Consider the following 72,089-nt stretch of genomic DNA (forward strand, 5'->3'; position numbering starts at 1 on the left):
TGTGCCCCCTGAAAGATGCTTTGACTCTGTTTCCCTACATCCAGCTCACACACGAAGAAGTGTTCTGGTATTCTGAGAGTAGGGAGGCTCCACAAACTGACAGCAGCACCTGGGTTCTAATAGAATCCCTTAGCTTGACTTCCCTAAGTGATTTCCTAGGCCTAGCAGTGAGCGATGGTGGGGGATGGGCTCTAAAGCCAAGTAATAGCTAGTGCCTCTCTATGAGAAGTGAAGGTGTTTAAACTACATCATCTACCTGGGAATAACTGTGCCCCCATAAAGATGCATGAACTCCGTTTCCCCACTTCCAACACACACACGAAGACGTGTTCAGGTATCCTGAGTTTGGGCCGGCAATTTCAAGTGACAGCACCGCCTGGGTTCTAATAATATCCGATAGCTTGTAATCCCTGAGTGTTTCCCTAGGCCTGGCTCTGAGGGAAAGCTGGGGGTTGGGCTTTGAGGCCATATAGTAGCGAGTGCCCCCGATGGACTGTGGAAGTATTTAGATCAATTCTCCCTAAAGGTGAACACCTGTGCCCACATCCATCTACGTGGAGTGGGGATACAGAAATCCCCCTCCCACAAGACTGGCTTCTGGAATCCTGAATTGGGAAAGATCCTCCCACTGACAGCAGGGCCAGTGTTCTAGAGAATCCTTAACCTCTCTTCCCTGATGGATTGCGTAAGCTGGAGTGCGGTTCAAAGTGGGATTTGAGCTCTAAATCCAAGTATTAGTGAGTGCCTTTCCATGGAATTTGGAGGTGTTTAACCAACAACCCACAACAATGGAATACCTGTGCCCCCTGCAATACGCGTGGACTCTGTTTCTCCACCAACAGCACACACACGAAGAAGTTTTCTGGAATCCTGAGCATGGGGAGGCTACTCCAAATCACAGCAGAACCTAGGTTCTATTAGACTCCCTTAGCTTGTGTTCCCTGAGTGTTTCCTTAGGCCGGGCCATGAGGGAAAGCTGGGGGTTGGGCTTGGAGGCCAATTAGCAGCGAGTACCCTCCGATGGACTGAGGAAGTTCTTAGAGGAATTCTCCCTAAAGGGAAACACCTGAGCACATATTCATCTGCGTGGATTGGGGCTCCACACCTCCCCACCACACAAGGTTGGATTCCAGAATCCTGAGGGTGTGGTAGTTCCTCCAAGTGACATCAGCGTCTTGGTTTTAATTGAACCCCTTTGCTTGTCTTCCCTGATGGTTTTCCTAGGCCAGAGTTTGGCTGAAAGTGGGATTGGGCTCTAAAACCTAGTATCAGCATGTGCCTCTCCATGGGAAGTGGAGATGTTTATCATACAACCCACAACTTGGGAATAACTGTGCCCCCTGATAAATGCGTGTGCTTTGTTTCCCCACCTCCACACACACACGAAGTTTTCTGGTATCCTGAGTGTGGGGAGGCTCCTGCAACAGACAGTAGCACCTGGGATCTAATTGGATCCATTAGGTTGACTTCCCTGAGTATATACCTTGGCCGGGTTGTGAGCGAAGTTGGTGGTTGTGGTCTAAAACCAAGTATTAGCGAGTTCCTATCTTTTGGCAGTGGAGGTGGTGAAAGTATATCCCCAACCTGGGAACACCTGTGCCCCCATAAAGAGGCGTGGACACTGTTTCCCTCCTCCAGCACACACACGACATCTGGTTCAGATGTCTTGAGTGTGGGGAGGTTCTTCCAAGTAACAGCAGCGCCTCGGTTCTAATACAATACCTTAACTTGTCTTCCATGATGGCTTGCCAAGGCCGGTGTGTGGGGGAAAGTTGGGATTGGGCTCTAAACCAAGTATTAGCGAGAGCCTATCCATGGGATGTGGGTGTTAGCTTACAACCCACAACCATGGAATAACTGTGCCCCCTGAAAGATGCTTTGACTCTGTTTCCCTACATCCAGCACACAAACGAAGATGTTTTCTGGTGTTCTGAGTCTGGGTAGGTTCCTCCAACTGACAGCAGCACCTGGGTCCTAATAGAATCCCTTAGCTTGACTTCCCTAAGTGTTTTCCTAGGCCTAGCAGTGAGCGATGGTGGGGGAAGGGCTCTAAAGCCAAGTATTAGCGAGTGCATCTCTGTGGGCAGTGGAGGGTTTTAAACTACTTCCCCAAACTTGGAAAACCTGTTCCCCCATAAAGATGCGTGGAATCTGTTTCCCGACCTCCAGTACACACACGGAGACGTGCTCAGGTGTCCTGATTGTGGGGAGGCTCCTCCAAGTGACAGCAGTGCCTGGGTTCTAATAGAATAACTAGCTTGTATTCCTTGTGTGTTTTCCTAGGCCGGGCTGAGAGGGAAAGCTGGGAGTTTGCCTTGGAGGCCAAGTAGCAGCAACTGCCTCCCTATGGAATGTGGAAGTATTTAGAGGACTTCCCCCTAATGGGGAACATTTGTGACCCCATTCATCTACTTGGATTGTGGCTCCACATCTCCCCGCCACAAGGTTGGGTTCCGGGATCCTGAGTGTGGGGAAGTTCCTCCAAATGTCAGGAGCGCTTGTGTTCTACTTGAATCCCTTAACTTGCCTTCCCTGATGGTTTGCCTAGGCTGGAGTGCTGGGGAATGTGGGGTTTCGGCTCTAATACCAAGAATTTGCCAATGCATCGACATGGGAATTTGAGAAATTTTACCTACACCCAGCAACGTGGGAATACATGTGCCACCTGAAAGATGCCTTGACCCTGTTTCCCCACCACCAGCACACAAACGAGGAAGTGTTCTTCTATCCTGAATGGTGGGAGTTCCCTCCAAATGACAGCAGCACCTGGGGTCTAATAGAATCCGTTACCTTGACCTCCTTGAGTGTTTACCTAGGCCGGGCTGTGAGCGAATGTGGGGGATGGGCTCTAAAGACAAGGGTTAGCGAGTGCCCCTCTCTGGGCAGTGGAGTTTTTAAACCAAATCCCCAACTTGGAACACCTGTGCCCCCATAAAGATGCGTGGACTTTGTTTCCCTCCTCCAGCACATACACGACATTGGGTTCAGATGTCTTGAGTGTGGGGAAGTTCTTCCAAATAACAGCAGTGCCTGGGTTCTAATACTATACCTTAACTTGTATTCCATGGTGGATTGCCAAGGCCGGTGTGCGGGGGAAAGTTGGGATTGGGCTCTAAACCAAGTAGTAGCGAGAGCCTATCCATGGGATGTGGGTGTTTAACCTACAACCCACAACCATGGAATAACTGTGCCCCCTGAAAAATGCGTGTGCTATGTTTCCCCACTTCCAGCAAACACAGGAAGAAGTGTTCTGGTGTTCTGACTGTGGGGAGCTTCCTCCAACAGACAGTAGCACCTGGGTTGTAATAGAATCCCTTAGCTTGACTTCCCTAAGTGTTTTCCTAGGCCTAGCAGTGAGCGATGGTGGGGGATGGGCTCTAAAGCCAAGTATTAGCGAGTGCATCTCTGTGGGTATTGGAGGGTTTGAAACTACTTCCCCAATCTTGGAACACCTGTGCCCCCATACAGATGCGTGGACTCTGTTTCCCCACCTCCAGCACACACACTGAGACGTGCTCAGGTATCCTGATTGTGGGGAGTCTCCTCCAAATGCCAGCAGCGCCTGGGTTCTTATAGAATCCCTTAGCTTGTCTTCCCTGATGGCATTCCTAGGCTGGAGAGGGGTGGAATGTGGGGGTTGGGCTCTAAACCAAGTATTAGCGAGAGCCTATCGATGGGATGTGGCTGTTTAACTTACAACCCACAACCATGGAATAACTGTGCCCCCTGAAAGATGCTTTGACTCTGTTTCCCTACATCCAGCTCACACACGAAGAAGTGTTCTGGTATTCTGAGAGTAGGGAGGCTCCACAAACTGACAGCAGCACCTGGGTTCTAATAGAATCCCTTAGCTTGACTTCCCTAAGTGATTTCCTAGGCCTAGCAGTGAGCGATGGTGGGGGATGGGCTCTAAAGCCAAGTAATAGCTAGTGCCTCTCTATGAGAAGTGAAGGTGTTTAAACTACATCATCTACCTGGGAATAACTGTGCCCCCATAAAGATGCATGAACTCCGTTTCCCCACTTCCAACACACACACGAAGACGTGTTCAGGTATCCTGAGTTTGGGCCGGCAATTTCAAGTGACAGCACAGCCTGGGTTCTAATAATATCCGATAGCTTGTAATCCCTGAGTGTTTCCCTAGGCCTGGCTCTGAGGGAAAGCTGGGGGTTGGGCTTTGAGGCCATATAGTAGCGAGTGCCCCCGATGGAATGTGGAAGTATTTAGATCAATTCTCCCTAAAGGTGAACACCTGTGCCCACATCCATCTACGTGGAGTGGGGATACAGAAATCCCCCTCCCACAAGACTGGCTTCTGGAATCCTGAATTGGGAAAGATCCTCCAACTGACAGCAGTGCCAGTGTTCTAGAGAATCCTTAACCTCTCTTCCCTGATGGATTGCGTAAGCTGGAGTGCGGTTCAAAGTGGGATTTGAGCTCTAAATCCAAGTATTAGTGAGTGCCTTTCCATGGAATTTGGAGGTGTTTAACCAACAACCCACAACAATGGAATACCTGTGCCCCCTGCAATACGCGTGGACTCTGTTTCTCCACCAACAGCACACACACGAAGAAGTTTTCTGGAATCCTGAGCATGGGGAGGCTACTCCAAATCACAGCAGAACCTAGGTTCTATTAGACTCCCTTAGCTTGTGTTCCCTGAGTGTTTCCTTAGGCCGGGCCATGAGGGAAAGCTGGGGGTTGGGCTTGGAGGCCAATTAGCAGCGAGTACCCTCCGATGGACTGAGGAAGTTCTTAGAGGAATTCTCCCTAAAGGGAAACACCTGAGCACATATTCATCTGCGTGGATTGGGGCTCCACACCTCCCCACCACACAAGGTTGGATTCCAGAATCCTGAGGGTGTGGTAGTTCCTCCAAGTGACATCAGCGTCTTGGTTTTAATTGAACCCCTTTGCTTGTCTTCCCTGATGGTTTTCCTAGGCCAGAGTTTGGCTGAAAGTGGGATTGGGCTCTAAAACCTAGTATCAGCATGTGCCTCTCCATGGGAAGTGGAGATGTTTATCATACAACCCACAACTTGGGAATAACTGTGCCCCCTGATAAATGCGTGTGCTTTGTTTCCCCACCTCCACACACACACGAAGTTTTCTGGTATCCTGAGTGTGGGGAGGCTCCTGCAACAGACAGTAGCACCTGGGATCTAATTGGATCCATTAGGTTGACTTCCCTGAGTATATACCTTGGCCGGGTTGTGAGCGAAGTTGGTGGTTGTGGTCTAAAACCAAGTATTAGCGAGTTCCTATCTTTTGGCAGTGGAGGTGGTGAAAGTATATCCCCAACCTGGGAACACCTGTGCCCCCATAAAGAGGCGTGGACACTGTTTCCCTCCTCCAGCACACACACGACATCTGGTTCAGATGTCTTGAGTGTGGGGAGGTTCTTCCAAGTAACAGCAGCGCCTCGGTTCTAATACAATACCTTAACTTGTCTTCCATGATGGCTTGCCAAGGCCGGTGTGTGGGGGAAAGTTGGGATTGGGCTCTAAACCAAGTATTAGCGAGAGCCTATCCATGGGATGTGGGTGTTAGCTTACAACCCACAACCATGGAATAACTGTGCCCCCTGAAAGATGCTTTGACTCTGTTTCCCTACATCCAGCACACAAACGAAGATGTTTTCTGGTGTTCTGAGTCTGGGTAGGTTCCTCCAACTGACAGCAGCACCTGGGTCCTAATAGAATCCCTTAGCTTGACTTCCCTAAGTGTTTTCCTAGGCCTAGCAGTGAGCGATGGTGGGGGAAGGGCTCTAAAGCCAAGTATTAGCGAGTGCATCTCTGTGGGCAGTGGAGGGTTTTAAACTACTTCCCCAAACTTGGAAAACCTGTTCCCCCATAAAGATGCGTGGAATCTGTTTCCCGACCTCCAGTACACACACGGAGACGTGCTCAGGTGTCCTGATTGTGGGGAGGCTCCTCCAAGTGACAGCAGTGCCTGGGTTCTAATAGAATAACTAGCTTGTATTCCTTGTGTGTTTTCCTAGGCCGGGCTGAGAGGGAAAGCTGGGAGTTTGCCTTGGAGGCCAAGTAGCAGCAACTGCCTCCCTATGGAATGTGGAAGTATTTAGAGGACTTCCCCCTAATGGGGAACATTTGTGACCCCATTCATCTACTTGGATTGTGGCTCCACATCTCCCCGCCACAAGGTTGGGTTCCGGGATCCTGAGTGTGGGGAAGTTCCTCCAAATGTCAGGAGCGCTTGTGTTCTACTTGAATCCCTTAACTTGCCTTCCCTGATGGTTTGCCTAGGCTGGAGTGCTGGGGAATGTGGGGTTTCGGCTCTAATACCAAGAATTTGCCAATGCATCGACATGGGAATTTGAGAAATTTTACCTACACCCAGCAACGTGGGAATACATGTGCCACCTGAAAGATGCCTTGACCCTGTTTCCCCACCACCAGCACACAAACGAGGAAGTGTTCTTCTATCCTGAATGGTGGGAGTTCCCTCCAAATGACAGCAGCACCTGGGGTCTAATAGAATCCGTTACCTTGACCTCCTTGAGTGTTTACCTAGGCCGGGCTGTGAGCGAATGTGGGGGATGGGCTCTAAAGACAAGGGTTAGCGAGTGCCCCTCTCTGGGCAGTGGAGTTTTTAAACCAAATCCCCAACTTGGAACACCTGTGCCCCCATAAAGATGCGTGGACTTTGTTTCCCTCCTCCAGCACATACACGACATTGGGTTCAGATGTCTTGAGTGTGGGGAAGTTCTTCCAAATAACAGCAGTGCCTGGGTTCTAATACTATACCTTAACTTGTATTCCATGGTGGATTGCCAAGGCCGGTGTGCGGGGGAAAGTTGGGATTGGGCTCTAAACCAAGTAGTAGCGAGAGCCTATCCATGGGATGTGGGTGTTTAACCTACAACCCACAACCATGGAATAACTGTGCCCCCTGAAAAATGCGTGTGCTATGTTTCCCCACTTCCAGCAAACACAGGAAGAAGTGTTCTGGTGTTCTGACTGTGGGGAGCTTCCTCCAACAGACAGTAGCACCTGGGTTGTAATAGAATCCCTTAGCTTGACTTCCCTAAGTGTTTTCCTAGGCCTAGCAGTGAGCGATGGTGGGGGATGGGCTCTAAAGCCAAGTATTAGCGAGTGCATCTCTGTGGGTATTGGAGGGTTTGAAACTACTTCCCCAATCTTGGAACACCTGTGCCCCCATACAGATGCGTGGACTCTGTTTCCCCACCTCCAGCACACACACTGAGACGTGCTCAGGTATCCTGATTGTGGGGAGTCTCCTCCAAATGCCAGCAGCGCCTGGGTTCTTATAGAATCCCTTAGCTTGTCTTCCCTGATGGCATTCCTAGGCTGGAGAGGGGTGGAATGTGGGGGTTGGGCTCTAAACCAAGTATTAGCGAGAGCCTATCGATGGGATGTGGCTGTTTAACTTACAACCCACAACCATGGAATAACTGTGCCCCCTGAAAGATGCTTTGACTCTGTTTCCCTACATCCAGCTCACACACGAAGAAGTGTTCTGGTATTCTGAGAGTAGGGAGGCTCCACAAACTGACAGCAGCACCTGGGTTCTAATAGAATCCCTTAGCTTGACTTCCCTAAGTGATTTCCTAGGCCTAGCAGTGAGCGATGGTGGGGGATGGGCTCTAAAGCCAAGTAATAGCTAGTGCCTCTCTATGAGAAGTGAAGGTGTTTAAACTACATCATCTACCTGGGAATAACTGTGCCCCCATAAAGATGCATGAACTCCGTTTCCCCACTTCCAACACACACACGAAGACGTGTTCAGGTATCCTGAGTTTGGGCCGGCAATTTCAAGTGACAGCACAGCCTGGGTTCTAATAATATCCGATAGCTTGTAATCCCTGAGTGTTTCCCTAGGCCTGGCTCTGAGGGAAAGCTGGGGGTTGGGCTTTGAGGCCATATAGTAGCGAGTGCCCCCGATGGAATGTGGAAGTATTTAGATCAATTCTCCCTAAAGGTGAACACCTGTGCCCACATCCATCTACGTGGAGTGGGGATACAGAAATCCCCCTCCCACAAGACTGGCTTCTGGAATCCTGAATTGGGAAAGATCCTCCAACTGACAGCAGTGCCAGTGTTCTAGAGAATCCTTAACCTCTCTTCCCTGATGGATTGCGTAAGCTGGAGTGCGGTTCAAAGTGGGATTTGAGCTCTAAATCCAAGTATTAGTGAGTGCCTTTCCATGGAATTTGGAGGTGTTTAACCAACAACCCACAACAATGGAATACCTGTGCCCCCTGCAATACGCGTGGACTCTGTTTCTCCACCAACAGCACACACACGAAGAAGTTTTCTGGAATCCTGAGCATGGGGAGGCTACTCCAAATCACAGCAGAACCTAGGTTCTATTAGACTCCCTTAGCTTGTGTTCCCTGAGTGTTTCCTTAGGCCGGGCCATGAGGGAAAGCTGGGGGTTGGGCTTGGAGGCCAATTAGCAGCGAGTACCCTCCGATGGACTGAGGAAGTTCTTAGAGGAATTCTCCCTAAAGGGAAACACCTGAGCACATATTCATCTGCGTGGATTGGGGCTCCACACCTCCCCACCACACAAGGTTGGATTCCAGAATCCTGAGGGTGTGGTAGTTCCTCCAAGTGACATCAGCGTCTTGGTTTTAATTGAACCCCTTTGCTTGTCTTCCCTGATGGTTTTCCTAGGCCAGAGTTTGGCTGAAAGTGGGATTGGGCTCTAAAACCTAGTATCAGCATGTGCCTCTCCATGGGAAGTGGAGATGTTTATCATACAACCCACAACTTGGGAATAACTGTGCCCCCTGAAAAATGCGTGTGCTTTGTTTCCCCACCTCCACACACACACGAAGTTTTCTGGTATCCTGAGTGTGGGGAGGCTCCTGCAACAGACAGTAGCACCTGGGATCTAATTGGATCCATTAGGTTGACTTCCCTGAGTATATACCTTGGCCGGGTTGTGAGCGAAGTTGGTGGTTGTGGTCTAAAACCAAGTATTAGCGAGTTCCTATCTTTTGGCAGTGGAGGTGGTGAAAGTATATCCCCAACCTGGGAACACCTGTGCCCCCATAAAGAGGCGTGGACACTGTTTCCCTCCTCCAGCACACACACGACATCTGGTTCAGATGTCTTGAGTGTGGGGAGGTTCTTCCAAGTAACAGCAGCGCCTCGGTTCTAATACAATACCTTAACTTGTCTTCCATGATGGCTTGCCAAGGCCGGTGTGTGGGGGAAAGTTGGGATTGGGCTCTAAACCAAGTATTAGCGAGAGCCTATCCATGGGATGTGGGTGTTAGCTTACAACCCACAACCATGGAATAACTGTGCCCCCTGAAAGATGCTTTGACTCTGTTTCCCTACATCCAGCACACAAACGAAGATGTTTTCTGGTGTTCTGAGTCTGGGTAGGTTCCTCCAACTGACAGCAGCACCTGGGTCCTAATAGAATCCCTTAGCTTGACTTCCCTAAGTGTTTTCCTAGGCCTAGCAGTGAGCGATGGTGGGGGAAGGGCTCTAAAGCCAAGTATTAGCGAGTGCATCTCTGTGGGCAGTGGAGGGTTTTAAACTACTTCCCCAAACTTGGAAAACCTGTTCCCCCATAAAGATGCGTGGAATCTGTTTCCCGACCTCCAGTACACACACGGAGACGTGCTCAGGTGTCCTGATTGTGGGGAGGCTCCTCCAAGTGACAGCAGTGCCTGGGTTCTAATAGAATAACTAGCTTGTATTCCTTGTGTGTTTTCCTAGGCCGGGCTGAGAGGGAAAGCTGGGAGTTTGCCTTGGAGGCCAAGTAGCAGCAACTGCCTCCCTATGGAATGTGGAAGTATTTAGAGGACTTCCCCCTAATGGGGAACATTTGTGACCCCATTCATCTACTTGGATTGTGGCTCCACATCTCCCCGCCACAAGGTTGGGTTCCGGGATCCTGAGTGTGGGGAAGTTCCTCCAAATGTCAGGAGCGCTTGTGTTCTACTTGAATCCCTTAACTTGCCTTCCCTGATGGTTTGCCTAGGCTGGAGTGCTGGGGAATGTGGGGTTTCGGCTCTAATACCAAGAATTTGCCAATGCATCGACATGGGAATTTGAGAAATTTTACCTACACCCAGCAACGTGGGAATACATGTGCCACCTGAAAGATGCCTTGACCCTGTTTCCCCACCACCAGCACACAAACGAGGAAGTGTTCTTCTATCCTGAATGGTGGGAGTTCCCTCCAAATGACAGCAGCACCTGGGGTCTAATAGAATCCGTTACCTTGACCTCCTTGAGTGTTTACCTAGGCCGGGCTGTGAGCGAATGTGGGGGATGGGCTCTAAAGACAAGGGTTAGCGAGTGCCCCTCTCTGGGCAGTGGAGTTTTTAAACCAAATCCCCAACTTGGAACACCTGTGCCCCCATAAATATGCGTGGACTTTGTTTCCCTCCTCCAGCACATACACGACATTGGGTTCAGATGTCTTGAGTGTGGGGAAGTTCTTCCAAATAACAGCAGTGCCTGGGTTCTAATACTATACCTTAACTTGTATTCCATGGTGGATTGCCAAGGCCGGTGTGCGGGGGAAAGTTGGGATTGGGCTCTAAACCAAGTAGTAGCGAGAGCCTATCCATGGGATGTGGGTGTTTAACCTACAACCCACAACCATGGAATAACTGTGCCCCCTGAAAAATGCGTGTGCTATGTTTCCCCACTTCCAGCAAACACAGGAAGAAGTGTTCTGGTGTTCTGACTGTGGGGAGCTTCCTCCAACAGACAGTAGCACCTGGGTTGTAATAGAATCCCTTAGCTTGACTTCCCTAAGTGTTTTCCTAGGCCTAGCAGTGAGCGATGGTGGGGGATGGGCTCTAAAGCCAAGTATTAGCGAGTGCATCTCTGTGGGTATTGGAGGGTTTGAAACTACTTCCCCAATCTTGGAACACCTGTGCCCCCATACAGATGCGTGGACTCTGTTTCCCCACCTCCAGCACACACACTGAGACGTGCTCAGGTATCCTGATTGTGGGGAGTCTCCTCCAAATGCCAGCAGCGCCTGGGTTCTTATAGAATCCCTTAGCTTGTCTTCCCTGATGGCATTCCTAGGCTGGAGAGGGGTGGAATGTGGGGGTTGGGCTCTAAACCAAGTATTAGCGAGAGCCTATCGATGGGATGTGGCTGTTTAACTTACAACCCACAACCATGGAATAACTGTGCCCCCTGAAAGATGCTTTGACTCTGTTTCCCTACATCCAGCTCACACACGAAGAAGTGTTCTGGTATTCTGAGAGTAGGGAGGCTCCACAAACTGACAGCAGCACCTGGGTTCTAATAGAATCCCTTAGCTTGACTTCCCTAAGTGATTTCCTAGGCCTAGCAGTGAGCGATGGTGGGGGATGGGCTCTAAAGCCAAGTAATAGCTAGTGCCTCTCTATGAGAAGTGAAGGTGTTTAAACTACATCATCTACCTGGGAATAACTGTGCCCCCATAAAGATGCATGAACTCCGTTTCCCCACTTCCAACACACACACGAAGACGTGTTCAGGTATCCTGAGTTTGGGCCGGCAATTTCAAGTGACAGCACAGCCTGGGTTCTAATAATATCCGATAGCTTGTAATCCCTGAGTGTTTCCCTAGGCCTGGCTCTGAGGGAAAGCTGGGGGTTGGGCTTTGAGGCCATATAGTAGCGAGTGCCCCCGATGGAATGTGGAAGTATTTAGATCAATTCTCCCTAAAGGTGAACACCTGTGCCCACATCCATCTACGTGGAGTGGGGATACAGAAATCCCCCTCCCACAAGACTGGCTTCTGGAATCCTGAATTGGGAAAGATCCTCCAACTGACAGCAGTGCCAGTGTTCTAGAGAATCCTTAACCTCTCTTCCCTGATGGATTGCGTAAGCTGGAGTGCGGTTCAAAGTGGGATTTGAGCTCTAAATCCAAGTATTAGTGAGTGCCTTTCCATGGAATTTGGAGGTGTTTAACCAACAACCCACAACAATGGAATACCTGTGCCCCCTGCAATACGCGTGGACTCTGTTTCTCCACCAACAGCACACACACGAAGAAGTTTTCTGGAATCCTGAGCATGGGGAGGCTACTCCAAATCACAGCAGAACCTAGGTTCTATTAGACTCCCTTAGCTTGTGTTCCCTGAGTGTTTCCTTAGGCCGGGCCATGAGGGAAAGCTGGGGGTTGGGCTTGGAGGCCAATTAGCAGCGAGTACCCTCCGATGGACTGAGGAAGTTCTTAGAGGAATTCTCCCTAAAGGGAAACACCTGAGCACATATTCATCTGCGTGGATTGGGGCTCCACACCTCCCCACCACACAAGGTTGGATTCCAGAATCCTGAGGGTGTGGTAGTTCCTCCAAGTGACATCAGCGTCTTGGTTTTAATTGAACCCCTTTGCTTGTCTTCCCTGATGGTTTTCCTAGGCCAGAGTTTGGCTGAAAGTGGGATTGGGCTCTAAAACCTAGTATCAGCATGTGCCTCTCCATGGGAAGTGGAGATGTTTATCATACAACCCACAACTTGGGAATAACTGTGCCCCCTGATAAATGCGTGTGCTTTGTTTCCCCACCTCCACACACACACGAAGTTTTCTGGTATCCTGAGTGTGGGGAGGCTCCTGCAACAGACAGTAGCACCTGGGATCTAATTGGATCCATTAGGTTGACTTCCCTGAGTATATACCTTGGCCGGGTTGTGAGCGAAGTTGGTGGTTGTGGTCTAAAACCAAGTATTAGCGAGTTCCTATCTTTTGGCAGTGGAGGTGGTGAAAGTATATCCCCAACCTGGGAACACCTGTGCCCCCATAAAGAGGCGTGGACACTGTTTCCCTCCTCCAGCACACACACGACATCTGGTTCAGATGTCTTGAGTGTGGGGAGGTTCTTCCAAGTAACAGCAGCGCCTCGGTTCTAATACAATACCTTAACTTGTCTTCCATGATGGCTTGCCAAGGCCGGTGTGTGGGGGAAAGTTGGGATTGGGCTCTAAACCAAGTATTAGCGAGAGCCTATCCATGGGATGTGGGTGTTAGCTTACAACCCACAACCATGGAATAACTGTGCCCCCTGAAAGATGCTTTGACTCTGTTTCCCTACATCCAGCACACAAACGAAGATGTTTTCTGGTGTTCTGAGTCTGGGTAGGTTCCTCCAACTGACAGCAGCACCTGGGTCCTAATAGAATCCCTTAGCTTGACTTCCCTAAGTGTTTTCCTAGGCCTAGCAGTGAGCGATGGTGGGGGAAGGGCTCTAAAGCCAAGTATTAGCGAGTGCATCTCTGTGGGCAGTGGAGGGTTTTAAACTACTTCCCCAAACTTGGAAAACCTGTTCCCCCATAAAGATGCGTGGAATCTGTTTCCCGACCTCCAGTACACACACGGAGACGTGCTCAGGTGTCCTGATTGTGGGGAGGCTCCTCCAAGTGACAGCAGTGCCTGGGTTCTAATAGAATAACTAGCTTGTATTCCTTGTGTGTTTTCCTAGGCCGGGCTGAGAGGGAAAGCTGGGAGTTTGCCTTGGAGGCCAAGTAGCAGCAACTGCCTCCCTATGGAATGTGGAAGTATTTAGAGGACTTCCCCCTAATGGGGAACATTTGTGACCCCATTCATCTACTTGGATTGTGGCTCCACATCTCCCCGCCACAAGGTTGGGTTCCGGGATCCTGAGTGTGGGGAAGTTCCTCCAAATGTCAGGAGCGCTTGTGTTCTACTTGAATCCCTTAACTTGCCTTCCCTGATGGTTTGCCTAGGCTGGAGTGCTGGGGAATGTGGGGTTTCGGCTCTAATACCAAGAATTTGCCAATGCATCGACATGGGAATTTGAGAAATTTTACCTACACCCAGCAACGTGGGAATACATGTGCCACCTGAAAGATGCCTTGACCCTGTTTCCCCACCACCAGCACACAAACGAGGAAGTGTTCTTCTATCCTGAATGGTGGGAGTTCCCTCCAAATGACAGCAGCACCTGGGGTCTAATAGAATCCGTTACCTTGACCTCCTTGAGTGTTTACCTAGGCCGGGCTGTGAGCGAATGTGGGGGATGGGCTCTAAAGACAAGGGTTAGCGAGTGCCCCTCTCTGGGCAGTGGAGTTTTTAAACCAAATCCCCAACTTGGAACACCTGTGCCCCCATAAAGATGCGTGGACTTTGTTTCCCTCCTCCAGCACATACACGACATTGGGTTCAGATGTCTTGAGTGTGGGGAAGTTCTTCCAAATAACAGCAGTGCCTGGGTTCTAATACTATACCTTAACTTGTATTCCATGGTGGATTGCCAAGGCCGGTGTGCGGGGGAAAGTTGGGATTGGGCTCTAAACCAAGTAGTAGCGAGAGCCTATCCATGGGATGTGGGTGTTTAACCTACAACCCACAACCATGGAATAACTGTGCCCCCTGAAAAATGCGTGTGCTATGTTTCCCCACTTCCAGCAAACACAGGAAGAAGTGTTCTGGTGTTCTGACTGTGGGGAGCTTCCTCCAACAGACAGTAGCACCTGGGTTGTAATAGAATCCCTTAGCTTGACTTCCCTAAGTGTTTTCCTAGGCCTAGCAGTGAGCGATGGTGGGGGATGGGCTCTAAAGCCAAGTATTAGCGAGTGCATCTCTGTGGGTATTGGAGGGTTTGAAACTACTTCCCCAATCTTGGAACACCTGTGCCCCCATACAGATGCGTGGACTCTGTTTCCCCACCTCCAGCACACACACTGAGACGTGCTCAGGTATCCTGATTGTGGGGAGTCTCCTCCAAATGCCAGCAGCGCCTGGGTTCTTATAGAATCCCTTAGCTTGTCTTCCCTGATGGCATTCCTAGGCTGGAGAGGGGTGGAATGTGGGGGTTGGGCTCTAAACCAAGTATTAGCGAGAGCCTATCGATGGGATGTGGCTGTTTAACTTACAACCCACAACCATGGAATAACTGTGCCCCCTGAAAGATGCTTTGACTCTGTTTCCCTACATCCAGCTCACACACGAAGAAGTGTTCTGGTATTCTGAGAGTAGGGAGGCTCCACAAACTGACAGCAGCACCTGGGTTCTAATAGAATCCCTTAGCTTGACTTCCCTAAGTGATTTCCTAGGCCTAGCAGTGAGCGATGGTGGGGGATGGGCTCTAAAGCCAAGTAATAGCTAGTGCCTCTCTATGAGAAGTGAAGGTGTTTAAACTACATCATCTACCTGGGAATAACTGTGCCCCCATAAAGATGCATGAACTCCGTTTCCCCACTTCCAACACACACACGAAGACGTGTTCAGGTATCCTGAGTTTGGGCCGGCAATTTCAAGTGACAGCACAGCCTGGGTTCTAATAATATCCGATAGCTTGTAATCCCTGAGTGTTTCCCTAGGCCTGGCTCTGAGGGAAAGCTGGGGGTTGGGCTTTGAGGCCATATAGTAGCGAGTGCCCCCGATGGAATGTGGAAGTATTTAGATCAATTCTCCCTAAAGGTGAACACCTGTGCCCACATCCATCTACGTGGAGTGGGGATACAGAAATCCCCCTCCCACAAGACTGGCTTCTGGAATCCTGAATTGGGAAAGATCCTCCAACTGACAGCAGTGCCAGTGTTCTAGAGAATCCTTAACCTCTCTTCCCTGATGGATTGCGTAAGCTGGAGTGCGGTTCAAAGTGGGATTTGAGCTCTAAATCCAAGTATTAGTGAGTGCCTTTCCATGGAATTTGGAGGTGTTTAACCAACAACCCACAACAATGGAATACCTGTGCCCCCTGCAATACGCGTGGACTCTGTTTCTCCACCAACAGCACACACACGAAGAAGTTTTCTGGAATCCTGAGCATGGGGAGGCTACTCCAAATCACAGCAGAACCTAGGTTCTATTAGACTCCCTTAGCTTGTGTTCCCTGAGTGTTTCCTTAGGCCGGGCCATGAGGGAAAGCTGGGGGTTGGGCTTGGAGGCCAATTAGCAGCGAGTACCCTCCGATGGACTGAGGAAGTTCTTAGAGGAATTCTCCCTAAAGGGAAACACCTGAGCACATATTCATCTGCGTGGATTGGGGCTCCACACCTCCCCACCACACAAGGTTGGATTCCAGAATCCTGAGGGTGTGGTAGTTCCTCCAAGTGACATCAGCGTCTTGGTTTTAATTGAACCCCTTTGCTTGTCTTCCCTGATGGTTTTCCTAGGCCAGAGTTTGGCTGAAAGTGGGATTGGGCTCTAAAACCTAGTATCAGCATGTGCCTCTCCATGGGAAGTGGAGATGTTTATCATACAACCCACAACTTGGGAATAACTGTGCCCCCTGAAAAATGCGTGTGCTTTGTTTCCCCACCTCCACACACACACGAAGTTTTCTGGTATCCTGAGTGTGGGGAGGCTCCTGCAACAGACAGTAGCACCTGGGATCTAATTGGATCCATTAGGTTGACTTCCCTGAGTATATACCTTGGCCGGGTTGTGAGCGAAGTTGGTGGTTGTGGTCTAAAACCAAGTATTAGCGAGTTCCTATCTTTTGGCAGTGGAGGTGGTGAAAGTATATCCCCAACCTGGGAACACCTGTGCCCCCATAAAGAGGCGTGGACACTGTTTCCCTCCTCCAGCACACACACGACATCTGGTTCAGATGTCTTGAGTGTGGGGAGGTTCTTCCAAGTAACAGCAGCGCCTCGGTTCTAATACAATACCTTAACTTGTCTTCCATGATGGCTTGCCAAGGCCGGTGTGTGGGGGAAAGTTGGGATTGGGCTCTAAACCAAGTATTAGCGAGAGCCTATCCATGGGATGTGGGTGTTAGCTTACAACCCACAACCATGGAATAACTGTGCCCCCTGAAAGATGCTTTGACTCTGTTTCCCTACATCCAGCACACAAACGAAGATGTTTTCTGGTGTTCTGAGTCTGGGTAGGTTCCTCCAACTGACAGCAGCACCTGGGTCCTAATAGAATCCCTTAGCTTGACTTCCCTAAGTGTTTTCCTAGGCCTAGCAGTGAGCGATGGTGGGGGAAGGGCTCTAAAGCCAAGTATTAGCGAGTGCATCTCTGTGGGCAGTGGAGGGTTTTAAACTACTTCCCCAAACTTGGAAAACCTGTTCCCCCATAAAGATGCGTGGAATCTGTTTCCCGACCTCCAGTACACACACGGAGACGTGCTCAGGTGTCCTGATTGTGGGGAGGCTCCTCCAAGTGACAGCAGTGCCTGGGTTCTAATAGAATAACTAGCTTGTATTCCTTGTGTGTTTTCCTAGGCCGGGCTGAGAGGGAAAGCTGGGAGTTTGCCTTGGAGGCCAAGTAGCAGCAACTGCCTCCCTATGGAATGTGGAAGTATTTAGAGGACTTCCCCCTAATGGGGAACATTTGTGACCCCATTCATCTACTTGGATTGTGGCTCCACATCTCCCCGCCACAAGGTTGGGTTCCGGGATCCTGAGTGTGGGGAAGTTCCTCCAAATGTCAGGAGCGCTTGTGTTCTACTTGAATCCCTTAACTTGCCTTCCCTGATGGTTTGCCTAGGCTGGAGTGCTGGGGAATGTGGGGTTTCGGCTCTAATACCAAGAATTTGCCAATGCATCGACATGGGAATTTGAGAAATTTTACCTACACCCAGCAACGTGGGAATACATGTGCCACCTGAAAGATGCCTTGACCCTGTTTCCCCACCACCAGCACACAAACGAGGAAGTGTTCTTCTATCCTGAATGGTGGGAGTTCCCTCCAAATGACAGCAGCACCTGGGGTCTAATAGAATCCGTTACCTTGACCTCCTTGAGTGTTTACCTAGGCCGGGCTGTGAGCGAATGTGGGGGATGGGCTCTAAAGACAAGGGTTAGCGAGTGCCCCTCTCTGGGCAGTGGAGTTTTTAAACCAAATCCCCAACTTGGAACACCTGTGCCCCCATAAATATGCGTGGACTTTGTTTCCCTCCTCCAGCACATACACGACATTGGGTTCAGATGTCTTGAGTGTGGGGAAGTTCTTCCAAATAACAGCAGTGCCTGGGTTCTAATACTATACCTTAACTTGTATTCCATGGTGGATTGCCAAGGCCGGTGTGCGGGGGAAAGTTGGGATTGGGCTCTAAACCAAGTAGTAGCGAGAGCCTATCCATGGGATGTGGGTGTTTAACCTACAACCCACAACCATGGAATAACTGTGCCCCCTGAAAAATGCGTGTGCTATGTTTCCCCACTTCCAGCAAACACAGGAAGAAGTGTTCTGGTGTTCTGACTGTGGGGAGCTTCCTCCAACAGACAGTAGCACCTGGGTTGTAATAGAATCCCTTAGCTTGACTTCCCTAAGTGTTTTCCTAGGCCTAGCAGTGAGCGATGGTGGGGGATGGGCTCTAAAGCCAAGTATTAGCGAGTGCATCTCTGTGGGTATTGGAGGGTTTGAAACTACTTCCCCAATCTTGGAACACCTGTGCCCCCATACAGATGCGTGGACTCTGTTTCCCCACCTCCAGCACACACACTGAGACGTGCTCAGGTATCCTGATTGTGGGGAGTCTCCTCCAAATGCCAGCAGCGCCTGGGTTCTTATAGAATCCCTTAGCTTGTCTTCCCTGATGGCATTCCTAGGCTGGAGAGGGGTGGAATGTGGGGGTTGGGCTCTAAACCAAGTATTAGCGAGAGCCTATCGATGGGATGTGGCTGTTTAACCTACAACCCACAACCATGGAATAACTGTGCCCCCTGAAAGATGCTTTGACTCTGTTTCCCTACATCCAGCTCACACACGAAGAAGTGTTCTGGTATTCTGAGAGTAGGGAGGCTCCACAAACTGACAGCAGCACCTGGGTTCTAATAGAATCCCTTAGCTTGACTTCCCTAAGTGATTTCCTAGGCCTAGCAGTGAGCGATGGTGGGGGATGGGCTCTAAAGCCAAGTAATAGCTAGTGCCTCTCTATGAGAAGTGAAGGTGTTTAAACTACATCATCTACCTGGGAATAACTGTGCCCCCATAAAATGCATGAACTCCGTTTCCCCACTTCCAACACACACACGAAGACGTGTTCAGGTATCCTGAGTTTGGGCCGGCAATTTCAAGCGACAGCACCGCCTGGGTTCTAATAATATCCGATAGCTTGTAATCCCTGAGTGTTTCCCTAGGCCTGGCTCTGAGGGAAAGCTGGGGGTTGGGCTTTGAGGCCATATAGTAGCTCGTGCCCCCGATGGACTGTGGAAGTATTTAGATCAATTCTCCCTAAAGGTGAACACCTGTGCCCACATCCATCTACGTGGAGTGGGGATACAGAAATCCCCCTCCCACAAGACTGGCTTCTGGAATCCTGAATTGGGAAAGATCCTCCCACTGACAGCAGTTCCCCTGTTCTAGAGAATCCTTAACCTCTCTTCCCTGATGGATTGCGTAAGCTGGAGTGCGGTTCAAAGTGGGATTTGAGCTCTAAATCCAAGTATTAGTGAGTGCCTTTCCATGGAAATTGGAGGTGTTTAACCAACAACCCACAACAATGGAATACCTGTGCCCCCTGAAATACGCGTGGACTCTGTTTCTCCACCAACAGCACACACACGAAGAAGTTTTCTGGAATCCTGAGCATGGGGAGGCTACTCCAAATCACAGCAGAACCTAGGTTCTATTAGACTCCCTTAGCTTGTGTTCCCTGAGTGTTTCCTTAGGCCGGGCCATGAGGGAAAGCTGGGGGTTGGGCTTGGAGGCCAATTAGCAGCGAGTACCCTCCGATGGACTGAGGAAGTTCTTAGAGGAATTCTCCCTAAAGGGAAACACCTGAGCACATATTCATCTGCGTGGATTGGGGCTCCACACCTCCCCACCACACAAGGTTGGATTCCAGAATCCTGAGGGTGTGGTAGTTCCTCCAAGTGACATCAGCGTCTTGGTTTTAATTGAACCCCTTTGCTTGTCTTCCCTGATGGTTTTCCTAGGCCAGAGTTTGGCTGAAAGTGGGATTGGGCTCTAAAACCTAGTATCAGCATGTGCCTCTCCATGGGAAGTGGAGATGTTTATCATACAACCCACAACTTGGGAATAACTGTGCCCCCTGAAAAATGCGTGTGCTTTGTTTCCCCACCTCCACACACACACGAAGTTTTCTGGTATCCTGAGTGTGGGGAGGCTCCTGCAACAGACAGTAGCACCTGGGATCTAATTGGATCCATTAGGTTGACTTCCCTGAGTATATACCTTGGCCGGGTTGTGAGCGAAGTTGGTGGTTGTGGTCTAAAACCAAGTATTAGCGAGTTCCTATCTTTAGGCAGTGGAGGTGGTGAAAGTATATCCCCAACCTGGGAACACCTGTGCCCCCATAAAGAGGCGTGGACACTGTTTCCCTCCTCCAGCACACACACGACATCTGGTTCAGATGTCTTGAGTGTGGGGAGGTTCTTCCAAGTAACAGCAGCGCCTCGGTTCTAATACAATACCTTAACTTGTCTTCCATGATGGCTTGCCAAGGCCGGTGTGTGGGGGAAAGTTGGGATTGGGCTCTAAACCAAGTATTAGCGAGAGCCTATCCATGGGATGTGGGTGTTAGCTTACAACCCACAACCATGGAATAACTGTGCCCCCTGAAAGATGCTTTGACTCTGTTTCCCTACATCCAGCACACAAACGAAGATGTTTTCTGGTGTTCTGAGTCTGGGTAGGTTCCTCCAACTGACAGCAGCACCTGGGTCCTAATAGAATCCCTTAGCTTGACTTCCCTAAGTGTTTTCCTAGGCCTAGCAGTGAGCGATGGTGGGGGAAGGGCTCTAAAGCCAAGTATTAGCGAGTGCATCTCTGTGGGCAGTGGAGGGTTTTAAACTACTTCCCCAAACTTGGAAAACCTGTTCCCCCATAAAGATGCGTGGAATCTGTTTCCCGACCTCCAGTACACACACGGAGACGTGCTCAGGTGTCCTGATTGTGGGGAGGCTCCTCCAAGTGACAGCAGTGCCTGGGTTCTAATAGAATAACTAGCTTGTATTCCTTGTGTGTTTTCCTAGGCCGGGCTGAGAGGGAAAGCTGGGAGTTTGCCTTGGAGGCCAAGTAGCAGCAACTGCCTCCCTATGGAATGTGGAAGTATTTAGAGGACTTCCCCCTAATGGGGAACATTTGTGACCCCATTCATCTATTTGGATTGTGGCTCCACATCTCCCCGCCACAAGGTTGGGTTCCGGGATCCTGAGTGTGGGGAAGTTCCTCCAAATGTCAGGAGCGCTTGTGTTCTACTTGAATCCCTTAACTTGCCTTCCCTGATGGTTTGCCTAGGCTGGAGTGCTGGGGAATGTGGGGTTTCGGCTCTAATACCAAGAATTTGCCAATGCATCGACATGGGAATTTGAGAAATTTTACCTACACCCAGCAACGTGGGAATACATGTGCCACCTGAAAGATGCCTTGACCCTGTTTCCCCACCACCAGCACACAAACGAGGAAGTGTTCTTCTATCCTGAATGGTGGGAGTTCCCTCCAAATGACAGCAGCACCTGGGGTCTAATAGAATCCGTTACCTTGACCTCCTTGAGTGTTTACCTAGGCCGGGCTGTGAGCGAATGTGGGGGATGGGCTCTAAAGACAAGGGTTAGCGAGTGCCCCTCTCTGGGCAGTGGAGTTTTTAAACCAAATCCCCAACTTGGAACACCTGTGCCCCCATAAAGATGCGTGGACTTTGTTTCCCTCCTCCAGCACATACACGACATTGGGTTCAGATGTCTTGAGTGTGGGGAAGTTCTTCCAAATAACAGCAGTGCCTGGGTTCTAATACTATACCTTAACTTGTATTCCATGGTGGATTGCCAAGGCCGGTGTGCGGGGGAAAGTTGGGATTGGGCTCTAAACCAAGTAGTAGCGAGAGCCTATCCATGGGATGTGGGTGTTTAACCTACAACCCACAACCATGGAATAACTGTGCCCCCTGAAAAATGCGTGTGCTATGTTTCCCCACTTCCAGCAAACACAGGAAGAAGTGTTCTGGTGTTCTGACTGTGGGGAGCTTCCTCCAACAGACAGTAGCACCTGGGTTGTAATAGAATCCCTTAGCTTGACTTCCCTAAGTGTTTTCCTAGGCCTAGCAGTGAGCGATGGTGGGGGATGGGCTCTAAAGCCAAGTATTAGCGAGTGCATCTCTGTGGGTATTGGAGGGTTTGAAACTACTTCCCCAATCTTGGAACACCTGTGCCCCCATACAGATGCGTGGACTCTGTTTCCCCACCTCCAGCACACACACTGAGACGTGCTCAGGTATCCTGATTGTGGGGAGTCTCCTCCAAATGCCAGCAGCGCCTGGGTTCTTATAGAATCCCTTAGCTTGTCTTCCCTGATGGCATTCCTAGGCTGGAGAGGGGTGGAATGTGGGGGTTGGGCTCTAAACCAAGTATTAGCGAGAGCCTATCGATGGGATGTGGCTGTTTAACCTACAACCCACAACCATGGAATAACTGTGCCCCCTGAAAGATGCTTTGACTCTGTTTCCCTACATCCAGCTCACACACGAAGAAGTGTTCTGGTATTCTGAGAGTAGGGAGGCTCCACAAACTGACAGCAGCACCTGGGTTCTAATAGAATCCCTTAGCTTGACTTCCCTAAGTGATTTCCTAGGCCTAGCAGTGAGCGATGGTGGGGGATGGGCTCTAAAGCCAAGTAATAGCTAGTGCCTCTCTATGAGAAGTGAAGGTGTTTAAACTACATCATCTACCTGGGAATAACTGTGCCCCCATAAAGATGCATGAACTCCGTTTCCCCACTTCCAACACACACACGAAGACGTGTTCAGGTATCCTGAGTTTGGGCCGGCAATTTCAAGTGACAGCACCGCCTGGGTTCTAATAATATCCGATAGCTTGTAATCCCTGAGTGTTTCCCTAGGCCTGGCTCTGAGGGAAAGCTGGGGGTTGGGCTTTGAGGCCATATAGTAGCTCGTGCCCCCGATGGACTGTGGAAGTATTTAGATCAATTCTCCCTAAAGGTGAACACCTGTGCCCACATCCATCTACGTGGAGTGGGGATACAGAAATCCCCCTCCCACAAGACTGGCTTCTGGAATCCTGAATTGGGAAAGATCCTCCCACTGACAACAGTTCCCCTGTTCTAGAGAATCCTTAACCTCTCTTCCCTGATGGATTGCGTAAGCTGGAGTGCGGTTCAAAGTGGGATTTGAGCTCTAAATCCAAGTATTAGTGAGTGCCTTTCCATGGAAATTGGAGGTGTTTAACCAACAACCCACAACAATGGAATACCTGTGCCCCCTGAAATACGCGTGGACTCTGTTTCTCCACCAACAGCACACACACGAAGAAGTTTTCTGGAATCCTGAGCATGGGGAGGCTACTCCAAATCACAGCAGAACCTAGGTTCTATTAGACTCCCTTAGCTTGTGTTCCCTGAGTGTTTCCTTAGGCCGGGCCATGAGGGAAAGCTGGGGGTTGGGCTTGGAGGCCAATTAGCAGCGAGTACCCTCCGATGGACTGAGGAAGTTCTTAGAGGAATTCTCCCTAAAGGGAAACACCTGAGCACATATTCATCTGCGTGGATTGGGGCTCCACACCTCCCCACCACACAAGGTTGGATTCCAGAATCCTGAGGGTGTGGTAGTTCCTCCAAGTGACATCAGCGTCTTGGTTTTAATTGAACCCCTTTGCTTGTCTTCCCTGATGGTTTTCCTAGGCCAGAGTTTGGCTGAAAGTGGGATTGGGCTCTAAAACCTAGTATCAGCATGTGCCTCTCCATGGGAAGTGGAGATGTTTATCATACAACCCACAACTTGGGAATAACTGTGCCCCCTGAAAAATGCGTGTGCTTTGTTTCCCCACCTGCACACACACACGAAGTTTTCTGGTATCCTGAGTGTGGGGAGGCTCCTGCAACAGACAGTAGCACCTGGGATCTAATTGGATCCATTAGGTTGACTTCCCTGAGTATATACCTTGGCCGGGTTGTGAGCGAAGTTGGTGGTTGTGGTCTAAAACCAAGTATTAGCGAGTTCCTATCTTTTGGCAGTGGAGGTGGTGAAAGTATATCCCCAACCTGGGAACACCTGTGCCCCCATAAAGAGGCGTGGACACTGTTTCCCTCCTCCAGCACACACACGACATCTGGTTCAGATGTCTTGAGTGTGGGGAGGTTCTTCCAAGTAACAGCAGCGCCTCGGTTCTAATACAATACCTTAACTTGTCTTCCATGATGGCTTGCCAAGGCCGGTGTGTGGGGGAAAGTTGGGATTGGGCTCTAAACCAAGTATTAGCGAGAGCCTATCCATGGGATGTGGGTGTTAGCTTACAACCCACAACCATGGAATAACTGTGCCCCCTGAAAGATGCTTTGACTCTGTTTCCCTACATCCAGCACACAAACGAAGATGTTTTCTGGTGTTCTGAGTCTGGGTAGGTTCCTCCAACTGACAGCAGCACCTGGGTCCTAATAGAATCCCTTAGCTTGACTTCCCTAAGTGTTTTCCTAGGCCTAGCAGTGAGCGATGGTGGGGGAAGGGCTCTAAAGCCAAGTATTAGCGAGTGCATCTCTGTGGGCAGTGGAGGGTTTTAAACTACTTCCCCAAACTTGGAAAACCTGTTCCCCCATAAAGATGCGTGGAATCTGTTTCCCGACCTCCAGTACACACACGGAGACGTGCTCAGGTGTCCTGATTGTGGGGAGGCTCCTCCAAGTGACAGCAGTGCCTGGGTTCTAATAGAATAACTAGCTTGTATTCCTTGTGTGTTTTCCTAGGCCGGGCTGAGAGGGAAAGCTGGGAGTTTGCCTTGGAGGCCAAGTAGCAGCAACTGCCTCCCTATGGAATGTGGAAGTATTTAGAGGACTTCCCCCTAATGGGGAACATTTGTGACCCCATTCATCTACTTGGATTGTGGCTCCACATCTCCCCGCCACAAGGTTGGGTTCCGGGATCCTGAGTGTGGGGAAGTTCCTCCAAATGTCAGGAGCGCTTGTGTTCTACTTGAATCCCTTAACTTGCCTTCCCTGATGGTTTGCCTAGGCTGGAGTGCTGGGGAATGTGGGGTTTCGGCTCTAATACCAAGAATTTGCCAATGCATCGACATGGGAATTTGAGAAATTTTACCTACACCCAGCAACGTGGGAATACATGTGCCACCTGAAAGATGCCTTGACCCTGTTTCCCCACCACCAGCACACAAACGAGGAAGTGTTCTTCTATCCTGAATGGTGGGAGTTCCCTCCAAATGACAGCAGCACCTGGGGTCTAATAGAATCCGTTACCTTGACCTCCTTGAGTGTTTACCTAGGCCGGGCTGTGAGCGAATGTGGGGGATGGGCTCTAAAGACAAGGGTTAGCGAGTGCCCCTCTATGGGCAGTGGAGTTTTTAAACCAAATCCCCAACTTGGAACACCTGTGCCCCCATAAAGATGCGTGGACTTTGTTTCCCTCCTCCAGCACATACACGACATTGGGTTCAGATGTCTTGAGTGTGGGGAAGTTCTTCCAAATAACAGCAGTGCCTGGGTTCTAATACTATACCTTAACTTGTATTCCATGGTGGATTGCCAAGGCCGGTGTGCGGGGGAAAGTTGGGATTGGGCTCTAAACCAAGTAGTAGCGAGAGCCTATCCATGGGATGTGGGTGTTTAACCTACAACCCACAACCATGGACTAACCGTGCCCCCTGAAAAATGCGTGTGCTATGTTTCCCCACTTCCAGCAAACACAGGAAGAAGTGTTCTGGTGTTCTGACTGTGGGGAGCTTCCTCCAACAGACAGTAGCACCTGGGTTGTAATAGAATCCCTTAGCTTGACTTCCCTAAGTGTTTTCCTAGGCCTAGCAGTGAGCGATGGTGGGGGATGGGCTCTAAAGCCAAGTATTAGCGAGTGCATCTCTGTGGGTATTGGAGGGTTTGAAACTACTTCCCCAATCTTGGAACACCTGTGCCCCCATACAGATGCGTGGACTCTGTTTCCCCACCTCCAGCACACACACTGAGACGTGCTCAGGTATCCTGATTGTGGGGAGTCTCCTCCAAATGCCAGCAGCGCCTGGGTTCTTATAGAATCCCTTAGCTTGTCTTCCCTGATGGCATTCCTAGGCTGGAGAGGGGTGGAATGTGGGGGTTGGGCTCTAAACCAAGTATTAGCGAGAGCCTATCGATGGGATGTGGCTGTTTAACCTACAACCCACAACCATGGAATAACTGTGCCCCCTGAAAGATGCTTTGACTCTGTTTCCCTACATCCAGCTCACACACGAAGAAGTGTTCTGGTATTCTGAGAGTAGGGAGGCTCCACAAACTGACAGCAGCACCTGGGTTCTAATAGAATCCCTTAGCTTGACTTCCCTAAGTGATTTCCTAGGCCTAGCAGTGAGCGATGGTGGGGGATGGGCTCTAAAGCCAAGTAATAGCTAGTGCCTCTCTATGAGAAGTGAAGGTGTTTAAACTACATCATCTACCTGGGAATAACTGTGCCCCCATAAAGATGCATGAACTCCGTTTCCCCACTTCCAACACACACACGAAGACGTGTTCAGGTATCCTGAGTTTGGGCCGGCAATTTCAAGTGACAGCACCGCCTGGGTTCTAATAATATCCGATAGCTTGTAATCCCTGAGTGTTTCCCTAGGCCTGGCTCTGAGGGAAAGCTGGGGGTTGGGCTTTGAGGCCATATAGTAGCGAGTGCCCCCGATGGACTGTGGAAGTATTTAGATCAATTCTCCCTAAAGGTGAACACCTGTGCCCACATCCATCTACGTGGAGTGGGGATACAGAAATCCCCCTCCCACAAGACTGGCTTCTGGAATCCTGAATTGGGAAAGATCCTCCCACTGACAGCAGGGCCAGTGTTCTAGAGAATCCTTAACCTCTCTTCCCTGATGGATTGCGTAAGCTGGAGTGCGGTTCAAAGTGGGATTTGAGCTCTAAATCCAAGTATTAGTGAGTGCCTTTCCATGGAAATTGGAGGTGTTTAACCAACAACCCACAACAATGGAATACCTGTGCCCCCTGCAATACGCGTGGACTCTGTTTCTCCACCAACAGCACACACACGAAGAAGTTTTCTGGAATCCTGAGCATGGGGAGGCTACTCCAAATCACAGCAGAACCTAGGTTCTATTAGACTCCCTTAGCTTGTGTTCCCTGAGTGTTTCCTTAGGCCGGGCCATGAGGGAAAGCTGGGGGTTGGGCTTGGAGGCCAATTAGCAGCGAGTACCCTCCGATGGACTGAGGAAGTTCTTAGAGGAATTCTCCCTAAAGGGAAACACCTGAGCACATATTCATCTGCGTGGATTGGGGCTCCACACCTCCCCACCACACAAGGTTGGATTCCAGAATCCTGAGGGTGTGGTAGTTCCTCCAAGTGACATCAGCGTCTTGGTTTTAATTGAACCCCTTTGCTTGTCTTCCCTGATGGTTTTCCTAGGCCAGAGTTTGGCTGAAAGTGGGATTGGGCTCTAAAACCTAGTATCAGCATGTGCCTCTCCATGGGAAGTGGAGATGTTTATCATACAACCCACAACTTGGGAATAACTGTGCCCCCTGAAAAATGCGTGTGCTTTGTTTCCCCACCTCCACACACACACGAAGTTTTCTGGTATCCTGAGTGTGGGGAGGCTCCTGCAACAGACAGTAGCACCTGGGATCTAATTGGATCCATTAGGTTGACTTCCCTGAGTATATACCTTGGCCGGGTTGTGAGCGAAGTTGGTGGTTGTGGTCTAAAACCAAGTATTAGCGAGTTCCTATCTTTTGGCAGTGGAGGTGGTGAAAGTATATCCCCAACCTGGGAACACCTGTGCCCCCATAAAGAGGCGTGGACACTGTTTCCCTCCTCCAGCACACACACGACATCTGGTTCAGATGTCTTGAGTGTGGGGAGGTTCTTCCAAGTAACAGCAGCGCCTCGGTTCTAATACAATACCTTAACTTGTCTTCCATGATGGCTTGCCAAGGCCGGTGTGTGGGGGAAAGTTGGGATTGGGCTCTAAACCAAGTATTAGCGAGAGCCTATCCATGGGATGTGGGTGTTAGCTTACAACCCACAACCATGGAATAACTGTGCCCCCTGAAAGATGCTTTGACTCTGTTTCCCTACATCCAGCACACAAACGAAGATGTTTTCTGGTGTTCTGAGTCTGGGTAGGTTCCTCCAACTGACAGCAGCACCTGGGTCCTAATAGAATCCCTTAGCTTGACTTCCCTAAGTGTTTTCCTAGGCCTAGCAGTGAGCGATGGTGGGGGAAGGGCTCTAAAGCCAAGTATTAGCGAGTGCATCTCTGTGGGCAGTGGAGGGTTTTAAACTACTTCCCCAAACTTGGAAAACCTGTTCCCCCATAAAGATGCGTGGAATCTGTTTCCCGACCTCCAGTACACACACGGAGACGTGCTCAGGTGTCCTGATTGTGGGGAGGCTCCTCCAAGTGACAGCAGTGCCTGGGTTCTAATAGAATAACTAGCTTGTATTCCTTGTGTGTTTTCCTAGGCCGGGCTGAGAGGGAAAGCTGGGAGTTTGCCTTGGAGGCCAAGTAGCAGCAACTGCCTCCCTATGGAATGTGGAAGTATTTAGAGGACTTCCCCCTAATGGGGAACATTTGTGACCCCATTCATCTACTTGGATTGTGGCTCCACATCTCCCCGCCACAAGGTTGGGTTCCGGGATCCTGAGTGTGGGGAAGTTCCTCCAAATGTCAGGAGCGCTTGTGTTCTACTTGAATCCCTTAACTTGCCTTCCCTGATGGTTTGCCTAGGCTGGAGTGCTGGGGAATGTGGGGTTTCGGCTCTAATACCAAGAATTTGCCAATGCATCGACATGGGAATTTGAGAAATTTTACCTACACCCAGCAACGTGGGAATACATGTGCCACCTGAAAGATGCCTTGACCCTGTTTCCCCACCACCAGCACACAAACGAGGAAGTGTTCTTCTATCCTGAATGGTGGGAGTTCCCTCCAAATGACAGCAGCACCTGGGGTCTAATAGAATCCGTTACCTTGACCTCCTTGAGTGTTTACCTAGGCCGGGCTGTGAGCGAATGTGGGGGATGGGCTCTAAAGACAAGGGTTAGCGAGTGCCCCTCTATGGGCAGTGGAGTTTTTAAACCAAATCCCCAACTTGGAACACCTGTGCCCCCATAAAGATGCGTGGACTTTGTTTCCCTCCTCCAGCACATACACGACATTGGGTTCAGATGTCTTGAGTGTGGGGAAGTTCTTCCAAATAACAGCAGTGCCTGGGTTCTAATACTATACCTTAACTTGTATTCCATGGTGGATTGCCAAGGCCGGTGTGCGGGGGAAAGTTGGGATTGGGCTCTAAACCAAGTAGTAGCGAGAGCCTATCCATGGGATGTGGGTGTTTAACCTACAACCCACAACCATGGACTAACCGTGCCCCCTGAAAAATGCGTGTGCTATGTTTCCCCACTTCCAGCAAACACAGGAAGAAGTGTTCTGGTGTTCTGACTGTGGGGAGCTTCCTCCAACAGACAGTAGCACCTGGGTTGTAATAGAATCCCTTAGCTTGACTTCCCTAAGTGTTTTCCTAGGCCTAGCAGTGAGCGATGGTGGGGGATGGGCTCTAAAGCCAAGTATTAGCGAGTGCATCTCTGTGGGTATTGGAGGGTTTGAAACTACTTCCCCAATCTTGGAACACCTGTGCCCCCATACAGATGCGTGGACTCTGTTTCCCCACCTCCAGCACACACACTGAGACGTGCTCAGGTATCCTGATTGTGGGGAGTCTCCTCCAAATGCCAGCAGCGCCTGGGTTCTTATAGAATCCCTTAGCTTGTCTTCCCTGATGGCATTCCTAGGCTGGAGAGGGGTGGAATGTGGGGGTTGGGCTCTAAACCAAGTATTAGCGAGAGCCTATCGATGGGATGTGGCTGTTTAACCTACAACCCACAACCATGGAATAACTGTGCCCCCTGAAAGATGCTTTGACTCTGTTTCCCTACATCCAGCTCACACACGAAGAAGTGTTCTGGTATTCTGAGAGTAGGGAGGCTCCACAAACTGACAGCAGCACCTGGGTTCTAATAGAATCCCTTAGCTTGACTTCCCTAAGTGATTTCCTAGGCCTAGCAGTGAGCGATGGTGGGGGATGGGCTCTAAAGCCAAGTAATAGCTAGTGCCTCTCTATGAGAAGGGAAGGTGTTTAAACTACATCATCTACCTGGGAATAACTGTGCCCCCATAAAGATGCATGAACTCCGTTTCCCCACTTCCAACACACACACGAAGACGTGTTCAGGTATCCTGAGTTTGGGCCGGCAATTTCAAGTGACAGCACCGCCTGGGTTCTAATAATATCCGATAGCTTGTAATCCCTGAGTGTTTCCCTAGGCCTGGCTCTGAGGGAAAGCTGGGGGTTGGGCTTTGAGGCCATATAGTAGCGAGTGCCCCCGATGGACTGTGGAAGTATTTAGATCAATTCTCCCTAAAGGTGAACACCTGTGCCCACATCCATCTACGTGGAGTGGGGATACAGAAATCCCCCTCCCACAAGACTGGCTTCTGGAATCCTGAATTGGGAAAGATCCTCCCACTGACAGCAGTGCCAGTGTTCTAGAGAATCCTTAACCTCTCTTCCCTGATGGATTGCGTAAGCTGGAGTGCGGTTCAAAGTGGGATTTGAGCTCTAAATCCAAGTATTAGTGAGTGCCTTTCCATGGAAATTGGAGGTGTTTAACCAACAACCCACAACAATGGAATACCTGTGCCCCCTGAAATACGCGTGGACTCTGTTTCTCCACCAACAGCACACACACGAAGAAGTTTTCTGGAATCCTGAGCATGGGGAGGCTACTCCAAATCACAGCAGAACCTAGGTTCTATTAGACTCCCTTAGCTTGTGTTCCCTGAGTGTTTCCTTAGGCCGGGCCATGAGGGAAAGCTGGGGGTTGGGCTTGGAGGCCAATTAGCAGCGAGTACCCTCCGATGGACTGAGGAAGTTCTTAGAGGAATTCTCCCTAAAGGGAAACACCTGAGCACATATTCATCTGCGTGGATTGGGGCTCCACACCTCCCCACCACACAAGGTTGGATTCCAGAATCCTGAGGGTGTGGTAGTTCCTCCAAGTGACATCAGCGTCTTGGTTTTAATTGAACCCCTTTGCTTGTCTTCCCTGATGGTTTTCCTAGGCCAGAGTTTGGCTGAAAGTGGGATTGGGCTCTAAAACCTAGTATCAGCATGTGCCTCTCCATGGGAAGTGGAGATGTTTATCATACAACCCACAACTTGGGAATAACTGTGCCCCCTGAAAAATGCGTGTGCTTTGTTTCCCCACCTCCACACACACACGAAGTTTTCTGGTATCCTGAGTGTGGGGAGGCTCCTGCAACAGACAGTAGCACCTGGGATCTAATTGGATCCATTAGGTTGACTTCCCTGAGTATATACCTTGGCCGGGTTGTGAGCGAAGTTGGTGGTTGTGGTCTAAAACCAAGTATTAGCGAGTTCCTATCTTTTGGCAGTGGAGGTGGTGAAAGTATATCCCCAACCTGGGAACACCTGTGCCCCCATAAAGAGGCGTGGACACTGTTTCCCTCCTCCAGCACACACACGACATCTGGTTCAGATGTCTTGAGTGTGGGGAGGTTCTTCCAAGTAACAGCAGCGCCTCGGTTCTAATACAATACCTTAACTTGTCTTCCATGATGGCTTGCCAAGGCCGGTGTGTGGGGGAAAGTTGGGATTGGGCTCTAAACCAAGTATTAGCGAGAGCCTATCCATGGGATGTGGGTGTTAGCTTACAACCCACAACCATGGAATAACTGTGCCCCCTGAAAGATGCTTTGACTCTGTTTCCCTACATCCAGCACACAAACGAAGATGTTTTCTGGTGTTCTGAGTCTGGGTAGGTTCCTCCAACTGACAGCAGCACCTGGGTCCTAATAGAATCCCTTAGCTTGACTTCCCTAAGTGTTTTCCTAGGCCTAGCAGTGAGCGATGGTGGGGGAAGGGCTCTAAAGCCAAGTATTAGCGAGTGCATCTCTGTGGGCAGTGGAGGGTTTTAAACTACTTCCCCAAACTTGGAAAACCTGTTCCCCCATAAAGATGCGTGGAATCTGTTTCCCGACCTCCAGTACACACACGGAGACGTGCTCAGGTGTCCTGATTGTGGGGAGGCTCCTCCAAGTGACAGCAGTGCCTGGGTTCTAATAGAATAACTAGCTTGTATTGCTTGTGTGTTTTCCTAGGCCGGGCTGAGAGGGAAAGCTGGGAGTTTGCCTTGGAGGCCAAGTAGCAGCAACTGCCTCCCTATGGAATGTGGAAGTATTTAGAGGACTTCCCCCTAATGGGGAACATTTGTGACCCCATTCATCTACTTGGATTGTGGCTCCACATCTCCCCGCCACAAGGTTGGGTTCCGGGATCCTGAGTGTGGGGAAGTTCCTCCAAATGTCAGGAGCGCTTGTGTTCTACTTGAATCCCTTAACTTGCCTTCCCTGATGGTTTGCCTAGGCTGGAGTGCTGGGGAATGTGGGGTTTCGGCTCTAATACCAAGAATTTGCCAATGCATCGACATGGGAATTTGAGAAATTTTACCTACACCCAGCAACGTGGGAATACATGTGCCACCTGAAAGATGCCTTGACCCTGTTTCCCCACCACCAGCACACAAACGAGGAAGTGTTCTTCTATCCTGAATGGTGGGAGTTCCCTCCAAATGACAGCAGCACCTGGGGTCTAATAGAATCCGTTACCTTGACCTCCTTGAGTGTTTACCTAGGCCGGGCTGTGAGCGAATGTGGGGGATGGGCTCTAAAGACAAGGGTTAGCGAGTGCCCCTCTATGGGCAGTGGAGTTTTTAAACCAAATCCCCAACTTGGAACACCTGTGCCCCCATAAAGATGAGTGGACTTTGTTTCCCTCCTCCAGCACATACACGACATTGGGTTCAGATGTCTTGAGTGTGGGGAAGTTCTTCCAAATAACAGCAGTGCCTGGGTTCTAATACTATACCTTAACTTGTATTCCATGGTGGATTGCCAAGGCCGGTGTGCGGGGGAAAGTTGGGATTGGGCTCTAAACCAAGTAGTAGTGAGAGCCTATCCATGGGATGTGGGTGTTTAACCTACAACCCACAACCATGGATTAACTGTGCCCCCTGAAAAATGCGTGTGCTCTGTTCCCCACTTCCAGCAAACACAGGAAGAAGTGTTCTGGTGTTCTGACTGTGGAGAGCTTCCTTCAACAGACAGTAGCACCTGGGTTGTAATAGAATCCCTTAGCTTGACTTCCCTAAGTGTTTTCCTAGGCCTAGCAGTGAGCGATGGTGGGGGATGGGCTCAAAAGCCAAGTATTAGCGAGTGCATCTCTGTGGGTATTGGAGGGTTTGAAACTACTTCCCCAATCTTGGAACACCTGTGCCCCCATACAGATGCGTGGACTCTGTTTCCCCACCTCCAGCACACACACTGAGACGTGCTCAGGTATCCTGATTGTGGGGAGTCTCCTCCAAATGCCAGCAGCGCCTGGGTTCTTATAGAATCCCTTAGCTTGTCTTCCCTGATGGCATTCCTAGGCTGGAGAGGGGTGGAATGTGGGGGTTGGGCTCTAAACCAAGTAATAGCGAGAGCCTATCGATGGGATGTGCCTGTTTAACCTACAACCCACAACCATGGAATAACTGTGCCCCCTGAAAAATGCGTGTGCTCTGTTCCCCACTTCCAGCAAACACAGGAAGAAGTGTTCTGGTGTTCTGACTGTGGAGAGCTTCCTCCAACAGACAGTAGCACCTGGGTTGTAATAGAATCCCTTAGCTTGACTTCCCTAAGTGATTTCCTAGGCCTAGCAGTGAGCGATGGTGGGGGATGGGCTCTAAAGCCAAGTAATAGCTAGTGCCTCTCTATGAGAAGTGAAGGTGTTTAAACTACATCATCTACCTGGGAATAACTGTGCCCCCATAAAGATGCATGAACTCCGTTTCCCCACTTCCAACACACACACGAAGACGTGTTCAGGTATCCTGAGTTTGGGCCGGCAATTTCAAGTGACAGCACCGCCTGGGTTCTAATAATATCCGATAGCTTGTAATCCCTGAGTGTTTCCCTAGGCCTGGCTCTGAGGGAAAGCTGGGGGTTGGGCTTTGAGGCCATATAGTAGCGAGTGCCCCCGATGGACTGTGGAAGTATTTAGATCAATTCTCCCTAAAGGTGAACACCTGTGCCCACATCCATCTACGTGGAGTGGGGATACAGAAATCCCCCTCCCACAAGACTGGCTTCTGGAATCCTGAATTGGGAAAGATCCTCCCACTGACAGCAGTGCCAGTGTTCTAGAGAATCCTTAACCTCTCTTCCCTGATGGATTGCGTAAGCTGGAGTGCGGTTCAAAGTGGGATTTGAGCTCTAAATCCAAGTATTAGTGAGTGCCTTTCCATGGAAATTGGAGGTGTTTAACCAACAACCCACAACAATGGAATACCTGTGCCCCCTGAAATACGCGTGGACTCTGTTTCTCCACCAACAGCACACACACGAAGAAGTTTTCTGGAATCCTGAGCATGGGGAGGCTACTCCAAATCACAGCAGAACCTAGGTTCTATTAGACTCCCTTAGCTTGTGTTCCCTGAGTGTTTCCTTAGGCCGGGCCATGAGGGAAAGCTGGGGGTTGGGCTTGGAGGCCAATTAGCAGCGAGTACCCTCCGATGGACTGAGGAAGTTCTTAGAGGAATTCTCCCTAAAGGGAAACACCTGAGCACATATTCATCTGCGTGGATTGGGGCTCCACACCTCCCCACCACACAAGGTTGGATTCCAGAATCCTGAGGGTGTGGTAGTTCCTCCAAGTGACATCAGCGTCTTGGTTTTAATTGAACCCCTTTGCTTGTCTTCCCTGATGGTTTTCCTAGGCCAGAGTTTGGCTGAAAGTGGGATTGGGCTCTAAAACCTAGTATCAGCATGTGCCTCTCCATGGGAAGTGGAGATGTTGATCATACAACCCACAACTTGGGAATAACTGTGCCCCCTGAAAAATGCGTGTGCTTTGTTTCCCCACCTCCACACACACACGAAGTTTTCTGGTATCCTGAGTGTGGGGAGGCTCCTGCAACAGACAGTAGCACCTGGGATCTAATTGGATCCATTAGGTTGACTTCCCTGAGTATATACCTTGGCCGGGTTGTGAGCGAAGTTGGTGGTTGTGGTCTAAAACCAAGTATTAGCGAGTTCCTATCTTTTGGCAGTGGAGGTGGTGAAAGTATATCCCCAACCTGGGAACACCTGTGCCCCCATAAAGAGGCGTGGACACTGTTTCCCTCCTCCAGCACACACACGACATCTGGTTCAGATGTCTTGAGTGTGGGGAGGTTCTTCCAAGTAACAGCAGCGCCTCGGTTCTAATACAATACCTTAACTTGTCTTCCATGATGGCTTGCCAAGGCCGGTGTGTGGGGGAAAGTTGGGATTGGGCTCTAAACCAAGTATTAGCGAGAGCCTATCCATGGGATGTGGGTGTTAGCTTACAACCCACAACCATGGAATAACTGTGCCCCCTGAAAGATGCTTTGACTCTGTTTCCCTACATCCAGCACACAAACGAAGATGTTTTCTGGTGTTCTGAGTCTGGGTAGGTTCCTCCAACTGACAGCAGCACCTGGGTCCTAATAGAATCCCTTAGCTTGACTTCCCTAAGTGTTTTCCTAGGCCTAGCAGTGAGCGATGGTGGGGGAAGGGCTCTAAAGCCAAGTATTAGCGAGTGCATCTCTGTGGGCAGTGGAGGGTTTTAAACTACTTCCCCAAACTTGGAAAACCTGTTCCCCCATAAAGATGCGTGGAATCTGTTTCCCGACCTCCAGTACACACACGGAGACGTGCTCAGGTGTCCTGATTGTGGGGAGGCTCCTCCAAGTGACAGCAGTGCCTGGGTTCTAATAGAATAACTAGCTTGTATTGCTTGTGTGTTTTCCTAGGCCGGGCTGAGAGGGAAAGCTGGGAGTTTGCCTTGGAGGCCAAGTAGCAGCAACTGCCTCCCTATGGAATGTGGAAGTATTTAGAGGACTTCCCCCTAATGGGGAACATTTGTGACCCCATTCATCTACTTGGATTGTGGCTCCACATCTCCCCGCCACAAGGTTGGGTTCCGGGATCCTGAGTGTGGGGAAGTTCCTCCAAATGTCAGGAGCGCTTGTGTTCTACTTGAATCCCTTAACTTGCCTTCCCTGATGGTTTGCCTAGGCTGGAGTGCTGGGGAATGTGGGGTTTCGGCTCTAATACCAAGAATTTGCCAATGCATCGACATGGGAATTTGAGAAATTTTACCTACACCCAGCAACGTGGGAATACATGTGCCACCTGAAAGATGCCTTGACCCTGTTTCCCCACCACCAGCACACAAACGAGGAAGTGTTCTTCTATCCTGAATGGTGGGAGTTCCCTCCAAATGACAGCAGCACCTGGGGTCTAATAGAATCCGTTACCTTGACCTCCTTGAGTGTTTACCTAGGCCGGGCTGTGAGCGAATGTGGGGGATGGGCTCTAAAGACAAGGGTTAGCGAGTGCCCCTCTATGGGCAGTGGAGTTTTTAAACCAAATCCCCAACTTGGAACACCTGTGCCCCCATAAAGATGCGTGGACTTTGTTTCCCTCCTCCAGCACATACACGACATTGGGTTCAGATGTCTTGAGTGTGGGGAAGTTCTTCCAAATAACAGCAGTGCCTGGGTTCTAATACTATACCTTAACTTGTATTCCATGGTGGATTGCCAAGGCCGGTGTGCGGGGGAAAGTTGGGATTGGGCTCTAAACCAAGTAGTAGTGAGAGCCTATCCATGGGATGTGGGTGTTTAACCTACAACCCACAACCATGGAATAACTGTGCCCCCTGAAAAATGCGTGTGCTCTGTTCCCCACTTCCAGCAAACACAGGAAGAACTGTTCTGGAGTTCTGACTGTGGAGAGCTTCCTCCAACAGACAGTAGCACCTGGGTTGTAATAGAATCCCTTAGCTTGACTTCCCTAAGTGTTTTCCTAGGCCTAGCAGTGAGCGATGGTGGGGGATGGGCTCTAAAGCCAAGTATTAGCGAGTGCATCTCTGTGGGTATTGGAGGGTTTGAAACTACTTCCCCAATCTTGGAACACCTGTGCCCCCATACAGATGCGTGGACTCTGTTTCCCCACCTCCAGCACACACACTGAGACGTGCTCAGGTATCCTGATTGTGGGGAGTCTCCTCCAAATGCCAGCAGCGCCTGGGTTCTTATAGAATCCCTTAGCTTGTCTTCCCTGATGGCATTCCTAGGCTGGAGAGGGGTGGAATGTGGGGGTTGGGCTCTAAACCAAGTAATAGCGAGAGCCTTTCGATGGGATGTGGCTGTTTAACCTACAACCCACAACCATGGAATAACTGTGCCCCCTGAAAGATGCTTTGACTCTGTTTCCCTACATCCAGCTCACACACGAAGAAGTGTTCTGGTATTCTGAGAGTAGGGAGGCTCCACAAACTGACAGCAGCACCTGGGTTCTAATAGAATCCCTTAGCTTGACTTCCCTAAGTGATTTCCTAGGCCTAGCAGTGAGCGATGGTGGGGGATGGGCTCTAAAGCCAAGTAATAGCTAGTGCCTCTCTATGAGAAGTGAAGGTGTTTAAACTACATCATCTACCTGGGAATAACTGTGCCCCCATAAAGATGCATGAACTCCGTTTCCCCACTTCCAACACACACACGAAGACGTGTTCAGGTATCCTGAGTTTGGGCCGGCAATTTCAAGTGACAGCACCGCCTGGGTTCTAATAATATCCGATAGCTTGTAATCCCTGAGTGTTTCCCTAGGCCTGGCTCTGAGGGAAAGCTGGGGGTTGGGCTTTGCGGCCATATAGTAGCGAGTGCCCCCGATGGACTGTGGAAGTATATAGATCAATTCTCCCTAAAGGTGAACACCTGTGCCCACATCCATCTACGTGGAGTGGGGATACAGAAATCCCCCTCCCACAAGACTGGCTTCTGGAATCCTGAATTGGGAAAGATCCTCCCACTGACAGCAGTGCCAGTGTTCTAGAGAATCCTTAACCTCTCTTCCCTGATGGATTGCGTAAGCTGGAGTGCGGTTCAAAGTGGGATTTGAGCTCTAAATCCAAGTATTAGTGAGTGCCTTTCCATGGAAATTGGAGGTGTTTAACCAACAACCCACAACAATGGAATACCTGTGCCCCCTGAAATACGCGTGGACTCTGTTTCTCCACCAACAGCACACACACGAAGAAGTTTTCTGGAATCCTGAGCATGGGGAGGCTACTCCAAATCACAGCAGAACCTAGGTTCTATTAGACTCCCTTAGCTTGTGTTCCCTGAGTGTTTCCTTAGGCCGGGCCATGAGGGAAAGCTGGGGGTTGGGCTTGGAGGCCAATTAGCAGCGAGTACCCTCCGATGGACTGAGGAAGTTCTTAGAGGAATTCTCCCTAAAGGGAAACACCTGAGCACATATTCATCTGCGTGGATTGGGGCTCCACACCTCCCCACCACACAAGGTTGGATTCCAGAATCCTGAGGGTGTGGTAGTTCCTCCAAGTGACATCAGCGTCTTGGTTTTAATTGAACCCCTTTGCTTGTCTTCCCTGATGGTTTTCCTAGGCCAGAGTTTGGCTGAAAGTGGGATTGGGCTCTAAAACCTAGTATCAGCATGTGCCTCTCCATGGGAAGTGGAGATGTTTATCATACAACCCACAACTTGGGAATAACTGTGCCCCCTGAAAAATGCGTGTGCTTTGTTTCCCCACCTCCACACACACACGAAGTTTTCTGGTATCCTGAGTGTGGGGAGGCTCCTGCAACAGACAGTAGCACCTGGGATCTAATTGGATCCATTAGGTTGACTTCCCTGAGTATATACCTTGGCCGGGTTGTGAGCGAAGTTGGTGGTTGTGGTCTAAAACCAAGTATTAGCGAGTTCCTATCTTTTGGCAGTGGAGGTGGTGAAAGTATATCCCCAACCTGGGAACACCTGTGCCCCCATAAAGAGGCGTGGACACTGTTTCCCTCCTCCAGCACACACACGACATCTGGTTCAGATGTCTTGAGTGTGGGGAGGTTCTTCCAAGTAACAGCAGCGCCTCGGTTCTAATACAATACCTTAACTTGTCTTCCATGATGGCTTGCCAAGGCCGGTGTGTGGGGGAAAGTTGGGATTGGGCTCTAAACCAAGTATTAGCGAGAGCCTATCCATGGGATGTGGGTGTTAGCTTACAACCCACAACCATGGAATAACTGTGCCCCCTGAAAGATGCTTTGACTCTGTTTCCCTACATCCAGCACACAAACGAAGATGTTTTCTGGTGTTCTGAGTCTGGGTAGGTTCCTCCAACTGACAGCAGCACCTGGGTCCTAATAGAATCCCTTAGCTTGACTTCCCTAAGTGTTTTCCTAGGCCTAGCAGTGAGCGATGGTGGGGGAAGGGCTCTAAAGCCAAGTATTAGCGAGTGCATCTCTGTGGGCAGTGGAGGGTTTTAAACTACTTCCCCAAACTTGGAAAACCTGTTCCCCCATAAAGATGCGTGGAATCTGTTTCCCGACCTCCAGTACACACACGGAGACGTGCTCAGGTGTCCTGATTGTGGGGAGGCTCCTCCAAGTGACAGCAGTGCCTGGGTTCTAATAGAATAACTAGCTTGTATTCCTTGTGTGTTTTCCTAGGCCGGGCTGAGAGGGAAAGCTGGGAGTTTGCCTTGGAGGCCAAGTAGCAGCAACTGCCTCCCTATGGAATGTGGAAGTATTTAGAGGACTTCCCCCTAATGGGGAACATTTGTGACCCCATTCATCTACTTGGATTGTGGCTCCACATCTCCCCGCCACAAGGTTGGGTTCCGGGATCCTGAGTGTGGGGAAGTTCCTCCAAATGTCAGGAGCGCTTGTGTTCTACTTGAATCCCTTAACTTGCCTTCCCTGATGGTTTGCCTAGGCTGGAGTGCTGGGGAATGTGGGGTTTCGGCTCTAATACCAAGAATTTGCCAATGCATCGACATGGGAATTTGAGAAATTTTACCTACACCCAGCAACGTGGGAATACATGTGCCACCTGAAAGATGCCTTGACCCTGTTTCCCCACCACCAGCACACAAACGAGGAAGTGTTCTTCTATCCTGAATGGTGGGAGTTCCCTCCAAATGACAGCAGCACCTGGGGTCTAATAGAATCCGTTACCTTGACCTCCTTGAGTGTTTACCTAGGCCGGGCTGTGAGCGAATGTGGGGGATGGGCTCTAAAGACAAGGGTTAGCGAGTGCCCCTCTCTGGGCAGTGGAGTTTTTAAACCAAATCCCCAACTTGGAACACCTGTGCCCCCATAAAGATGCGTGGACTTTGTTTCCCTCCTCCAGCACATACACGACATTGGGTTCAGATGTCTTGAGTGTGGGGAAGTTCTTCCAAATAACAGCAGTGCCTGGGTTCTAATACTATACCTTAACTTGTATTCCATGGTGGATTGCCAAGGCCGGTGTGCGGGGGAAAGTTGGGATTGGGCTCTAAACCAAGTAGTAGCGAGAGCCTATCCATGGGATGTGGGTGTTTAACCTACAACCCACAACCATGGAATAACTGTGCCCCCTGAAAAATGCGTGTGCTCTGTTTCCCCACTTCCAGCAAACACAGGAAGAAGTGTTCTGGTGTTCTGACTGTGGGGAGCTTCCTCCAACAGACAGTAGCACCTGGGTTGTAATAGAATCCCTTAGCTTGACTTCCCTAAGTGTTTTCCTAGGCCTAGCAGTGAGCGATGGTGGGGGATGGGCTCTAAAGCCAAGTATTAGCGAGTGCATCTCTGTGGGTATTGGAGGGTTTGAAACTACTTCCCCAATCTTGGAACACCTGTGCCCCCATACAGATGCGTGGACTCTGGTTCCCCACCTCCAGCACACACACTGAGACGTGCTCAGGTATCCTGATTGTGGGGAGTCTCCTCCAAATGCCAGCAGCGCCTGGGTTCTTATAGAATCCCTTAGCTTGTCTTCCCTGATGGCATTCCTAGGCTGGAGAGGGGTGGAATGTGGGGGTTGGGCTCTAAACCAAGTATTAGCGAGAGCCTATCGATGGGATGTGGCTGTTTAACCTACAACCCACAACCATGGAATAACTGTGCCCCCTGAAAGATGCTTTGACTCTGTTTCCCTACATCCAGCTCACACACGAAGAAGTGTTCTGGTATTCTGAGAGTAGGGAGGCTCCACAAACTGACAGCAGCACCTGGGTTCTAATAGAATCCCTTAGCTTGACTTCCCTAAGTGATTTCCTAGGCCTAGCAGTGAGCGATGGTGGGGGATGGGCTCTAAAGCCAAGTAATAGCTAGTGCCTCTCTATGAGAAGTGAAGGTGTTTAAACTACATCATCTACCTGGGAATAACTGTGCCCCCATAAAGATGCATGAACTCCGTTTCCCCACTTCCAACACACACACGAAGACGTGTTCAGGTGTCCTGAGTTTGGGCCGGCAATTTCAAGTGACAGCACCGCCTGGGTTCTAATAATATCCGATAGCTTGTAATCCCTGAGTGTTTCCCTAGGCCTGGCTCTGAGGGAAAGCTGGGGGTTGGGCTTTGAGGCCATATAGTAGCGAGTGCCCCCGATGGACTGTGGAAGTATTTAGATCAATTCTCCCTAAAGGTGAACACCTGTGCCCACATCCATCTACGTGGAGTGGGGATACAGAAATCCCCCTCCCACAAGACTGGCTTCTGGAATCCTGAATTGGGAAAGATCCTCCCACTGACAGCAGTGCCAGTGTTCTAGAGAATCCTTAACCTCTCTTCCCTGATGGATTGCGTAAGCTGGAGTGCGGTTCAAAGTGGGATTTGAGCTCTAAATCCAAGTATTAGTGAGTGCCTTTCCATGGAAATTGGAGGTGTTTAACCAACAACCCACAACAATGGAATACCTGTGCCCCCTGAAATACGCGTGGACTCTGTTTCTCCACCAACAGCACACACACGAAGAAGTTTTCTGGAATCCTGAGCATGGGGAGGCTACTCCAAATCACAGCAGAACCTAGGTTCTATTAGACTCCCTTAGCTTGTGTTCCCTGAGTGTTTCCTTAGGCCGGGCCATGAGGGAAAGCTGGGGGTTGGGCTTGGAGGCCAATTAGCAGCGAGTACCCTCCGATGGACTGAGGAAGTTCTTAGAGGAATTCTCCCTAAAGGGAAACACCTGAGCACATATTCATCTGCGTGGATTGGGGCTCCACACCTCCCCACCACACAAGGTTGGATTCCAGAATCCTGAGGGTGTGGTAGTTCCTCCAAGTGACATCAGCGTCTTGGTTTTAATTGAACCCCTTTGCTTGTCTTCCCTGATGGTTTTCCTAGGCCAGAGTTTGGCTGAAAGTGGGATTGGGCTCTAAAACCTAGTATCAGCATGTGCCTCTCCATGGGAAGTGGAGATGTTTATCATACAACCCACAACTTGGGAATAACTGTGCCCCCTGAAAAATGCGTGTGCTTTGTTTCCCCACCTGCACACACACACGAAGTTTTCTGGTATCCTGAGTGTGGGGAGGCTCCTGCAACAGACAGTAGCACCTGGGATCTAATTGGATCCATTAGGTTGACTTCCCTGAGTATATACCTTGGCCGGGTTGTGAGCGAAGTTGGTGGTTGTGGTCTAAAACCAAGTATTAGCGAGTTCCTATCTTTTGGCAGTGGAGGTGGTGAAAGTATATCCCCAACCTGGGAACACCTGTGCCCCCATAAAGAGGCGTGGACACTGTTTCCCTCCTCCAGCACACACACGACATCTGGTTCAGATGTCTTGAGTGTGGGGAGGTTCTTCCAAGTAACAGCAGCGCCTCGGTTCTAATACAATACCTTAACTTGTCTTCCATGATGGCTTGCCAAGGCCGGTGTGTGGGGGAAAGTTGGGATTGGGCTCTAAACCAAGTATTAGCGAGAGCCTATCCATGGGATGTGGGTGTTAGCTTACAACCCACAACCATGGAATAACTGTGCCCCCTGAAAGATGCTTTGACTCTGTTTCCCTACATCCAGCACACAAACGAAGATGTTTTCTGGTGTTCTGAGTCTGGGTAGGTTCCTCCAACTGACAGCAGCACCTGGGTCCTAATAGAATCCCTTAGCTTGACTTCCCTAAGTGTTTTCCTAGGCCTAGCAGTGAGCGATGGTGGGGGAAGGGCTCTAAAGCCAAGTATTAGCGAGTGCATCTCTGTGGGCAGTGGAGGGTTTTAAACTACTTCCCCAAACTTGGAAAACCTGTTCCCCCATAAAGATGCGTGGAATCTGTTTCCCGACCTCCAGTACACACACGGAGACGTGCTCAGGTGTCCTGATTGTGGGGAGGCTCCTCCAAGTGACAGCAGTGCCTGGGTTCTAATAGAATAACTAGCTTGTATTCCTTGTGTGTTTTCCTAGGCCGGGCTGAGAGGGAAAGCTGGGAGTTTGCCTTGGAGGCCAAGTAGCAGCAACTGCCTCCCTATGGAATGTGGAAGTATTTAGAGGACTTCCCCCTAATGGGGAACATTTGTGACCCCATTCATCTACTTGGATTGTGGCTCCACATCTCCCCGCCACAAGGTTGGGTTCCGGGATCCTGAGTGTGGGGAAGTTCCTCCAAATGTCAGGAGCGCTTGTGTTCTACTTGAATCCCTTAACTTGCCTTCCCTGATGGTTTGCCTAGGCTGGAGTGCTGGGGAATGTGGGGTTTCGGCTCTAATACCAAGAATTTGCCAATGCATCGACATGGGAATTTGAGAAATTTTACCTACACCCAGCAACGTGGGAATACATGTGCCACCTGAAAGATGCCTTGACCCTGTTTCCCCACCACCAGCACACAAACGAGGAAGTGTTCTTCTATCCTGAATGGTGGGAGTTCCCTCCAAATGACAGCAGCACCTGGGGTCTAATAGAATCCGTTACCTTGACCTCCTTGAGTGTTTACCTAGGCCGGGCTGTGAGCGAATGTGGGGGATGGGCTCTAAAGACAAGGGTTAGCGAGTGCCCCTCTATGGGCAGTGGAGTTTTTAAACCAAATCCCCAACTTGGAACACCTGTGCCCCCATAAAGATGCGTGGACTTTGTTTCCCTCCTCCAGCACATACACGACATTGGGTTCAGATGTCTTGAGTGTGGGGAAGTTCTTCCAAATAACAGCAGTGCCTGGGTTCTAATACTATACCTTAACTTGTATTCCATGGTGGATTGCCAAGGCCGGTGTGCGGGGGAAAGTTGGGATTGGGCTCTAAACCAAGTAGTAGCGAGAGCCTATCCATGGGATGTGGGTGTTTAACCTACAACCCACAACCATGGAATAACTGTGCCCCCTGAAAAATGCGTGTGCTCTGTTTCCCCACTTCCAGCAAACACAGGAAGAAGTGTTCTGGTGTTCTGACTGTGGGGAGCTTCCTCCAACAGACAGTAGCACCTGGGTTGTAATAGAATCCCTTAGCTTGACTTCCCTAAGTGTTTTCCTAGGCCTAGCAGTGAGCGATGGTGGGGGATGGGCTCTAAAGCCAAGTATTAGCGAGTGCATCTCTGTGGGTATTGGAGGGTTTGAAACTACTTCCCCAATCTTGGAATACCTGTGCCCCCATACAGATGCGTGGACTCTGTTTCCCCACCTCCAGCACACACACTGAGACGTGCTCAGGTATCCTGATTGTGGGGAGTCTCCTCCAAATGCCAGCAGCGCCTGGGTTCTTATAGAATCCCTTAGCTTGTCTTCCCTGATGGCATTCCTAGGCTGGAGAGGGGTGGAATGTGGGGGTTGGGCTCTAAACCAAGTATTAGCGAGAGCCTATCGATGGGATGTGGCTGTTTAACCTACAACCCACAACCATGGAATAACTGTGCCCCCTGAAAGATGCTTTGACTCTGTTTCCCTACATCCAGCTCACACACGAAGAAGTGTTCTGGTATTCTGAGAGTAGGGAGGCTCCACAAACTGACAGCAGCACCTGGGTTCTAATAGAATCCCTTAGCTTGACTTCCCTAAGTGATTTCCTAGGCCTAGCAGTGAGCGATGGTGGGGGATGGGCTCTAAAGCCAAGTAATAGCTAGTGCCTCTCTATGAGAAGTGAAGGTGTTTAAACTACATCATCTACCTGGGAATAACTGTGCCCCCATAAAGATGCATGAACTCCGTTTCCCCACTTCCAACACACACACGAAGACGTGTTCAGGTATCCTGAGTTTGGGCCGGCAATTTCAAGTGACAGCACCGCCTGGGTTCTAATAATATCCGATAGCTTGTAATCCCTGAGTGTTTCCCTAGGCCTGGCTCTGAGGGAAAGCTGGGGGTTGGGCTTTGAGGCCATATAGTAGCGAGTGCCCCCGATGGACTGTGGAAGTATTTAGATCAATTCCCCCTAAAGGTGAACACCTGTGCCCACATCCATCTACGTGGAGTGGGGATACAGAAATCCCCCTCCCACAAGACTGGCTTCTGGAATCCTGAATTGGGAAAGATCCTCCCACTGACAGCAGTGCCAGTGTTCTAGAGAATCCTTAACCTCTCTTCCCTGATGGATTGCGTAAGCTGGAGTGCGGTTCAAAGTGGGATTTGAGCTCTAAATCCAAGTATTAGTGAGTGCCTTTCCATGGAAATTGGAGGTGTTTAACCAACAACCCACAACAATGGAATACCTGTGCCCCCTGAAATATACGTGGACTCTGTTTCTCCACCAACAGCACACACACGAAGAAGTTTTCTGGAATCCTGAGCATGGGGAGGCTACTCCAAATCACAGCAGAACCTAGGTTCTATTAGACTCCCTTAGCTTGTGTTCCCTGAGTGTTTCCTTAGGCCGGGCCATGAGGGAAAGCTGGGGGTTGGGCTTGGAGGCCAATTAGCAGCGAGTACCCTCCGATGGACTGAGGAAGTTCTTAGAGGAATTCTCCCTAAAGGGAAACACCTGAGCACATATTCATCTGCGTGGATTGGGGCTCCACACCTCCCCACCACACAAGGTTGGATTCCAGAATCCTGAGGGTGTGGTAGTTCCTCCAAGTGACATCAGCGTCTTGGTTTTAATTGAACCCCTTTGCTTGTCTTCCCTGATGGTTTTCCTAGGCCAGAGTTTGGCTGAAAGTGGGATTGGGCTCTAAAACCTAGTATCAGCATGTGCCTCTCCATGGGAAGTGGAGATGTTGATCATACAACCCACAACTTGGGAATAACTGTGCCCCCTGAAAAATGCGTGTGCTTTGTTTCCCCACCTCCACACACACACGAAGTTTTCTGGTATCCTGAGTGTGGGGAGGCTCCTGCAACAGACAGTAGCACCTGGGATCTAATTGGATCCATTAGGTTGACTTCCCTGAGTATATACCTTGGCCGGGTTGTGAGCGAAGTTGGTGGTTGTGGTCTAAAACCAAGTATTAGCGAGTTCCTATCTTTTGGCAGTGGAGGTGGTGAAAGTATATCCCCAACCTGGGAACACCTGTGCCCCCATAAAGAGGCGTGGACACTGTTTCCCTCCTCCAGCACACACACGACATCTGGTTCAGATGTCTTGAGTGTGGGGAGGTTCTTCCAAGTAACAGCAGCGCCTCGGTTCTAATACAATACCTTAACTTGTCTTCCATGATGGCTTGCCAAGGCCGGTGTGTGGGGGAAAGTTGGGATTGGGCTCTAAACCAAGTATTAGCGAGAGCCTATCCATGGGATGTGGGTGTTAGCTTACAACCCACAACCATGGAATAACTGTGCCCCCTGAAAGATGCTTTGACTCTGTTTCCCTACATCCAGCACACAAACGAAGATGTTTTCTGGTGTTCTGAGTCTGGGTAGGTTCCTCCAACTGACAGCAGCACCTGGGTCCTAATAGAATCCCTTAGCTTGACTTCCCTAAGTGTTTTCCTAGGCCTAGCAGTGAGCGATGGTGGGGGAAGGGCTCTAAAGCCAAGTATTAGCGAGTGCATCTCTGTGGGCAGTGGAGGGTTTTAAACTACTTCCCCAAACTTGGAAAACCTGTTCCCCCATAAAGATGCGTGGAATCTGTTTCCCGACCTCCAGTACACACACGGAGACGTGCTCAGGTGTCCTGATTGTGGGGAGGCTCCTCCAAGTGACAGCAGTGCCTGGGTTCTAATAGAATAACTAGCTTGTATTGCTTGTGTGTTTTCCTAGGCCGGGCTGAGAGGGAAAGCTGGGAGTTTGCCTTGGAGGCCAAGTAGCAGCAACTGCCTCCCTATGGAATGTGGAAGTATTTAGAGGACTTCCCCCTAATGGGGAACATTTGTGACCCCATTCATCTACTTGGATTGTGGCTCCACATCTCCCCGCCACAAGGTTGGGTTCCGGGATCCTGAGTGTGGGGAAGTTCCTCCAAATGTCAGGAGCGCTTGTGTTCTACTTGAATCCCTTAACTTGCCTTCCCTGATGGTTTGCCTAGGCTGGAGTGCTGGGGAATGTGGGGTTTCGGCTCTAATACCAAGAATTTGCCAATGCATCTACATGGGAATTTGAGAAATTTTACCTACACCCAGCAACGTGGGAATACATGTGCCACCTGAAAGATGCCTTGACCCTGTTTCCCCACCACCAGCACACAAACGAGGAAGTGTTCTTCTATCCTGAATGGTGGGAGTTCCCTCCAAATGACAGCAGCACCTGGGGTCTAATAGAATCCGTTACCTTGACCTCCTTGAGTGTTTACCTAGGCCGGGCTGTGAGCGAATGTGGGGGATGGGCTCTAAAGACAAGGGTTAGCGAGTGCCCCTCTATGGGCAGTGGAGTTTTTAAACCAAATCCCCAACTTGGAACACCTGTGCCCCCATAAAGATGCGTGGACTTTGTTTCCCTCCTCCAGCACATACACGACATTGGGTTCAGATGTCTTGAGTGTGGGGAAGTTCTTCCAAATAACAGCAGTGCCTGGGTTCTAATACTATACCTTAACTTGTATTCCATGGTGGATTGCCAAGGCCGGTGTGCGGGGGAAAGTTGGGATTTGGCTCTAAACCAAGTAGTAGTGAGAGCCTATCCATGGGATGTGGGTGTTTAACCTACAACCCACAACCATGGAATAACTGTGCCCCCTGAAAAATGCGTGTGCTCTGTTCCCCACTTCCAGCAAACACAGGAAGAAGTGTTCTGGTGTTCTGACTGTGGAGAGCTTCCTCCAACAGACAGTAGCACCTGGGTTGTAATAGAATCCCTTAGCTTGACTTCCCTAAGTGTTTTCCTAGGCCTAGCAGTGAGCGATGGTGGGGGATGGGCTCTAAAGCCAAGTATTAGCGAGTGCATCTCTGTGGGTATTGGAGGGTTTGAAACTACTTCCCCAATCTTGGAACACCTGTGCCCCCATACAGATGCGTGGACTCTGTTTCCCCACCTCCAGCACACACACTGAGACGTGCTCAGGTATCCTGATTGTGGGGAGTCTCCTCCAAATGCCAGCAGCGCCTGGGTTCTTATAGAATCCCTTAGCTTGTCTTCCCTGATGGCATTCCTAGGCTGGAGAGGGGTGGAATGTGGGGGTTGGGCTCTAAACCAAGTAATAGCGAGAGCCTTTCGATGGGATGTGGCTGTTTAACCTACAACCCACAACCATGGAATAACTGTGCCCCCTGAAAGATGCTTTGACTCTGTTTCCCTACATCCAGCTCACACACGAAGAAGTGTTCTGGTATTCTGAGAGTAGGGAGGCTCCACAAACTGACAGCAGCACCTGGGTTCTAATAGAATCCCTTAGCTTGACTTCCCTAAGTGATTTCCTAGGCCTAGCAGTGAGCGATGGTGGGGGATGGGCTCTAAAGCCAAGTAATAGCTAGTGCCTCTCTATGAGAAGTGAAGGTGTTTAAACTACATCATCTACCTGGGAATAACTGTGCCCCCATAAAGATGCATGAACTCCGTTTCCCCACTTCCAACACACACACGAAGACGTGTTCAGGTATCCTGAGTTTGGGCCGGCAATTTCAAGTGACAGCACCGCCTGGGTTCTAATAATATCCGATAGCTTGTAATCCCTGAGTGTTTCCCTAGGCCTGGCTCTGAGGGAAAGCTGGGGGTTGGGCTTTGAGGCCATATAGTAGCGAGTGCCCCCGATGGACTGTGGAAGTATATAGATCAATTCTCCCTAAAGGTGAACACCTGTGCCCACATCCATCTACGTGGAGTGGGGATACAGAAATCCCCCTCCCACAAGACTGGCTTCTGGAATCCTGAATTGGGAAAGATCCTCCCACTGACAGCAGGGCCAGTGTTCTAGAGAATCCTTAACCTCTCTTCCCTGATGGATTGCGTAAGCTGGAGTGCGGTTCAAAGTGGGATTTGAGCTCTAAATCCAAGTATTAGTGAGTGCCTTTCCATGGAAATTGGAGGTGTTTAACCAACAACCCACAACAATGGAATACCTGTGCCCCCTGAAATACGCGTGGACTCTGTTTCTCCACCAACAGCACACACACGAAGAAGTTTTCTGGAATCCTGAGCATGGGGAGGCTACTCCAAATCACAGCAGAACCTAGGTTCTATTAGACTCCCTTAGCTTGTGTTCCCTGAGTGTTTCCTTAGGCCGGGCCATGAGGGAAAGCTGGGGGTTGGGCTTGGAGGCCAATTAGCAGCGAGTACCCTCCGATGGACTGAGGAAGTTCTTAGAGGAATTCTCCCTAAAGGGAAACACCTGAGCACATATTCATCTGCGTGGATTGGGGCTCCACACCTCCCCACCACACAAGGTTGGATTCCAGAATCCTGAGGGTGTGGTAGTTCCTCCAAGTGACATCAGCGTCTTGGTTTTAATTGAACCCCTTTGCTTGTCTTCCCTGATGGTTTTCCTAGGCCAGAGTTTGGCTGAAAGTGGGATTGGGCTCTAAAACCTAGTATCAGCATGTGCCTCTCCATGGGAAGTGGAGATGTTTATCATACAACCCACAACTTGGGAATAACTGTGCCCCCTGAAAAATGCGTGTGCTTTGTTTCCCCACCTCCACACACACACGAAGTTTTCTGGTATCCTGAGTGTGGGGAGGCTCCTGCAACAGACAGTAGCACCTGGGATCTAATTGGATCCATTAGGTTGACTTCCCTGAGTATATACCTTGGCCGGGTTGTGAGCGAAGTTGGTGGTTGTGGTCTAAAACCAAGTATTAGCGAGTTCCTATCTTTTGGCAGTGGAGGTGGTGAAAGTATATCCCCAACCTGGGAACACCTGTGCCCCCATAAAGAGGCGTGGACACTGTTTCCCTCCTCCAGCACACACACGACATCTGGTTCAGATGTCTTGAGTGTGGGGAGGTTCTTCCAAGTAACAGCAGCGCCTCGGTTCTAATACAATACCTTAACTTGTCTTCCATGATGGCTTGCCAAGGCCGGTGTGTGGGGGAAAGTTGGGATTGGGCTCTAAACCAAGTATTAGCGAGAGCCTATCCATGGGATGTGGGTGTTAGCTTACAACCCACAACCATGGAATAACTGTGCCCCCTGAAAGATGCTTTGACTCTGTTTCCCTACATCCAGCACACAAACGAAGATGTTTTCTGGTGTTCTGAGTCTGGGTAGGTTCCTCCAACTGACAGCAGCACCTGGGTCCTAATAGAATCCCTTAGCTTGACTTCCCTAAGTGTTTTCCTAGGCCTAGCAGTGAGCGATGGTGGGGGAAGGGCTCTAAAGCCAAGTATTAGCGAGTGCATCTCTGTGGGCAGTGGAGGGTTTTAAACTACTTCCCCAAACTTGGAAAACCTGTTCCCCCATAAAGATGCGTGGAATCTGTTTCCCGACCTCCAGTACACACACGGAGACGTGCTCAGGTGTCCTGATTGTGGGGAGGCTCCTCCAAGTGACAGCAGTGCCTGGGTTCTAATAGAATAACTAGCTTGTATTCCTTGTGTGTTTTCCTAGGCCGGGCTGAGAGGGAAAGCTGGGAGTTTGCCTTGGAGGCCAAGTAGCAGCAACTGCCTCCCTATGGAATGTGGAAGTATTTAGAGGACTTCCCCCTAATGGGGAACATTTGTGACCCCATTCATCTACTTGGATTGTGGCTCCACATCTCCCCGCCACAAGGTTGGGTTCCGGGATCCTGAGTGTGGGGAAGTTCCTCCAAATGTCAGGAGCGCTTGTGTTCTACTTGAATCCCTTAACTTGCCTTCCCTGATGGTTTGCCTAGGCTGGAGTGCTGGGGAATGTGGGGTTTCGGCTCTAATACCAAGAATTTGCCAATGCATCGACATGGGAATTTGAGAAATTTTACCTACACCCAGCAACGTGGGAATACATGTGCCACCTGAAAGATGCCTTGACCCTGTTTCCCCACCACCAGCACACAAACGAGGAAGTGTTCTTCTATCCTGAATGGTGGGAGTTCCCTCCAAATGACAGCAGCACCTGGGGTCTAATAGAATCCGTTACCTTGACCTCCTTGAGTGTTTACCTAGGCCGGGCTGTGAGCGAATGTGGGGGATGGGCTCTAAAGACAAGGGTTAGCGAGTGCCCCTCTATGGGCAGTGGAGTTTTTAAAACAAATCCCCAACTTGGAACACCTGTGCCCCCATAAAGATGCGTGGACTTTGTTTCCCTCCTCCAGCACATACACGACATTGGGTTCAGATGTCTTGAGTGTGGGGAAGTTCTTCCAAATAACAGCAGTGCCTGGGTTCTAATACTATACCTTAACTTGTATTCCATGGTGGATTGCCAAGGCCGGTGTGCGGGGGAAAGTTGGGATTGGGCTCTAAACCAAGTAGTAGTGAGAGCCTATCCATGGGATGTGGGTGTTTAACCTACAACCCACAACCATGGAATAACTGTGCCCCCTGAAAAATGCGTGTGCTCTGTTCCCCACTTCCAGCAAACACAGGAAGAAGTGTTCTGGTGTTCTGACTGTGGAGAGCTTCCTCCAACAGACAGTAGCACCTGGGTTGTAATAGAATCCCTTAGCTTGACTTCCCTAAGTGTTTTCCTAGGCCTAGCAGTGAGCGATGGTGGGGGATGGGCTCTAAAGCCAAGTATTAGCGAGTGCATCTCTGTGGGTATTGGAGGGTTTGAAACTACTTCCCCAATCTTGGAACACCTGTGCCCCCATACAGATGCGTGGACTCTGTTTCCCCACCTCCAGCACACACACTGAGACGTGCTCAGGTATCCTGATTGTGGGGAGTCTCCTCCAAATGCCAGCAGCGCCTGGGTTCTTATAGAATCCCTTAGCTTGTCTTCCCTGATGGCATTCCTAGGCTGGAGAGGGGTGGAATGTGGGGGTTGGGCTCTAAACCAAGTATTAGCGAGAGCCTATCGATGGGATGTGGCTGTTTAACCTACAACCCACAACCATGGAATAACTGTGCCCCCTGAAAGATGCTTTGACTCTGTTTCCCTACATCCAGCTCACACACGAAGAAGTGTTCTGGTATTCTGAGAGTAGGGAGGCTCCACAAACTGACAGCAGCACCTGGGTTCTAATAGAATCCCTTAGCTTGACTTCCCTAAGTGATTTCCTAGGCCTAGCAGTGAGCGATGGTGGGGGATGGGCTCTAAAGCCAAGTAATAGCTAGTGCCTCTCTATGAGAAGTGAAGGTGTTTAAACTACATCATCTACCTGGGAATAACTGTGCCCCCATAAAGATGCATGAACTCCGTTTCCCCACTTCCAACACACACACGAAGACGTGTTCAGGTATCCTGAGTTTGGGCCGGCAATTTCAAGTGACAGCACCGCCTGGGTTCTAATAATATCCGATAGCTTGTAATCCCTGAGTGTTTCCCTAGGCCTGGCTCTGAGGGAAAGCTGGGGGTTGGGCTTTGAGGCCATATAGTAGCGAGTGCCCCCGATGGACTGTGGAAGTATTTAGATCAATTCTCCCTAAAGGTGAACACCTGTGCCCACATCCATCTACGTGGAGTGGGGATACAGAAATCCCCCTCCCACAAGACTGGCTTCTGGAATCCTGAATTGGGAAAGATCCTCCCACTGACAGCAGGGCCAGTGTTCTAGAGAATCCTTAACCTCTCTTCCCTGATGGATTGCGTAAGCTGGAGTGCGGTTCAAAGTGGGATTTGAGCTCTAAATCCAAGTATTAGTGAGTGCCTTTCCATGGAAATTGGAGGTGTTTAACCAACAACCCACAACAATGGAATACCTGTGCCCCCTGAAATACGCGTGGACTCTGTTTCTCCACCAACAGCACACACACGAAGAAGTTTTCTGGAATCCTGAGCATGGGGAGGCTACTCCAAATCACAGCAGAACCTAGGTTCTATTAGACTCCCTTAGCTTGTGTTCCCTGAGTGTTTCCTTAGGCCGGGCCATGAGGGAAAGCTGGGGGTTGGGCTTGGAGGCCAATTAGCAGCGAGTACCCTCCGATGGACTGAGGAAGTTCTTAGAGGAATTCTCCCTAAAGGGAAACACCTGAGCACATATTCATCTGCGTGGATTGGGGCTCCACACCTCCCCACCACACAAGGTTGGATTCCAGAATCCTGAGGGTGTGGTAGTTCCTCCAAGTGACATCAGCGTCTTGGTTTTAATTGAACCCCTTTGCTTGTCTTCCCTGATGGTTTTCCTAGGCCAGAGTTTGGCTGAAAGTGGGATTGGGCTCTAAAACCTAGTATCAGCATGTGCCTCTCCATGGGAAGTGGAGATGTTTATCATACAACCCACAACTTGGGAATAACTGTGCCCCCTGAAAAATGCGTGTGCTTTGTTTCCCCACCTCCACACACACACGAAGTTTTCTGGTATCCTGAGTGTGGGGAGGCTCCTGCAACAGACAGTAGCACCTGGGATCTAATTGGATCCATTAGGTTGACTTCCCTGAGTATATACCTTGGCCGGGTTGTGAGCGAAGTTGGTGGTTGTGGTCTAAAACCAAGTATTAGCGAGTTCCTATCTTTTGGCAGTGGAGGTGGTGAAAGTATATCCCCAACCTGGGAACACCTGTGCCCCCATAAAGAGGCGTGGACACTGTTTCCCTCCTCCAGCACACACACGACATCTGGTTCAGATGTCTTGAGTGTGGGGAGGTTCTTCCAAGTAACAGCAGCGCCTCGGTTCTAATACAATACCTTAACTTGTCTTCCATGATGGCTTGCCAAGGCCGGTGTGTGGGGGAAAGTTGGGATTGGGCTCTAAACCAAGTATTAGCGAGAGCCTATCCATGGGATGTGGGTGTTAGCTTACAACCCACAACCATGGAATAACTGTGCCCCCTGAAAGATGCTTTGACTCTGTTTCCCTACATCCAGCACACAAACGAAGATGTTTTCTGGTGTTCTGAGTCTGGGTAGGTTCCTCCAACTGACAGCAGCACCTGGGTCCTAATAGAATCCCTTAGCTTGACTTCCCTAAGTGTTTTCCTAGGCCTAGCAGTGAGCGATGGTGGGGGAAGGGCTCTAAAGCCAAGTATTAGCGAGTGCATCTCTGTGGGCAGTGGAGGGTTTTAAACTACTTCCCCAAACTTGGAAAACCTGTTCCCCCATAAAGATGCGTGGAATCTGTTTCCCGACCTCCAGTACACACACGGAGACGTGCTCAGGTGTCCTGATTGTGGGGAGGCTCCTCCAAGTGACAGCAGTGCCTGGGTTCTAATAGAATAACTAGCTTGTATTCCTTGTGTGTTTTCCTAGGCCGGGCTGAGAGGGAAAGCTGGGAGTTTGCCTTGGAGGCCAAGTAGCAGCAACTGCCTCCCTATGGAATGTGGAAGTATTTAGAGGACTTCCCCCTAATGGGGAACATTTGTGACCCCATTCATCTACTTGGATTGTGGCTCCACATCTCCCCGCCACAAGGTTGGGTTCCGGGATCCTGAGTGTGGGGAAGTTCCTCCAAATGTCAGGAGCGCTTGTGTTCTACTTGAATCCCTTAACTTGCCTTCCCTGATGGTTTGCCTAGGCTGGAGTGCTGGGGAATGTGGGGTTTCGGCTCTAATACCAAGAATTTGCCAATGCATCGACATGGGAATTTGAGAAATTTTACCTACACCCAGCAACGTGGGAATACATGTGCCACCTGAAAGATGCCTTGACCCTGTTTCCCCACCACCAGCACACAAACGAGGAAGTGTTCTTCTATCCTGAATGGTGGGAGTTCCCTCCAAATGACAGCAGCACCTGGGGTCTAATAGAATCCGTTACCTTGACCTCCTTGAGTGTTTACCTAGGCCGGGCTGTGAGCGAATGTGGGGGATGGGCTCTAAAGACAAGGGTTAGCGAGTGCCCCTCTATGGGCAGTGGAGTTTTTAAAACAAATCCCCAACTTGGAACACCTGTGCCCCCATAAAGATGCGTGGACTTTGTTTCCCTCCTCCAGCACATACACGACATTGGGTTCAGATGTCTTGAGTGTGGGGAAGTTCTTCCAAATAACAGCAGTGCCTGGGTTCTAATACTATACCTTAACTTGTATTCCATGGTGGATTGCCAAGGCCGGTGTGCGGGGGAAAGTTGGGATTGGGCTCTAAACCAAGTAGTAGCGAGAGCCTATCCATGGGATGTGGGTGTTTAACCTACAACCCACAACCATGGAATAACTGTGCCCCCTGAAAAATGCGTGTGCTCTGTTTCCCCACTTCCAGAAAACACAGGAAGAAGTGTTCTGGTGTTCTGACTGTGGGGAGCTTCCTCCAACAGACAGTAGCACCTGGGTTGTAATAGAATCCCTTAGCTTGACTTCCCTAAGTGTTTTCCTAGGCCTAGCAGTGAGCGATGGTGGGGGATGGGCTCTAAAGCCAAGTATTAGCGAGTGCATCTCTGTGGGTATTGGAGGGTTTGAAACTACTTCCCCAATCTTGGAATACCTGTGCCCCCATACAGATGCGTGGACTCTGTTTCCCCACCTCCAGCACACACACTGAGACGTGCTCAGGTATCCTGATTGTGGGGAGTCTCCTCCAAATGCCAGCAGCGCCTGGGTTCTTATAGAATCCCTTAGCTTGTCTTCCCTGATGGCATTCCTAGGCTGGAGAGGGGTGGAATGTGGGGGTTGGGCTCTAAACCAAGTATTAGCGAGAGCCTATCGATGGGATGTGGCTGTTTAACCTACAACCCACAACCATGGAATAACTGTGCCCCCTGAAAGATGCTTTGACTCTGTTTCCCTACATCCAGCTCACACACGAAGAAGTGTTCTGGTATTCTGAGAGTAGGGAGGCTCCACAAACTGACAGCAGCACCTGGGTTCTAATAGAATCCCTTAGCTTGACTTCCCTAAGTGATTTCCTAGGCCTAGCAGTGAGCGATGGTGGGGGATGGGCTCTAAAGCCAAGTAATAGCTAGTGCCTCTCTATGAGAAGTGAAGGTGTTTAAACTACATCATCTACCTGGGAATAACTGTGCCCCCATAAAGATGCATGAACTCCGTTTCCCCACTTCCAACACACACACGAAGACGTGTTCAGGTGTCCTGAGTTTGGGCCGGCAATTTCAAGTGACAGCACCGCCTGGGTTCTAATAATATCCGATAGCTTGTAATCCCTGAGTGTTTCCCTAGGCCTGGCTCTGAGGGAAAGCTGGGGGTTGGGCTTTGAGGCCATATAGTAGCGAGTGCCCCCGATGGACTGTGGAAGTATTTAGATCAATTCTCCCTAAAGGTGAACACCTGTGCCCACATCCATCTACGTGGAGTGGGGATACAGAAATCCCCCTCCCACAAGACTGGCTTCTGGAATCCTGAATTGGGAAAGATCCTCCCACTGACAGCAGTGCCAGTGTTCTAGAGAATCCTTAACCTCTCTTCCCTGATGGATTGCGTAAGCTGGAGTGCGGTTCAAAGTGGGATTTGAGCTCTAAATCCAAGTATTAGTGAGTGCCTTTCCATGGAAATTGGAGGTGTTTAACCAACAACCCACAACAATGGAATACCTGTGCCCCCTGAAATATACGTGGACTCTGTTTCTCCACCAACAGCACACACACGAAGAAGTTTTCTGGAATCCTGAGCATGGGGAGGCTACTCCAAATCACAGCAGAACCTAGGTTCTATTAGACTCCCTTAGCTTGTGTTCCCTGAGTGTTTCCTTAGGCCGGGCCATGAGGGAAAGCTGGGGGTTGGGCTTGGAGGCCAATTAGCAGCGAGTACCCTCCGATGGACTGAGGAAGTTCTTAGAGGAATTCTCCCTAAAGGGAAACACCTGAGCACATATTCATCTGCGTGGATTGGGGCTCCACACCTCCCCACCACACAAGGTTGGATTCCAGAATCCTGAGGGTGTGGTAGTTCCTCCAAGTGACATCAGCGTCTTGGTTTTAATTGAACCCCTTTGCTTGTCTTCCCTGATGGTTTTCCTAGGCCAGAGTTTGGCTGAAAGTGGGATTGGGCTCTAAAACCTAGTATCAGCATGTGCCTCTCCATGGGAAGTGGAGATGTTGATCATACAACCCACAACTTGGGAATAACTGTGCCCCCTGAAAAATGCGTGTGCTTTGTTTCCCCACCTCCACACACACACGAAGTTTTCTGGTATCCTGAGTGTGGGGAGGCTCCTGCAACAGACAGTAGCACCTGGGATCTAATTGGATCCATTAGGTTGACTTCCCTGAGTATATACCTTGGCCGGGTTGTGAGCGAAGTTGGTGGTTGTGGTCTAAAACCAAGTATTAGCGAGTTCCTATCTTTTGGCAGTGGAGGTGGTGAAAGTATATCCCCAACCTGGGAACACCTGTGCCCCCATAAAGAGGCGTGGACACTGTTTCCCTCCTCCAGCACACACACGACATCTGGTTCAGATGTCTTGAGTGTGGGGAGGTTCTTCCAAGTAACAGCAGCGCCTCGGTTCTAATACAATACCTTAACTTGTCTTCCATGATGGCTTGCCAAGGCCGGTGTGTGGGGGAAAGTTGGGATTGGGCTCTAAACCAAGTATTAGCGAGAGCCTATCCATGGGATGTGGGTGTTAGCTTACAACCCACAACCATGGAATAACTGTGCCCCCTGAAAGATGCTTTGACTCTGTTTCCCTACATCCAGCACACAAACGAAGATGTTTTCTGGTGTTCTGAGTCTGGGTAGGTTCCTCCAACTGACAGCAGCACCTGGGTCCTAATAGAATCCCTTAGCTTGACTTCCCTAAGTGTTTTCCTAGGCCTAGCAGTGAGCGATGGTGGGGGAAGGGCTCTAAAGCCAAGTATTAGCGAGTGCATCTCTGTGGGCAGTGGAGGGTTTTAAACTACTTCCCCAAACTTGGAAAACCTGTTCCCCCATAAAGATGCGTGGAATCTGTTTCCCGACCTCCAGTACACACACGGAGACGTGCTCAGGTGTCCTGATTGTGGGGAGGCTCCTCCAAGTGACAGCAGTGCCTGGGTTCTAATAGAATAACTAGCTTGTATTGCTTGTGTGTTTTCCTAGGCCGGGCTGAGAGGGAAAGCTGGGAGTTTGCCTTGGAGGCCAAGTAGCAGCAACTGCCTCCCTATGGAATGTGGAAGTATTTAGAGGACTTCCCCCTAATGGGGAACATTTGTGACCCCATTCATCTACTTGGATTGTGGCTCCACATCTCCCCGCCACAAGGTTGGGTTCCGGGATCCTGAGTGTGGGGAAGTTCCTCCAAATGTCAGGAGCGCTTGTGTTCTACTTGAATCCCTTAACTTGCCTTCCCTGATGGTTTGCCTAGGCTGGAGTGCTGGGGAATGTGGGGTTTCGGCTCTAATACCAAGAATTTGCCAATGCATCGACATGGGAATTTGAGAAATTTTACCTACACCCAGCAACGTGGGAATACATGTGCCACCTGAAAGATGCCTTGACCCTGTTTCCCCACCACCAGCACACAAACGAGGAAGTGTTCTTCTATCCTGAATGGTGGGAGTTCCCTCCAAATGACAGCAGCACCTGGGGTCTAATAGAATCCGTTACCTTGACCTCCTTGAGTGTTTACCTAGGCCGGGCTGTGAGCGAATGTGGGGGATGGGCTCTAAAGACAAGGGTTAGCGAGTGCCCCTCTCTGGGCAGTGGAGTTTTTAAACCAAATCCCCAACTTGGAACACCTGTGCCCCCATAAAGATGCGTGGACTTTGTTTCCCTCCTCCAGCACATACACGACATTGGGTTCAGATGTCTTGAGTGTGGGGAAGTTCTTCCAAATAACAGCAGTGCCTGGGTTCTAATACTACACCTTAACTTGTATTCCATGGTGGATTGCCAAGGCCGGTGTGCGGGGGAAAGTTGGGATTGGGCTCTAAACCAAGTAGTAGCGAGAGCCTATCCATGGGATGTGGGTGTTTAACCTACAACCCACAACCATGGAATAACTGTGCCCCCTGAAAAATGCGTGTGCTCTGTTTCCCCACTTCCAGCAAACACAGGAAGAAGTGTTCTGGTGTTCTGACTGTGGGGAGCTTCCTCCAACAGACAGTAGCACCTGGGTTGTAATAGAATCCCTTAGCTTGACTTCCCTAAGTGTTTTCCTAGGCCTAGCAGTGAGCGATGGTGGGGGATGGGCTCTAAAGCCAAGTATTAGCGAGTGCATCTCTGTGGGTATTGGAGGGTTTGAAACTACTTCCCCAATCTTGGAACACCTGTGCCCCCATACAGATGCGTGGACTCTGTTTCCCCACCTCCAGCACACACACTGAGACGTGCTCAGGTATCCTGATTGTGGGGAGTCTCCTCCAAATGCCAGCAGCGCCTGGGTTCTTATAGAATCCCTTAGCTTGTCTTCCCTGATGGCATTCCTAGGCTGGAGAGGGGTGGAATGTGGGGGTTGGGCTCTAAACCAAGTATTAGCGAGAGCCTATCGATGGGATGTGGCTGTTTAACCTACAACCCACAACCATGGAATAACTGTGCCCCCTGAAAGATGCTTTGACTCTGTTTCCCTACATCCAGCTCACACACGAAGAAGTGTTCTGGTATTCTGAGAGTAGGGAGGCTCCACAAACTGACAGCAGCACCTGGGTTCTAATAGAATCCCTTAGCTTGACTTCCCTAAGTGATTTCCTAGGCCTAGCAGTGAGCGATGGTGGGGGATGGGCTCTAAAGCCAAGTAATAGCTAGTGCCTCTCTATGAGAAGGGAAGGTGTTTAAACTACATCATCTACCTGGGAATAACTGTGCCCCCATAAAGATGCATGAACTCCGTTTCCCCACTTCCAACACACACACGAAGACGTGTTCAGGTATCCTGAGTTTGGGCCGGCAATTTCAAGTGACAGCACCGCCTGGGTTCTAATAATATCCGATAGCTTGTAATCCCTGAGTGTTTCCCTAGGCCTGGCTCTGAGGGAAAGCTGGGGGTTGGGCTTTGAGGCCATATAGTAGCGAGTGCCCCCGATGGACTGTGGAAGTATTTAGATCAATTCTCCCTAAAGGTGAACACCTGTGCCCACATCCATCTACGTGGAGTGGGGATACAGAAATCCCCCTCCCACAAGACTGGCTTCTGGAATCCTGAATTGGGAAAGATCCTCCCACTGACAGCAGTGCCAGTGTTCTAGAGAATCCTTAACCTCTCTTCCCTGATGGATTGCGTAAGCTGGAGTGCGGTTCAAAGTGGGATTTGAGCTCTAAATCCAAGTATTAGTGAGTGCCTTTCCATGGAAATTGGAGGTGTTTAACCAACAACCCACAACAATGGAATACCTGTGCCCCCTGAAATACGCGTGGACTCTGTTTCTCCACCAACAGCACACACACGAAGAAGTTTTCTGGAATCCTGAGCATGGGGAGGCTACTCCAAATCACAGCAGAACCTAGGTTCTATTAGACTCCCTTAGCTTGTGTTCCCTGAGTGTTTCCTTAGGCCGGGCCATGAGGGAAAGCTGGGGGTTGGGCTTGGAGGCCAATTAGCAGCGAGTACCCTCCGATGGACTGAGGAAGTTCTTAGAGGAATTCTCCCTAAAGGGAAACACCTGAGCACATATTCATCTGCGTGGATTGGGGCTCCACACCTCCCCACCACACAAGGTTGGATTCCAGAATCCTGAGGGTGTGGTAGTTCCTCCAAGTGACATCAGCGTCTTGGTTTTAATTGAACCCCTTTGCTTGTCTTCCCTGATGGTTTTCCTAGGCCAGAGTTTGGCTGAAAGTGGGATTGGGCTCTAAAACCTAGTATCAGCATGTGCCTCTCCATGGGAAGTGGAGATGTTTATCATACAACCCACAACTTGGGAATAACTGTGCCCCCTGAAAAATGCGTGTGCTTTGTTTCCCCACCTCCACACACACACGAAGTTTTCTGGTATCCTGAGTGTGGGGAGGCTCCTGCAACAGACAGTAGCACCTGGGATCTAATTGGATCCATTAGGTTGACTTCCCTGAGTATATACCTTGGCCGGGTTGTGAGCGAAGTTGGTGGTTGTGGTCTAAAACCAAGTATTAGCGAGTTCCTATCTTTTGGCAGTGGAGGTGGTGAAAGTATATCCCCAACCTGGGAACACCTGTGCCCCCATAAAGAGGCGTGGACACTGTTTCCCTCCTCCAGCACACACACGACATCTGGTTCAGATGTCTTGAGTGTGGGGAGGTTCTTCCAAGTAACAGCAGCGCCTCGGTTCTAATACAATACCTTAACTTGTCTTCCATGATGGCTTGCCAAGGCCGGTGTGTGGGGGAAAGTTGGGATTGGGCTCTAAACCAAGTATTAGCGAGAGCCTATCCATGGGATGTGGGTGTTAGCTTACAACCCACAACCATGGAATAACTGTGCCCCCTGAAAGATGCTTTGACTCTGTTTCCCTACATCCAGCACACAAACGAAGATGTTTTCTGGTGTTCTGAGTCTGGGTAGGTTCCTCCAACTGACAGCAGCACCTGGGTCCTAATAGAATCCCTTAGCTTGACTTCCCTAAGTGTTTTCCTAGGCCTAGCAGTGAGCGATGGTGGGGGAAGGGCTCTAAAGCCAAGTATTAGCGAGTGCATCTCTGTGGGCAGTGGAGGGTTTTAAACTACTTCCCCAAACTTGGAAAACCTGTTCCCCCATAAAGATGCGTGGAATCTGTTTCCCGACCTCCAGTACACACACGGAGACGTGCTCAGGTGTCCTGATTGTGGGGAGGCTCCTCCAAGTGACAGCAGTGCCTGGGTTCTAATAGAATAACTAGCTTGTATTGCTTGTGTGTTTTCCTAGGCCGGGCTGAGAGGGAAAGCTGGGAGTTTGCCTTGGAGGCCAAGTAGCAGCAACTGCCTCCCTATGGAATGTGGAAGTATTTAGAGGACTTCCCCCTAATGGGGAACATTTGTGACCCCATTCATCTACTTGGATTGTGGCTCCACATCTCCCCGCCACAAGGTTGGGTTCCGGGATCCTGAGTGTGGGGAAGTTCCTCCAAATGTCAGGAGCGCTTGTGTTCTACTTGAATCCCTTAACTTGCCTTCCCTGATGGTTTGCCTAGGCTGGAGTGCTGGGGAATGTGGGGTTTCGGCTCTAATACCAAGAATTTGCCAATGCATCGACATGGGAATTTGAGAAATTTTACCTACACCCAGCAACGTGGGAATACATGTGCCACCTGAAAGATGCCTTGACCCTGTTTCCCCACCACCAGCACACAAACGAGGAAGTGTTCTTCTATCCTGAATGGTGGGAGTTCCCTCCAAATGACAGCAGCACCTGGGGTCTAATAGAATCCGTTACCTTGACCTCCTTGAGTGTTTACCTAGGCCGGGCTGTGAGCGAATGTGGGGGATGGGCTCTAAAGACAAGGGTTAGCGAGTGCCCCTCTATGGGCAGTGGAGTTTTTAAACCAAATCCCCAACTTGGAACACCTGTGCCCCCATAAAGATGCGTGGACTTTGTTTCCCTCCTCCAGCACATACACGACATTGGGTTCAGATGTCTTGAGTGTGGGGAAGTTCTTCCAAATAACAGCAGTGCCTGGGTTCTAATACTATACCTTAACTTGTATTCCATGGTGGATTGCCAAGGCCGGTGTGCGGGGGAAAGTTGGGATTGGGCTCTGAACCAAGTAGTAGCGAGAGCCTATCCATGGGATGTGGGTGTTTAACCTACAACCCACAACCATGGAATAACTGTGCCCCCTGAAAAATGCGTGTGCTATGTTTCCCCACTTCCAGCAAACACAGGAAGAAGTGTTCTGGTGTTCTGACTGTGGGGAGCTTCCTCCAACAGACAGTAGCACCTGGGTTGTAATAGAATCCCTTAGCTTGACTTCCCTAAGTGTTTTCCTAGGCCTAGCAGTGAGCGATGGTGGGGGATGGGCTCTAAAGCCAAGTATTAGCGAGTGCATCTCTGTGGGTATTGGAGGGTTTGAAACTACTTCCCCAATCTTGGAACACCTGTGCCCCCATACAGATGCGTGGACTCTGTTTCCCCACCTCCAGCACACACACTGAGACGTGCTCAGGTATCCTGATTGTGGGGAGTCTCCTCCAAATGCCAGCAGCGCCTGGGTTCTTATAGAATCCCTTAGCTTGTCTTCCCTGATGGCATTCCTAGGCTGGAGAGGGGTGGAATGTGGGGGTTGGGCTCTAAACCAAGTATTAGCGAGAGCCTATCGATGGGATGTGGCTGTTTAACCTACAACCCACAACCATGGAATAACTGTGCCCCCTGAAAGATGCTTTGACTCTGTTTCCCTACATCCAGCTCACACACGAAGAAGTGTTCTGGTATTCTGAGAGTAGGGAGGCTCCACAAACTGACAGCAGCACCTGGGTTCTAATAGAATCCCTTAGCTTGACTTCCCTAAGTGATTTCCTAGGCCTAGCAGTGAGCGATGGTGGGGGATGGGCTCTAAAGCCAAGTAATAGCTAGTGCCTCTCTATGAGAAGTGAAGGTGTTTAAACTACATCATCTACCTGGGAATAACTGTGCCCCCATAAAGATGCATGAACTCAGTTTCCCCACTTCCAACACACACACGAAGACGTGTTCAGGTATCCTGAGTTTGGGCCGGCAATTTCAAGTGACAGCACCGCCTGGGTTCTAATAATATCCGATAGCTTGTAATCCCTGAGTGTTTCCCTAGGCCTGGCTCTGAGGGAAAGCTGGGGGTTGGGCTTTGAGGCCATATAGTAGCGAGTGCCCCCGATGGACTGTGGAAGTATTTAGATCAATTCTCCCTAAATGTGAACACCGGTGCCCACATCATCTACGTGGAGTGGGGATACAGAAATCCCCCTCCCACAAGACTGGCTTCTGGAATCCTGAATTGGGAAAGATCCTCCAACTGACAGCAGTGCCACTGTTCTAGAGAATCCTTAACCTCTCTTCCCTGATGGATTGCGTAAGCTGGAGTGCGGTTCAAAGTGGGATTTGAGCTCTAAATCCAAGTATTAGTGAGTGCCTTTCCATGGAAATTGGAGGTGTTTAACCAACAACCCACAACAATGGAATACCTGTGCCCCCTGAAATACACGTGGACTCTGTTTCTCCACCAACAGCACACACACGAAGAAGTTTTCTGGAATCCTGAGCATGGGGAGGCTACTCCAAATGACAGCAGAACCTAGGTTCTATTAGACTCCCTTAGCTTGTGTTCCCTGAGTGTTTCCTTAGGCCGGGCCATGAGGGAAAGCTGGGGGTTGGGCTTGGAGGCCAATTAGCAGCGAGTACCCTCCGATGGACTGAGGAAGTTCTTAGAGGAATTCTCCCTAAAGGGAAACACCTGAGCACATATTCATCTGCGTGGATTGGGGCTCCACACCTCCCCACCACACAAGGTTGGATTCCAGAATCCTGAGGGTGTGGTAGTTCCTCAAAGTGACATCAGCGTCTTGGTTTTAATTGAACCACTTTGCTTGTCTTCCCTGATGGTTTTCCTAGGCCAGAGTTTGGCTGAAAGTGGGATTGGGCTCTAAAACCTAGTATCAGCATGTGCCTCTCCATGGGAAGTGGAGATGTTGATCATACAACCCACAACTTGGGAATAACTGTGCCCCCTGAAAAATGCGTGTGCTTTGTTTCCCCACCTCCACACACACACGAAGTTTTCTGGTATCCTGAGTGTGGGGAGGCTCCTGCAACAGACAGTAGCACCTGGGATCTAATTGGATCCATTAGGTTGACTTCCCTGAGTATATAACCTGGCCGGGTTGTGAGCGAAGTTGGTGGTTGTGGTCTAAAACCAAGTATTAGCGAGTTCCTATCTTTTGGCAGTGGAGGTGGTGAAAGTATATCCCCAACCTGGGAACACCTGTGCCCCCATAAAGAGGCGTGGACACTGTTTCCCTCCTCCAGCACACACACGACATCTGGTTCAGATGTCTTGAGTGTGGGGAGGTTCTTCCAAGTAACAGCAGCGCCTCGGTTCTAATACAATACCTTAACTTGTCTTCCATGATGGCTTGCCAAGGCCGGTGTGTGGGGGAAAGTTGGGATTGGGCTCTAAACCAAGTATTAGCGAGAGCCTATCCACGGGATGTGGGTGTTAGCTTACAACCCACAACCATGGAATAACTGTGCCCCCTGAAAGATGCTTTGACTCTGTTTCCCTACATCCAGCACACAAACGAAGATGTTTTCTGGTGTTCTGAGTCTGGGTAGGTTCCTCCAACTGACAGCAGCACCTGGGTCCTAATAGAATCCCTTAGCTTGACTTCCCTAAGTGTTTTCCTAGGCCTAGCAGTGAGCGATGGTGGGGGAAGGGCTCTAAAGCCAAGTATTAGCGAGTGCATCTCGGTGGGCAGTGGAGGGTTTTAAACTACTTCCCCAAACTTGGAAAACCTGTTCCCCCATAAAGATGCGTGGAATCTGTTTCCCGACCTCCAGTACACACACGGAGACGTGCTCAGGTGTCCTGATTGTGGGGAGGCTCCTCCAAGTGACAGCAGTGCCTGGGTTCTAATAGAATAACTAGCTTGTATTCCTTGTGTGTTTTCCTAGGCTGGGCTGAGAGGGAAAGCTGGGAGTTTGCCTTGGAGGCCAAGTAGCAGCAACTGCCTCCCTATGGAATGTGGAAGTATTTAGAGGACTTCCCCCTAATGGGGAACATTTGTGACCCCATTCATCTACTTGGATTGTGGCTCCACATCTCCCCGCCACAAGGTTGGGTTCCGGGATCCTGAGTGTGGGGAAGTTCCTCCAAATGTCAGGAGCGCTTGTGTTCTACTTGAATCCCTTAACTTGCCTTCCCTGATGGTTTGCCTAGGCTGGAGTGCTGGGGAATGTGGGGTTTCGGCTCTAATACCAAGAATTTGCCAATGCATCTACATGGGAATTTGAGAAATTTTACCTACACCCAGCAACGTGGGAATACATGTGCCACCTGAAAGATGCCTTGACCCTGTTTCCCCACCACCAGCACACAAACGAGGAAGTGTTCTTCTATCCTGAATGGTGGGAGTTCCCTCCAAATGACAGCAGCACCTGGGGTCTAATAGAATCCGTTACCTTGACCTCCTTGAGTGTTTACCTAGGCCGGGCTGTGAGCGAATGTGGGGGATGGGCTCTAAAGACAAGGGTTAGCGAGTGCCCCTCTATGGGCAGTGGAGTTTTTAAACCAAATCCCCAACTTGGAACACCTGTGCCCCCATAAAGATGCGTGGACTTTGTTTCCCTCCTCCAGCACATACACGACATTGGGTTCAGATGTCTTGAGTGTGGGGAAGTTCTTCCAAATAACAGCAGTGCCTGGGTTCTAATACTATACCTTAACTTGTATTCCATGGTGGATTGCCAAGGCCGGTGTGCGGGGGAAAGTTGGGATTGGGCTCTAAACCAAGTAGTAGCGAGAGCCTATCCATGGGATGTGGGTGTTTAACCTACAACCCACAACCATGGAATAACTGTGCCCCCTGAAAAATGCGTGTGCTATGTTTCCCCACTTCCAGCAAACACAGGAAGAAGTGTTCTGGTGTTCTGACTGTGGGGAGCTTCCTCCAACAGACAGTAGCACCTGGGTTGTAATAGAATCCCTTAGCTTGACTTCCCTAAGTGTTTTCCTAGGCCTAGCAGTGAGCGATGGTGGGGGATGGGCTCTAAAGCCAAGTATTAGCGAGTGCATCTCTGTGGGTATTGGAGGGTTTGAAACTACTTCCCCAATCTTGGAACACCTGTGCCCCCATTCAGATGCGTGGACTCTGTTTCCCCACCTCCAGCACACACACTGAGACGTGCTCAGGTATCCTGATTGTGGGGAGTCTCCTCCAAATGCCAGCAGCGCCTGGGTTCTTATAGAATCCCTTAGCTTGCCTTCCCTGATGGCATTCCTAGGCTGGAGAGGGGTGAAATGTGGGGGTTGGGCTCTAAACCAAGTATTAGCGAGAGCCTATCGATGGGATGTGGCTGTTTAACCTACAACCCACAACCATGGAATAACTGTGCCCCCTGAAAGATGCTTTGACTCTGTTTCCCTACATCCAGCTCACACACGAAGAAGTGTTCTGGTATTCTGAGAGTAGGGAGGCTCCACAGAGTGACAGCAGCACCTGGGTTCTAATAGAATCCTTTAGCTTGACTTCCCTAAGTGATTTCCTAGGCCTAGCAGTGAGCGATGGTGGGGGATGGGCTCTAAAGCCAAGTAATAGCTAGTGCCTCTCTATGAGAAGTGAAGGTGTTTAAACTACATCATCTATCTGGGAATAACTGCCCCCATAATGCTGCATGAACTCCGTTTCCCCACTTCCAACACACACACGAAGACGTGTTCAGGTATCCTGAGTTTGGGCCGGCAATTTCAAGTGACAGCACCGCCTGGATTCTAATAATATCCGATAGCTTGTAATCCCTGAGTGTTTCCCTAGGCCTGGCTCTGAGGGAAAGCTGGGGTTTGGGCTTTGAGGCCATATAGTAGCGACTGCCCCCGATGGAATGTGGAAGTATTTAGATCAATTCTCCCTAAAGGTGAACACCTGTGCCCACATCCATCTACGTGGAGTGGGGATACAGAAATCCCCCTCCCACCAGACTGGCTTCAGGAATCCTGAATTGGGAAAGATCCTCCAACTGACAGCAGTGCCAGTGTTCTAGAGAATCCTTAACCTCTCTTCCCTGATGGATTGCGTAAGCTGGAGTGCGGTTCAAAGTGGGATTTGAGCTCTAAATCCAAGTATTAGTGAGTGCCTTTCCATGGAAATTGGAGGTGTTTAACCAACAACCCACAACAATGGAATACCTGTGCCCCCTGAAATACGCGTGGACTCTGTTTCTCCACCAACAGCACACACACGAAGAAGTTTTCTGGAATCCTGAGCATGGGGAGGCTACTCCAAATCACAGCAGAACCTAGGTTCTATTAGACTCCCTTAGCTTGTGTTCCCTGAGTGTTTCCTTAGGCCGGGCCATGAGGGAAAGCTGGGGGTTGGGCTTGGAGGCCAATTAGCAGCGAGTACCCTCCGATGGACTGAGGAAGTTCTTAGAGGAATTCTCCCTAAAGGGAAACACCTGAGCACATATTCATCTGCGTGGATTGGGGCTCCACACCTCCCCACCACACAAGGTTGGATTCCAGAATCCTGAGGGTGTGGTAGTTCCTCCAAGTGACATCAGCGTCTTGGTTTTAATTGAACCCCTTTGCTTGTCTTCCCTGATGGTTTTCCTAGGCCAGAGTTTGGCTGAAAGTGGGATTGGGCTCTAAAACCTAGTATCAGCATGTGCCTCTCCATGGGAAGTGGAGATGTTGATCATACAACCCACAACTTGGGAATAACTGTGCCCCCTGAAAAATGCGTGTGCTTTGTTTCCCCACCTCCACACACACACGAAGTTTTCTGGTATCCTGAGTGTGGGGAGGCTCCTGCAACAGACAGTAGCACCTGGGATCTAATTGGATCCATTAGGTTGACTTCCCTGAGTATATACCTTGGCCGGGTTGTGAGCGAAGTTGGTGGTTGTGGTCTAAAACCAAGTATTAGCGAGTTCCTATCTTTTGGCAGTGGAGGTGGTGAAAGTATATCCCCAACCTGGGAACACCTGTGCCCCCATAAAGAGGCGTGGACACTGTTTCCCTCCTCCAGCACACACACGACATCTGGTTCAGATGTCTTGAGTGTGGGGAGGTTCTTCCAAGTAACAGCAGCGCCTCGGTTCTAATACAATACCTTAACTTGTCTTCCATGATGGCTTGCCAAGGCCGGTGTGTGGGGGAAAGTTGGGATTGGGCTCTAAACCAAGTATTAGCGAGAGCCTATCCATGGGATGTGGGTGTTAGCTTACAACCCACAACCATGGAATAACTGTGCCCCCTGAAAGATGCTTTGACTCTGTTTCCCTACATCCAGCACACAAACGAAGATGTTTTCTGGTGTTCTGAGTCTGGGTAGGTTCCTCCAACTGACAGCAGCACCTGGGTCCTAATAGAATCCCTTAGCTTGACTTCCCTAAGTGTTTTCCTAGGCCTAGCAGTGAGCGATGGTGGGGGAAGGGCTCTAAAGCCAAGTATTAGCGAGTGCATCTCTGTGGGCAGTGGAGGGTTTTAAACTACTTCCCCAAACTTGGAAAACCTGTTCCCCCATAAAGATGCGTGGAATCTGTTTCCCGACCTCCAGTACACACACGGAGACGTGCTCAGGTGTCCTGATTGTGGGGAGGCTCCTCCAAGTGACAGCAGTGCCTGGGTTCTAATAGAATAACTAGCTTGTATTCCTTGTGTGTTTTCCTAGGCCGGGCTGAGAGGGAAAGCTGGGAGTTTGCCTTGGAGGCCAAGTAGCAGCAACTGCCTCCCTATGGAATGTGGAAGTATTTAGAGGACTTCCCCCTAATGGGGAACATTTGTGACCCCATTCATCTACTTGGATTGTGGCTCCACATCTCCCCGCCACAAGGTTGGGTTCCGGGATCCTGAGTGTGGGGAAGTTCCTCCAAATGTCAGGAGCGCTTGTGTTCTACTTGAATCCCTTAACTTGCCTTCCCTGATGGTTTGCCTAGGCTGGAGTGCTGGGGAATGTGGGGTTTCGGCTCTAATACCAAGAATTTGCCAATGCATCGACATGGGAATTTGAGAAATTTTACCTACACCCAGCAACGTGGGAATACATGTGCCACCTGAAAGATGCCTTGACCCTGTTTCCCCACCACCAGCACACAAACGAGGAAGTGTTCTTCTATCCTGAATGGTGGGAGTTCCCTCCAAATGACAGCAGCACCTGGGGTCTAATAGAATCCGTTACCTTGACCTCCTTGAGTGTTTACCTAGGCCGGGCTGTGAGCGAATGTGGGGGATGGGCTCTAAAGACAAGGGTTAGCGAGTGCCCCTCTCTGGGCAGTGGAGTTTTTAAACCAAATCCCCAACTTGGAACACCTGTGCCCCCATAAAGATGCGTGGACTTTGTTTCCCTCCTCCAGCACATACACGACATTGGGTTCAGATGTCTTGAGTGTGGGGAAGTTCTTCCAAATAACAGCAGTGCCTGGGTTCTAATACTATACCTTAACTTGTATTCCATGGTGGATTGCCAAGGCCGGTGTGCGGGGGAAAGTTGGGATTGGGCTCTAAACCAAGTAGTAGCGAGAGCCTATCCATGGGATGTGGGTGTTTAACCTACAACCCACAACCATGGAATAACTGTGCCCCCTGAAAAATGCGTGTGCTCTGTTTCCCCACTTCCAGCAAACACAGGAAGAAGTGTTCTGGTGTTCTGACTGTGGGGAGCTTCCTCCAACAGACAGTAGCACCTGGGTTGTAATAGAATCCCTTAGCTTGACTTCCCTAAGTGTTTTCCTAGGCCTAGCAGTGAGCGATGGTGGGGGATGGGCTCTAAAGCCAAGTATTAGCGAGTGCATCTCTGTGGGTATTGGAGGGTTTGAAACTACTTCCCCAATCTTGGAACACCTGTGCCCCCATACAGATGCGTGGACTCTGTTTCCCCACCTCCAGCACACACACTGAGACGTGCTCAGGTATCCTGATTGTGGGGAGTCTCCTCCAAATGCCAGCAGCGCCTGGGTTCTTATAGAATCCCTTAGCTTGTCTTCCCTGATGGCATTCCTAGGCTGGAGAGGGGTGGAATGTGGGGGTTGGGCTCTAAACCAAGTATTAGCGAGAGCCTATCGATGGGATGTGGCTGTTTAACCTACAACCCACAACCATGGAATAACTGTGCCCCCTGAAAGATGCTTTGACTCTGTTTCCCTACATCCAGCTCACACACGAAGAAGTGTTCTGGTATTCTGAGAGTAGGGAGGCTCCACAAACTGACAGCAGCACCTGGGTTCTAATAGAATCCCTTAGCTTGACTTCCCTAAGTGATTTCCTAGGCCTAGCAGTGAGCGATGGTGGGGGATGGGCTCTAAAGCCAAGTAATAGCTAGTGCCTCTCTATGAGAAGTGAAGGTGTTTAAACTACATCATCTACCTGGGAATAACTGTGCCCCCATAAAGATGCATGAACTCAGTTTCCCCACTTCCAACACACACACGAAGACGTGTTCAGGTATCCTGAGTTTGGGCCGGCAATTTCAAGTGACAGCACCGCCTGGGTTCTAATAATATCCGATAGCTTGTAATCCCTGAGTGTTTCCCTAGGCCTGGCTCTGAGGGAAAGCTGGGGGTTGGGCTTTGAGGCCATATAGTAGCGAGTGCCCCCGATGGACTGTGGAAGTATTTAGATCAATTCTCCCTAAATGTGAACACCGGTGCCCACATCATCTACGTGGAGTGGGGATACAGAAATCCCCCTCCCACAAGACTGGCTTCTGGAATCCTGAATTGGGAAAGATCCTCCAACTGACAGCAGTGCCACTGTTCTAGAGAATCCTTAACCTCTCTTCCCTGATGGATTGCGTAAGCTGGAGTGCGGTTCAAAGTGGGATTTGAGCTCTAAATCCAAGTATTAGTGAGTGCCTTTCCATGGAAATTGGAGGTGTTTAACCAACAACCCACAACAATGGAATACCTGTGCCCCCTGAAATACACGTGGACTCTGTTTCTCCACCAACAGCACACACACGAAGAAGTTTTCTGGAATCCTGAGCATGGGGAGGCTACTCCAAATGACAGCAGAACCTAGGTTCTATTAGACTCCCTTAGCTTGTGTTCCCTGAGTGTTTCCTTAGGCCGGGCCATGAGGGAAAGCTGGGGGTTGGGCTTGGAGGCCAATTAGCAGCGAGTACCCTCCGATGGACTGAGGAAGTTCTTAGAGGAATTCTCCCTAAAGGGAAACACCTGAGCACATATTCATCTGCGTGGATTGGGGCTCCACACCTCCCCACCACACAAGGTTGGATTCCAGAATCCTGAGGGTGTGGTAGTTCCTCAAAGTGACATCAGCGTCTTGGTTTTAATTGAACCACTTTGCTTGTCTTCCCTGATGGTTTTCCTAGGCCAGAGTTTGGCTGAAAGTGGGATTGGGCTCTAAAACCTAGTATCAGCATGTGCCTCTCCATGGGAAGTGGAGATGTTGATCATACAACCCACAACTTGGGAATAACTGTGCCCCCTGAAAAATGCGTGTGCTTTGTTTCCCCACCTCCACACACACACGAAGTTTTCTGGTATCCTGAGTGTGGGGAGGCTCCTGCAACAGACAGTAGCACCTGGGATCTAATTGGATCCA

Source organism: Vicugna pacos, chromosome 18 (genome assembly GCF_048564905.1).
Source record: "Vicugna pacos chromosome 18, VicPac4, whole genome shotgun sequence".
In the NCBI taxonomy this organism is placed as follows: Eukaryota; Metazoa; Chordata; class Mammalia; order Artiodactyla; family Camelidae; genus Vicugna; species Vicugna pacos.